The sequence below is a fragment of the Phycodurus eques genome, chromosome 18 (assembly GCF_024500275.1).
Source record: "Phycodurus eques isolate BA_2022a chromosome 18, UOR_Pequ_1.1, whole genome shotgun sequence".
Taxonomy (NCBI): Eukaryota; Metazoa; Chordata; class Actinopteri; order Syngnathiformes; family Syngnathidae; genus Phycodurus; species Phycodurus eques.
In genome coordinates this window covers 13,565,982-13,638,070 of record NC_084542.1, presented here as the reverse complement: position 1 = coordinate 13,638,070, position 72,089 = coordinate 13,565,982, and the positions used below count along the sequence as shown (strand labels likewise).

The following is a 72,089-nucleotide window of genomic DNA, read 5'->3' as shown; positions in this document are numbered from 1 at the left end:
CACCTGACCGTCTCGACGGAGACATCTCTGTGCGGAAGAGCACGGTGGGTAATCGCAGCGATCTGTGCGTGAGTGGGGGATTGCCACTTCAATGGAGAATGTGAGTGAGCCGGTGATGTTGTTTGGCCTTGCTGGAGGTGTGAGCTCTACTCAGACTGAGTAAGACGGCTGTCTTGATTTCAATCACTTAAATCTGCAAGTGGAAGCAAACTGAGGGCATTTGACCATCCCTTCTTACGCCTTGCGCCCAACCTCCTCCTGCCCAGTGAGGGGTCCCATTTTGACTAACAGGATTGGGCAAAACACACCCAGTAATTCAAGCTCTTTGCTAAATATACCACTGGGGAAGGAGCTCGGCGGGGTCCTTCAAGGCTTAAAACTAGTGATTTGTTGGTGTTGGAGCTGTGAAAGGGGCGTAGGCAGGAAGCGTGCCTCCAACTGTTCCCTAGACCAGGATGTCGAGGCTGCTCAGCATCTCTGTGCCATCCAAAGCTTCCGGGCTGAAGAAAGCTAATTATTAGGGGTCAGCGAGGGGTGGGTGTGGATCTTAATGTGGAGGTCGGTTCTGATAACATTCCTGCTGAGTGTGAGCCAATATCCTTGCGCAAACTTCATGAATTGAAGCAATGTGCACGACGCTATGACGTAGCTCTCATTAGGGACACATTGACAAACACGTTTCATATTTTCTGGCAATAAATGGAACCCAGAGTGCTTTCTTTAATGGGGCCCCCGCGGCCCCGCTATACAAATACTGGCGAGCCTAACGCTTCTCGTTATAAGAATGGATATTCACACTCGGACTGCGAGGCTGAGATAGCAGCTGTGGACAGAGAGCCTGGAGTTGAGGTGCTCTTTCAATTCCTCATTTGAGGGGATGCTTTTTTGTCGAGATGGCAACGCTAGCCAAAACTCCCCACTTGTTGCAAAAAGTGATTTGGTCAAGCTGGACATTGTGCAAAAATCGTACAGTGTAATATTTATTCATATTTTATGGTAGTTAAAGGAGACCTATTATGGAAAATTGACATTTCAGTTGCTTCTATACAAATAGTTGGGGCTTTGGAGTGGGTGCCCACCTATCAAGTATGATATTATACAATCAAGGGAAAATGGGTCTGTGAGTGAGTCCTTCTGACTTTTGCCAGCCTGTGACATCAGAAACCAGCTAACTTACATGGCAAAGCCGTCGAAAACGAAGTCTGCAGTAACTTGCGCTGACGTCGTGTTGTCACCTGGCTTGACATGCCTCCATGCAATGCAATGCAGTGCAATTGACTTTTTCATAAAATGTTTTCCAACAGTCGCTGATGGCGTAGTGGTACACTCGCCTGACTGGTGCAGGCAGTGTGGGTTCAGTTCCTACTCAGTGACAGTGTAAATGTAAGTGCAAATGGTTGTCTGTGTCTCTATGTGCCCTGAGCGATTGCATAAAATGCATGATATGTCTCCTTTAAGTTTCAAAATGAGTTTGTATTTTTAACACCATGGTTTGTAGTACTATTGCAAGAAAGTAAAAGTAGACTCGAGTAGCATCCCTGTAGGACTCCGCAACTGTTGCCTCTCATGTTTGAAATATGATTATGTCGTTAAACCTCCTTGTTCCCTCATATTTTTTGTAAATCACAAAAATAATAGAAACGAATAGAAAAGAATACCAACTTTATTTATCATTCGGGGCTTTGACTGCTCTGTGGAAAACCCACTGGTCTGCTTTATCTGTCCACTTAGGCCATAAAACATCTGTTTCATTCCCTTCATAATGGACTTTAGTAGGCTTTTTATCACAGTTATAAACTGAAGCCATCCATTAAACAGTTGCCGTATGCTCTTTCAGTATGAAATATTTGCTTGTTTATTGTACCACTTCTTAATAGCGCTTTATAGATGGCGATAAAGCCTGAGGCGTCAAATGACAGAGATATGTTTCAGCGATGCACGTTGAACCTCAGGATGTTGTGACGGAGCCTCTTTTTGCGGCCATTAGTCGTTGTTTATCGCCGACAGTGAGGCATCCTTCCTGTCTGATCTTGGAAACGGGGACCCTCTGCCCCGGCACCAAACAAAGCAGTAAATATTCCAACCTCGTTTGATCCCGCAAGAAGAAGGAAGAGGCTTTGATCGTCGTCCCAGAGCTCGGTGGGGACAGACGTGGGACAGAGTCCAGGGATGTGTTTTCCTTCATGGACTCGGGGATGGCTGAGCAGAAGTAAGAAGGTCGACAGGGACGACTGGAATACAAAATACAATATGTATTTTTAAAGCTAGCTAAAGAGGCTCTACGGAACTCGGTGGTGAAGCTCAGACATTCGTCGTTGCCTAAAACGGGGTGGACCGATACTGACGATTGAAAAACTATTTTCATCTTTCAAATTGATGAATATTAGACAAAATACAAAAATATTAGCTGAAATAGTACCAAACATTGAGAACAAATAGAAAAATAGCTAAAAACATCAGACAAAATATGTCCCAACAATATTAGAAAATACTAAACAAGAAATAAAAAGTAGGAAAACATTTTGAAAACATTAAAAAAAGGGAAGAAAAAGAAAAAAACAAACCTAGTAGGAAACAAATATAAAAATACACAAATGTAAAAAAATCATTTAAAAAAAACTCAATAAATTACACTAACATCAGAAGAAATGGGGAACAAAAATACTACATGAATATTACCACAGAAATAGTTGAAAATATCAAACAATGTTACCTAGAAATACAAAAACGGTAAGAAAAAATAAAACATATTTTTTAAAAGGCAAAATATCACCACAAAATACAAAAACATTGGGAAAAAATAAATATTGGAGAGTAAAATAATAAAATATTTGCAAAAATTAAAACTTTTGCAAAAATTACAAATTTTATAGACAAAAAAATTCAGAGTACAATAACAATATTTGGGCATATGTAGGGGGTTTGTTTTGTTGATAAATGCACACGTGCATGTTATGTTTGCAGTTTTGCAAGCCTGCTGGGTTTTATGTCCAATGATGCATGTGTAAGGTACTGTACTGTTTCTCCATCTCTCATCCTCCCCACCCGCCCGCCGCTTGACAGGGTGTGTATGTTGTTTTTATCACCGTGACATGATGTCTCTTCCCAGGCCACGTCCCCGGGAACAGCGAGTTCAGCCTGATGGTTCTCCGGGGTCTTGACCCCCTCACCCATTTACATGAGCCTCCGTGCTCCCTCTCTTAAATCACCAACATGCATGCTAAAGAACAATCCCAAACATTAAAAAAAAGAGAACGACTACTTTTTTTTTTTTTCATAGTAAATGTTTATTCAGGTACATCCTTCCTGACTCTGCCTGTAAACCTGCCTGATGGTTGTCACGCGGTCAAAATGTTAACCCTCGGACAAGTGCGAGACCCCTGGCGAGATCATCAGGCAGCACCGAGCCAAGTTCCAACCTTGTCGACACGAGACACAAACATAGACTCAACGAACTGCAGGCCCGCCGTTAAACTGTCTGCCGTTTTACGTCCTTGTCAAGCTTGTCAGTAAACGGGCGGAACCATTCGCTTTCTTTCGCCAACCGGGGACCCCAATACGAGACCCCAAACCCCCAAAACCTTTTGAAATTCGGGGGGGAATCAAGACGTCACTGCCAGTTTCAAGTTAAAAGTGACTACAAATGATCTGCGACGCTATCAGAAGTTAAGGTATTACTCACCTTAACTGCTACCTCCGCCAGGGAAACAAATTGTTTTCCTGCCTACTGAATTCTTTGTCACATTAATCACTCTTCTTGTAGCTGAGATAATCAATTATATTTCAATTATACTTTTCACCTTAAATATGAATGCTAAGAAGTATTTTTTTTTTAATTGAAAAATGCACAAGTTAGACAAAAAAAAAAATGCTAAATTTGGGGAAATAGTGAAGAAAGAAATGACCTAAATCCAAAGACAAAAATATTGACAGAAAATGCCACAGTGTTAGATGAAATTACAAAATCGTGACAAAAACAAGCAAGGACCCCCCCCCCTGCCCCCCGCCCCCCACACACCCACACACACATATTAGACATGAAATACAAAACTGAAAAAAGTACTAAATATTAGATTGAAAATACACAAATACTAGACAAAAAAAATCCCGAAAATACAGAAAATGCCAAAATATTAGACCAAAATAGACTTTAGAGCAGAAACACTAACGGGAGTGGTGAAACTCGACGCCTACGATGCTGCTTATGAGAGGGGTGTGTAGTGTGTAGTGTGTGTGTGTGTGTGTGTGAGTGTGAGAGAGAGATCTAAGCAGTGACCATAAACCCAACTCAATGAGTCGTACCCTTTGCATGTGTCCGTGTGCGTGCAGGAGGCCATGCGGGGTGGCAGTGGCGGATGGCTGCCGCAATGGCGGGCCTTGAAGGAGGAAAACCACACCGCGCTAATCTGCCTCGGCTTTCAACCGCCTCCTCCGTTTTCTATTGACGGCCGACGCTCGCTTTTTGTTTGCTTCCCTCGCCGCCTTTTATGCATCTCCCGCTCAAACTGCCCGGTGTCCATTTCTTTCCGTGACTTCTTCTCCATCTTTGATCGTTTGAAAAAAGCATCACAATAGATGCAGCGCCTTTGATACTAAACTCAATGTATGTACCATATTATATTCTATAACAATAGATACTAAAGTTACATTCTGAATCATATTGTGCGAATCCTGAAATTCCGCCATAGAATAAAATACTACCGTAAATGTTTTAAGATACTTGCCACTTGACAAAATAACATGTTAAAATCTGGTCACTCAATTCTTTTGTTTTTCCAATTTTATTTGTTTTTGTTTGTTGGTTTTATCTGTCACCTGTCCGACATGATAAATTTGCAGTCATTTTTAACTCGAAAGTCAACCTTCTACTGGGGAGATGCTCCAGAAATATAATTAAATATGATAGTTAAAAAAAATATTAATTATATTACTGTATGATAGTTATATTAATAATAACATTAACAAAATAGCAGTAACATACACATTCATAAATAGATAAACATAAATATGAGGCAATACACAAATATTAGAAAAAAATAAAATATTACAAATCAACTACAAAAATATAATTGCAAAAAGATAACAATTAGACAAAATATCCATTGTACAAAAATATATTTTAAAAAAATGATAACACAAGCATGAGTGATGCAATAAAAAAAAATGATGAGCTGACGAAACCGTTTAATAGGCGGAAACGAATCTGCATGCAGTTACCGTCGTGGCTGAGCAGTTCCTTCTTCACCGAAGCATTACAGTGATCCATTTTCAATGAAACTTACTCAAATGTATCTAACCTAACTCCTATTACTTGTTATTGTCTACAAAAGCATCGAGACTTTCAATCTTGAGGCGACATAATGCCACACGGCTCCCGCAGAGTGAGGAAAGAGAGAGAGTTTCACAGCACTGTTCAAGAGAGTTAATAGATTGGCCCTCAAGTTATTTTCAACACTTTAAATTAGTTAATAATGTGTGAGACCAATAGTCTAGATTTGTGGAAAAATATGAAATTGGCCAGGTATGGACATAAAAGGTTTCTGGCCGACCGCTATTATTTGTGATTCATTTGATTTTATTTTAACGCACCCTTTTTATTCATGTACCTCAAGTTGCGCTTCTGTAAAAAATGTTGTTGGCGAGGACCCTTTTTTCCTAGCGGGTTCTTTTCAGCTCCACCCATCCTTCCATCCTTCCATCCATTCCTCGGCCCTTCTCTTCTTCCTCTCTGCCATCCTCTCTCCCCCGCCTCCCCCGCTCGCTCTTCGGCCCACTCAAACTCCCACACGCCGCTCTTCTACCTCTCACCTACACCCTCCTCTCTTCTTTTGCTTCTCTTTCCAAATGCGTGAACACACACACAAGCACACGCACACACTTCTCTTCTCACCCCTCACCACTAGTCATTAACGTTTCCATGCCAACATCCAGAGCAACAGTCCTTTTACAACTTCGCACATTAAAGAAGGAAAAGCGAAGTGAGAGAGCGACTATAGGTGAATATTTGACACTATTCTGTATGATGAGTCTGATAAAACGCCATGTTTGGAGTCTACTCGACCTAGTTTTATTGACTCATAAGGCAGGGATTTGCTAGTGGGAGTGGCACAAGTTAAACCATTACGTGCACCTGCACAATCCATTGGGAACCAAAACAACAACGGGCAAAATTGTATTCAAAAAAATAATAATAGTGAAAAATGCACAAATATAAGATTGAAATACAAAAATATTAGAAGAAAATTACAGGAAATGAACTGTATGTAAAAGTGCTCCTGGGTTTGAACACTCTGTCCAAAAGAAAACACGCACGCACTCAGGTCAGGGCAGCGGAGTGGTTCCCATTTACACACGACTGTAAATTACCCAACGTTTCTCAATCAATTATTCATAATCCCGAATTAATTATGAAACAATCAGTAATCCAACACAAGTCCATTCTGAGGCGGTTGCCTAGCAACCATTACTCATATTAAATGCCACCATTGTTGCCCGTAACTAGAGGAGATATATATATATATATATATATATATATATATATATATATATATATATATTTTTTTTTTTTTTATTATTTTTTTTACCCCCAATTGGATGAGAGAGGGCGGCACGGTGGATGACTGGTTAGAGCGTCAGCCTCACAGTTCTGAGGACCTGGGTTCAATCCCCGGCCCTGCCTGTGTGGAGTTTGCATGTTCTCCCCGTGCCTGCGTGGGTTTTCTCCGGGCACTCCGGTTTCTTCCCAAAAACATGCATGAATTGGAGACTCTAAATTGCCCGTAGGTGTGCATGTGAGTGCGAATGGTTGTTTGGTTGTATGTGCCCTGCGATTGGCTGGCAACCAGTTCAGGGTGTACCCCGCCTCCTGCCCGACGGTAGCTGGGATGGGCTCCAGCACACCCGCGACCCTAGTGAGGAGAAAAATGGATGGATGGATGGATGGATGGATGGATGAGAGAGGGCGGTATTGGAAGGTCGGACAGTAAACAACATGTCCGTCCATATCATACTGCGAGCGTAAACAAGTGCGGCTGGTTAATAATGCAGCAGCGCTTTGGCCGGTGGCAGCGGTGAGTTGTAGCGGGTCGCTAATGGCCCGCGCCAGTCAATGATGCTAGAGCACACGCGTCTGCAGGGACGCATAACGCAGCTATTGCGTCGTAACGCCGCGTCAGCTAGTTCCTGGAGTGATGCTCCCTATGGCGTAGATGAATGATTTATACCAGAGCTGGGACCGTTGTGAAAACAACAACAACTATTTACGATTAGGAAAGAACAGAAGGTTAGCGGACAAAAAAAAGAGAAGATTATCTGAAAAAAATCGAATAAAAAAAAATCTAATAATATAATTAATCACATAAATACAAAAATAATCTACAAAAATACAAAACTATAGACAATAAATTAAAAAAAAACTATTACACAATATAAAGATAGGACAATAAACATTGTGGAAAATGAACCACAAATTGAACAAAGAATATCCAACAGACAAAAATATGGACTCAATATAAACATTAGACTGAAAATACACAGATGTGAGAAATGTATTGAAAAAACGTACAAAACTATTGAAGTAAAAGGAAAAAATATATATAACAAAATTGGTAGAAAATAATACTAAAAATTAAATATGAAAATATTGGATAAAATGTTACAGAAAGGTACAAAATGAAACGTACAAACATTTTAGATGAAGAATTTTAATCCAAAAACATAATAGAAAAACACAACATTAAAAAAATATATACAAAAATGAGACAATCCAAGCATATTACACAAAATAACAGGCCAGTAGCTCGCTGTCGGACCAGTATTCATATGGCATGCCTTTGCTTCTTGCATTCTTCACTTTGTTTTAAGGCTGCTAACTCTTTTGGAAGAAGTGCTACCCAAAAAAGCCAAAGAAAAATCACGCGGAATGAATCCTTCGACGCTCGCTGAATGAAGGTCTTTTGAGGTACGCTTGACATCTGTCTCGTTCAGGGGTGGGCAAACTTTTTGGCTCAGGGGCCACATTGACTTTTCAATTTTGACAGGCGAGCCAAGCCAGACTAGATGCTTACATATCAAAAATAAACAAACAAAAAAAAAAGGCATTGTAGTGTTAATACTTAGATTGACTTTTAATGGGAACAGTGTTGTTTTGTTGATCGCCTTTTTTTTTTTTTTTTTTTTTTTTTGCCAGCGCATCAAAGTCTGGTGTTAGTTTTGTTGTGGCATTTCTCAGAACACGTCTGCGGTGTTCATCACTCAGCTGGGATCTGTAGGAAGTTTTGTTGGTGTTCATCACACTAAAAGTCTGTCCACACACATGTAGAGCCAAACACCACCAGCATCCTCTATGCCATCTTCCGGATTTTTGGAAATTTGTCGGCGCTTACTGAAGCATCAAACTCATCCAGTTTGAGAGTTGAATCTCTTTTAAGACAGTGTCACATTGGAGATCAATCAATTCCATCTGCAGCTCCCGTGGCGCTGTTTCAGGGTCTTGTGAGACTGAATCTTGGATGGCAGCTTGTCAGATGGTGTTTTGCTGTGCCTGCAAGCTTGATTTTAACCGCTGAGTTCCTGCGTTGATTGGCTGTTAGCATAATCAGCATGCTTGGTAGAAAACTGACGGCTGACCTTATATTCCTCTAAAACCGCAATGGTTTCATAACAAACTAGATATACAGTACAGCCTTTGACCGGACCGTCCGTTCTATATTAAACTGTCGACTTTTCTTTTCTTTGGCCCACTCATGGTTGAAGAAGGGTTCAGAGCAGTAGCAGCGTAAAAACAGAACAGCCAAAGCCAAGTCAATGTAACACTGTACCTACTGCTCTTCCTGGTGGAACCATTGGCATTACAGCACAACCCGGTGGAACCACTCGGCATTACAGTACAAGGCCAAATGAATGTCGTCATGATTTTGATATGATTTGGGCGATTCTGTACCAATCTTTGGCGGGCCGGATTGACATGATCAACGGGCCGGATGTGGCCCGCGGGCCGTAGTTTGTCCAACCCGACTCTAGTCGGACATTGGAATGAGATTTTCTGCCACTTCTTTCCCAAACTGTACGCCCTCAGGGGCATTGCAGGTTCCACCGTACAACTTCCTCCGCCTTATTTTATCCCAGGTCATAAACAGAGTCCGTAAATATAGAAGCCAGTGTTCTTGCTGTCACACTGTCACAGAATATCCTGCGTCGTGGAGAACATCCTGCCTGTGGTGAGAAAACCTTGTTGTTCTCCTGTAAGAGGCCAACCCACTTTGTGTGTGGGAGAGCGATGAGTGAAAACGACAACAAAAAAGCAAAGACTGGAAAAACCGAAAAGAGGAAAAAGTGAAGAAAGGAGACAGGTTGGGACTGAGGGTGGGCCTGAGTGGAGGGGAAGTGGCAAGCACCGTGCGACCAGACGGCGGTTCCTTCCTCGCCAGCCTGAGAATCAGGAAAGAGAGAGCGGCGTGTTCCTACGTTATTTCAACTAACAGGAAATGCGGAGGTCTTCGGGAGGCGTCTTCGGGGTGACCGAGTCATTGCTTTGCAAGTCTCAAGTCTTTGCCCTCAAGTCCCAAGTGGAGACAGGCGAGTCCCGGGTCAAAGACGCAAGTCCTAGACTTTGAAACAGGGCTTGCGACTTGACTCGGGACTTGCCTGTCTCCACTTGGGACCTGACCTGGGAATTGAGGGCGCCGACTTGAGACTGACTGCTTGGTCCGACCTCTGACAAAATGCCACGAGCCAAAGAAGTTCAAGAAGAGATGGGAAATAAAGTCATCGACATCAATCAGTCCGGAAAAGGGTAAACAGCCATTTGTAAAGCTCTATCGACTCCATCGATCCACGATGAGAGCCATTTTCCACGGAACAGTAGTGAACCTTCCCATTGAGAAGGATTCGAATATTTTTTCACAGCACTGCAAATTTGTGAGTCGTGAACTGTGAATAGATGGGGGTTCCCTGTGATTCTGGTCATGTCCTTCACTCCAACCTTCCCCCGCTGAGATCCCCCTTGCTTTGACGAGCCTCTCCAAATTCAACTCGTCGCTAGGGATCGACAACCCGAAGGCCACCGGGCGTAGATTTCGTGCCTCTCTGATTGTTGCTCTTCGGATGCTTTGTGTTTCTTCGGCACGTCCGACTTCTTCTTCAACTTCAATTCCAGCTGTACAAACGGATGACTTGCGCAGGGGATGTCGGACGCATCAGACCCTGCCGTGTGCTGAGAGATCATGAAAATAATCAGCGTGGCCTGTGCAAACAGCGTGCAGGTGCTCCAGATGAGACAAGGAGGGGCGCCACCTGGCTAGGACCAAGTAGCGGCAGCAGGTTGCCTTGGGAACCTTCAGATCACCCCCACCCCACAATTCACACGCACACCCCTTTTTAATCAGTGACAACCCCCCAACCTTTTTTTTCTTCTTCTTCTTTTCTCGACATATACACACAATGCACGCGTGCGCACACTCGCATGCATGCACGGACGCCGGGCCTATAAAGATAAGCGCGCTATTATATCCCTCACCGAACCCTGTGAAGCCCTTTTCAATCTGTCTGTGCCTGTTTTTGGAAAGAAATAAAAGCCCTTACAAGCATCTCAAGTACAGTACTTCAAATCCAAATATGTATTTATAAAAGCATTATTTTTCCATTTATTATGTTCCTAAAGGCACCCTTAGCCAGCATTTTAGCATCAAAGGCTCCTTAAACGACCCCCAACTCCCTTAAGCCTCTGTCAGTCCCCCCCCCCCCCCCACACTCCTCCTTTGTTTTTCTTACTGTATGTATACATAATATAAAAGACATTCAGTCTCCGTGCAGTGTGTCGCTCGCTCTCATTGCTTTTTTTCCTTTCTTTTTTTTAAGAGGAACAATGTAAGATTGCGATGTCCGATATGTACTTTATGGTTGGTTGTTGTTGGAAGATTGCAGTTTGATGACTATGACAGCAAAACAAATGTACGATAATAAACACGGTAAGTGTGTTCCCAAAAAAAGTTGAATTAGCTCAAAAAAAAAAAAACAACGTAAAACATGCATCTCCAGTTTTGTTATGTTAATATATATATTGTGTAAAATAAAAATTAAAAAAAACAACAAAACAAAAACCACTAAAAAATACATTCCTCTGTGTTTTGGTTAATAATGTAAAACTCACTAAATCTGGAGCTACATGCTACTGTGCGTGTTTTTGTTTTTTGGCGGACAAATTTCAGGATTTTAGCCCAAGGTACACTTTTAGAATACGTTCCATGTTTGAGATCCCCAAATGTACATAGGCGCACTCGTGTGTATTCGTACAACAGACATTCAGAGGCGGACACTGAGGACCACTTTTTGCATGGCAAGTGCAATCTAATACTATGCTTCCCTCTAGTGGTCACAGACTGAAAATGGCTTTTAGAGAGAAACAACAAGATCAAATGTGAAAGTGTTTTTTGTTTTGTTTTGTTCCCCCCCCCACCCTCGTTTGCCTCGTAATGGCAAAGGTGACATTCGGGATATGGAAATAGCCGTGACCACTTTCTGAGTTATTACAGCCTCACAGTGTGTTCCCATTGTGCGATGTATATGCCGTTTGAATGTGTCCATCACACAGGAAGTTGTTAATGGCTTCCTTTTCCCTCTCCCACCAGGCCGAGGAGGGCAGAGCCATCCAGGCCCCGGACTCCCCCGATCCCACCACCACCCACCTTCCACCCCCGGTCACGCTGTCAGGAGGAGGGCTCCAAAGGTACCAGGAGGGGAGGGGAGGGGAGTATCCTGGAGAGCCTCTCCAGGACTTGACAATCAGAATGAGGTGGTGGACCTGGTAGAGATTTCACAACACAATGCATGGAAACATGGAGCACGTTGTTCGAGACATGAATGACTTCCTAATTCAGCACTGGAGGGCACTGCAGCCTTTAAATTTAACTCATCCATTCATTTCCCCTGTGAAACCAAAGTTCCTAAACTAACTTGCTTATAATATCATCTTGTATATACTTTAAGTCACTGTTGAACAAAAGGCTGCTATTTAAAGGTAAACAGGCCTTCTTTTAAAGGTCAAAATAGAAATTGTTGTCAGTTATATTGAATTCTAATTAAACAAATATTACTCAGATTTTCTGTCCTTTTGACTAATGATTGATGAATAAATGATTGTAGCGTCATAGTCTAGTGAATATGTATGGTTTCTGCTCGTCTTATCAGTTAAAGTAATCAGGATCTCCTTGAAGGTAAAGTGAACACATCTCACTGGAGAGGGGCCCCTCCAAAAGAATGTAAATGTGACATTTCAGCATGAATAAGCCGCAACCATCTGGACAAATGTTGCCATTTCTTCCTGGTAACTGATCAGAGCGAAAAGTCGCGTTGACAAATCGTCCAAAAAAAAAAAAGAGTCCGCAATCCTTAATCATTTGTGGTTTTGAAGGCGATGCTGGTGTTGTTTGTTAAATCTTTTTTTGTTTTCTTGTTTTCTGAAAAGGTTCAAAAATGACTTGGGCAATTATATTGTATAACGTGGGCAGCGCTTGGTGTCAAAGTTTGATAGATGGAGGATTCGCCATGAAAAAGCGGGTGCGATGGTCCATTTGGCTGCATACGGCTTTAATTATTCCGCCGACGAATGAATAACCTTTTCTCGGCCTGAAAATGCTGGAAAACTCATCAACACATGGTGAAAATGTGTGGCTTTTCGGGGTCGCGAACACAACTCCTCAAAATTCACTGAGTAACATCCCCTAGAAAGTTAGTCTGTCTATCCTAGACAGATGGCCAACACTAAATTGCTTATGGCTTTTTGGCTGCACCGTCTACTGTGGGCAGAACATGGTGGCATAGTTTAATGGACAGAGGATTCGCCATGAAAAAGGGGGGCGCAAGAGCCCGATCGTCGCCGCGTGCACCTTTTGATTTGATTGTCTTCTAGTCTTTATTGGCTGTAAACAGACTTTGTTTTGACTTATATTTTTTGAGGCTTTGTATCAGTGGCTGAGAACGTTTGGCGAGTTGAACCATAGAGTCAGTGGAATGGTGTGAATCAGAACGCTGCACACGTGTTGCGTAAATATCTGCACCCCTCGGGCTGGAGAGCCTCCAGAGTCGGTCGGGAATGGATTGGCACTTAACGGAAAGAAGTAATGTGGAAAAAGTGCCAATGGTTTGCCTTTAAAAAGCCGGTGGTTGCTACGGACTACATTAAGCCCACTATCGATTCGACTCAGCCTTGCACCTACATCGATCGATTGTACCAGGGGAGGGCCATGGGTGACGTCCCTTCTCTGTAGTTTAAAGGTCATAGGCCCTCCCACGTCAGAACCCCGGCCCCCTCCACCAAACCCACCTGAGAGTTCTAGGAGACCCCGCTCACACTCCGGCAGAATGACGATCCCGATGCCATTCAGCGAGGCATCGATTGAGCCGAGCCACATCATCTCCACACTTACGTTGCTCCCTGATTGACCAATTAGGGCTCTTTTCACACTCAATCGCTTTCAGGCCGAGCGGTAAATGGCCAACTGTTTGCAAGATGGCGCTCATGTCGAGGGACCAGAAGATGATAGATTTATAAAGAGCTCTCCTTTCCCCGTCCTCTAAGCACGTCCACCTACCTGCTGCATCTAATGGCAGATCACAGAAAACTAGCACAGATGAGGCGCCCCAGACATAACATGGGGGGGGAAAAAAAACATTACAATTATGGTCACAATATACTGTAGATATAGTGATTCCCTGGTACAGTATATCGTGGTGTATCATCGCACCCCCACAAATCAGTATTTTCTGCAAGTTATTCCTATTTCGTGGAGAGAAATTAGTATTTAGTAGCCACAATTGAGCATTTTGTGGCCATAAATTAGCAGTGTGTACACGCGCTATAGATATAGTGTGGCCACAATTTAATTTGTATTGTTATCCCATGTCTGGGGTTCTGTAGGTTGAACATTGCTAAAAATGTCCTTGTTTATTCGCAGTATCATGACATGCAACACTGTACTGCTCAACTCCAGTTTTGTAGGTGGAGCTTGATCTGCTGCTTTCCAATTTAAGTGGATTATAACAGCATGAAAGTGCAAGTAAATTATAGTACCAGCGCCTTTGAATCCTGGACAAGTTATGATGTATTCAGTGAGGCGAAAAGTAGGCTAAGCTCTAGTTTGTCCTTACTAGGAGCTTAAGTTTTAAAATAAACACACAGTCAAAATGTGTCATCATGGTTTGTCTTTCTCGTGTGATAAAATAAAAAGGAGAGGCATGGCGACATCCTCATTAGAGTCTCCAGCCTGCTCTGGCCATTAACATGATTGACATGCTGCTACACTGACCTGGCCACTAATGAAATGTCAATTCAGTCTACCATCCATCCTGATCAAATGTTAATTGAGGGAGTGATGGATCGGAGTTGCGTGGTTCACCTCCTATTGTCATCCCTTTCTTCTTCTTCTTCTTCTTCTCATGCATGGCGAAGCCAGCAATTACTGTCAATGGCCATGACATTTTTACAGTTTTGCTCATGTACCTGTACGTGCTGGTGTTTAGTTTACACTGTAATCAACATAAAGCAATCAACGTTGCACGGTGTAACTCAAGACTAACTATCACCCATGTCAATGAACATGTTAGACTACACAGTCGTCAAGATTATACATTGTTAGTCACAACGAGCACGCCTGACATTGTCAATGAACACTGTGGTCTGTATAAATTAGTCAATGTTGGACATTGTTACTCGCCGGTTATGATAAAGGAAGAGTTTAAGAATACCCTGGAGCTAAAAAAGAGTGTCAGACCGAGTGATGAGGCTGAAGCTTGAAATCGAGGGCGTTATGCTAAATGTTTTCGATGGCTACGCCCCACGAGTAGGATGTGAACTAGAAGAGACATTCTGGAAGGAGCTAGCCAAAGTAGTTCAGAGCGAGAGTGAGAGTGAATTGATTGTAGTAATGAAGTAATAGCCATGTTGGCGACAGCAACAGGGAAGAAGTAGGCATGCTTTATATCGAGGACGGGTACCTAGAAGGACGGATGGTTGTAGTGAACACTTTGTTCCAAAAGATGCAGGAGCATAGGGTGACCTACAAAATTGGAGGTAGATGCACACAGATATACGATGTAATCTGAAGGAAATCAGTGACTGCGAAGAAGTGGTGGGGGCGAGTGTAGCCAGACAGCCTAGGATGGTGGTGTGTAGAATGATGCGGGTGGGGAGGAAGATGAAGACCAGAAGCTGGCGCCCATTTCAAGGACAAGGGAGACGAGCAGAGTTGTGGGTAGGGGGATAAAGTTGATGAGGCACACAATGAAGTTTTGGGAAAGAGTATTGGAGTCTCAACGCAGGATCGAAGTGAGTATATGTGAGCCGCAGTATGGTTTCATGCGAGGGAAGAATACCACAGTTGCATAATTTGCCTCAAGGGTGTTTATGGAGATGGGCAGAGAGGGTCAGAAGGAGCTGCATTGTGATTTGTGAATTGGTACCCAGTGAGAAAGTGTGGTACTGCATGAGGGCAGCAGAACAGTGGTGTGGTGTGCTGTAGGTGTGACAGAGGAATTTAAGGTGGAGCTCAGAGTGCAGCAGGGATCAACCCTGAGCCCCTTCCCGTTTGCATTGGCGACGGAGGATAGAGGAAGACCTAAGAGAAGGTTGATAGATGTAGTGAGAGAAGACATGAGGGGAGATTGGTGCTAGAGAGAAGGATGCAGAAGAACGTATTAGATGGAAAAGGATGACAACAAGTGGTGACCCCCTAACGGGACAAGCTGAAAGAAAACGAAGACTGTACTGACTGACTGTGTGGATGAACATTCTTGACTACATAGAGTCAGCATTACACATTCTTACTCATGACTAACGCTACCGACGTGTATTAATAGTGTAGACTACACTAAGTAGGTTGGGTGGAGTGCAGATGAAAAATGGCTCCCCACGAGTGCACCTCACCTCAAAAATATTTGTTTCGTGTCTGGATGAGTAATGGAGTGTGTAGGCTCCCACTTTCACATCAAGACCTTGGAGCCTTCATTTATTTTTTTCTCTACTACAGCGCTGACCATTAAGAGCAGATCTTACTCATCGCTATTAAAAATGCAGCACACCGATTTAGCTGTACTTTCCAATTCCAAGGTATTCATTTGCAAGTGGGAGGTATTAAAATTCTGTATGCCAAATTCATTTTACGCATAATAATTCACACTGTTCAAATTGTTACTGTTGCACTTATGTTTCCGAAAAAGAAGACAAATTATTTGGATTGCATTTTCCTAAAAAGCAGAGATTTCAGCTGTTATATATTTTCTTTTCTTCGTCATTAAATCTGTTTACACAAAAGAAAAGTACTTTTATATTTACATTTTTTCCCCCTCAATGTAAAGTGAGCGGTGACCTCTAAGCCGTGCTTTTTGGCGTACCGTTACACCGCTAATTTGGAGCTACCTACCTAGCAACTATCGTGTTTCTTAAGTTGACATACTGACCACTCGAGTGGGGTTTGGTGTCGCTGTAAAAATCTGAACTATGATCCATATTATAGACTGGAACACGTTCTTGCCAGTTTTTTTTTGTTCTGTAAGAGTGTTTGAAGTGTATTGACGATAACTTCCTTCGTGATGATTATCTCTTGATGCTACCCATTTCTCTCTTTGTAAAGACACTGCTGGTATTTACCTATCAGGCAGTCTTTGTTTGGACGCTGCAAGGCTGAAATCACATACTGTAAGAACCGCCTATTTGTTTACGTTGGAATCAAAAGCCTGCGCCAGGGATAAGAACGATCCTCAAAATTGAGATGATAATCTGACAAAGCAGCTCAAGAGAAGCAAGCTTTGGATCACCGTAGAAAGAAGGGGATCCGTCTTTGTGTTCCCACAAAGTACCTGTCCAAAGGGACCTTTTAGGTTTCTAAGAATAGACTATCATCCCCTCGTCGTCGTCCTTTCCTTCTCTGGCCTCCAAGGAGTTTTATGTTAGACGATGTGTGGTAATTGCTTTGGAGAGTTTTTGGCTGCAGCACTTTGCAGTGAATTCTTCATTTGTGAGGCAAATATTTGTTTTCCCCGGAGGGATGTTTGTGCTGTTGCTGCAAAAGCTCCGCCACCTCCAGATGCCACATCCTCTGTCGCCTCAGCTTCTAATGCATCTTAAGAGGTTGCTGTGGAGCTGTGTCCACAACAGAAGCTGCGGAGGTTATGTTTTCATCCTAGTTTGCTTGGTTGTTTTGTTAGTAGGATTACACAAAATCCACAAAACTGATTTCCGCAAAAACCCAGGTCAAGAAAGTGTGCATTACATTTCAGTCCAGATCAAGGAATTTATTTGGATGTTTTGCCGTCACAGTTCACTTTCATTGCTGGGCTTCGTTGGAGCTGTGGTGCGAAAAAAATAAATAAATAAATAAAAAATCAGCATGGTGAGGTTGGTACCCACTTTATATGGTCCATTACCGCCACCTGCTGGACTGGAGTGGGAAAAAAAACGGAATGTCTACTCTGTATTAAATAGAAATAAATGCAGCATTTTAGGTGCGATTGGTGACAGCGTTTGATCAAAACCAATGTGGAAAGCTTCTTAAGTCGCTCAGGTCTCGTCGGTGGCATCCAGCACGGAGGCTGGCGTCGCTCTCTTCGCTTCGCTTTCTTTGTGTTTGTGTTTAAGGGTTTCCTTTGACACAAACTGTTGAGGGGCGGGAGGCTGTATTTCACACTGCCTCATTATAGCCAGCCTTTATCAAACACCGCAAACTGTGTTTTCCCCTGCTCCTCCTCTCTGCTTGAACATTTGTTTCAAACAGAAAACGCTGCAATCAAAAATCAAAGCTGACGTTTGTGGTATTTCCTTCCTTTCTCTCCCCTTAACATGACATTTTTCCAAAGAGAATGTGAGCATTGCATTTCTTGGATTTACCCGGCAATGAATTCCGCTGCTGTTATTTTTCACAAACACAAAGAAGGTAAAAAGATCATCCTCAAGTGAACAGTAAGCCAAGTCGAGCATCATTAATTTGTTGTGAAAGTCGCTTGTCAGGCTTTGGGCAGGAAACGCGCTTTGATGCGAAGACCCGGCCTGAGCTGCAAGATGTCTATTGATGCGAGGGTTTTGTTCAAGCCGCCAGTCAAGCGGCGCGACCTACTTAAAGCTCCAACAGCACCTCTATCAAGAAAACCTTTTTCTTCTCCTTTGTTTTGCACCTTCATAATACCCAACCACTTTGACCTTTGGTGTTGATTTTTTTTTTTTAAAGCAAAATAAAACTGTCCCCTTTGACCAGTCTGCTGCCTTCGACTCATGGGATCCCTTCCGCTCTTGGGCTCCCTTTGACCAGTGGGCTCCTGCTAGAAGAATTTCGTCCGTGTGAGCAACGTGTTTTTTAAACAAGATGCGTTAGAAAAATTATAGTACTGGTGTCACAAAAGATATATTTCAAATATTATATATATATATAATATATTATTTCCTTTTTGTCCTCTGAAGAAATCGCCTGGGAGTCCAACGCACTTTCCGAGCATTCTCTGGGATCACAGGGCAATGCCACAGGGCATCGTGAGCAGACACATTGTAATGGGGAAGCGACTTGTCCTGTCGCAAGTCTCGCCTTTTCTCACATACGAACGCCGCAGGATCTCGTTGTAAATGAGCTGGTTGATCGTCTGGCCCACGTTGAAGCAGAAAACCCGTGGTTTGTGATTTGGGTCTGAAATACATCTTTTGTGACGCCGGTCCTGGGACCTTTCGGATAAACCTTGTAGACCTTACTTTCTGACGGAACGACCTGTTGCCATGGGAACAACACAGCACATAAATGCATTTCAGCCCGTAATTGTACACTGGCCTTCAGATTCATACGTGAACCCTGCTTCGATGATGTTGACCTCCCTCATGTGATGCAGCTCTCGTATTGGAAGAAAGCAGGTGCACCTAACAGTGTAGCCCCTCTCTACTGCTAATGATTATAAAGATAGGGATTGTTTTTTTTTTTTAAAAAAAAAAGCTCCTTTCTACAGCTAGCCGAGGCAGACACAGTCATGGTGTTGCTGAGCGAATGAACTCTTAAAGCTGATGGAAGTATCAAAGCGCAACAATATACACACACGCATATGCATGTGCACACATACACGCAAGAAATTAAGAGCATGACTATCCATAAAGCCTACATGATAGAGTGCATTGTTAGAACTGTCTACCATTTCCATATAGATTGCCTGTCTGTCATTTCCATTTTGACACTGCGGGCGAGGCTCAGGGATCTTAATGTATAGAAGCAACACAGGCCAGAAGCTCTGCTCCGCTATATTGTATACTGGATGTAACATCGATACACGCACTACACATCTCTTTTGTCCCCTCCCAGTTGTTCCTGAAAACAACGCCTCAGGCTTGTTTTGCCCTGCCTTGTTTACGAGGATAAATATCACGTTACATGCAATCATTAATGTGAGTTGTCATAACAGCTGTCTCGTTATCATTGTTGCCTCACACTGAATGTTGATAAAAACAAGACATTTTAAATAACACAAAATTCTGTATTAACACATGAAGTTATATCCAATAATAATAATACTGTTGATAAAACATCATCAAACTGAATATAGTTCATGTTTAGTATATATTTATACAATAGATACACATAAAATGACAAAACAATAAAAATACCACTTCAACTGAGCTAAACAACTTATGTGGCAGAATTTTATACTTATATTTAACATATGATTTAGTTTTAATGCAATTTTATTCAATTTGTCAGTTTGGGACAATCAATCCATCCATCCATTTTCTTTACCGCTTCTCCTCACAAGGGTCGCGGGCGTGCTGGAGCCTATCCCAGCTATCATCGGGCGGGAGGCGGGGTACACCCTGAACCGGTTGCCAGCCAATCGCAGGGCACATACAAACCAACAACCATTCGCACTCACATTCACACCTACGGGCAATTTTAGAGTCTTCAATCAACCACGCATGTTTTTGGGATGTGGGAGGAAGTGCCCGGAGAAAACCCAGCCAGGCACGGGGGAGAACATGCAAACTCCACACAGGCGGGGCCTGGATTTGAACCCCGGTCCCCAGAACTGTGAGGCAGATGTGCTAACCAGTCTCAACCGTGCCAAGAGAAGAAAAATGATTTTGTAAGGACAGATGTGAGAGAAGCAACAAGCTGTCGATGTTATTATTATTACTTATCAGTCATATTATTCATCGTGTCACTATTATTAATAGATGTTGAATTGGGATTGACTCATAGATAAGAATAACCCGTTCCTTTAACATTTTATACAAATGTTATTGGTTTCCACAATTTTATCGGTTTCCACAATGTGAAGTATTTTTTTTGTCAAAGCCAGAAGGCACACGAGCGCATAATAATGATCATCATCATGAAATGTTTTGCGATAACATTGTTTGATGATAGAAGTAGTGAAAAAGTGGTGAATGACATCACTGCATTTTTTTTAATTTTTTTTTTATTTATTTATTTTTTTTTTTCTTCTCCATGTGATGGCACCTTGTCCGCCCTCGCACTCTCCAACCAAAGAACCCCATTAAGAATCCTACACTGACCCACCAGCACCCCAATTATGACACACATTAATCCCATCACTCTGCCGACTCAAACTTGCGCGCGCACGCACACACACACACACACACACACACACACACAAAGTGCTTTAGTGCTAAAATCAATCAAGCTTTATCCGCACTCACTTAAAGAAGCTGTGGAGTGGTCGTCGACGTCCATGTGACGCTCAGTGAACATGTGACCCTTCTTACAAATTATGACTTTTTATTTATCCTTTCAAATAGATTTATTTTTTAAACAAAAATAAATCATTTATTATTTTAATTTTTTTAATTATTTGTCTTTTTCATTTCATGTTTTCCTTCGCCAATTGTCTACTTTAATTTACCACAGCGTTATATAATAACACTGTTCAAAAAATACTTTTATCTCATTTATTTTTTTATATTCAATCGCTATGTCAAATTCCCCACCGTGGGACCAACAGAGGAATATCTTTTTTTTCCTCTTATACTATTATTTTTAAACAGTGTATTATATCATAAAGATAAATTATGACTGTTTTTAATAAAATTATTTTTAAATAATTAGTTACCGGATGGATAATCCCGGTGTTATAACACTTTAAGGAACAGATATTTGAACACAAAACGGTTCATCAACACACGTAGACAGGAAATGTAACAATACCCACAGGCATATTTTCTTTCCCCTCTGTGGGAAAAAGCAAAATTCATATAACTTAAGTTTACTGAGTCACAGTAGTCGTACAAGTCTTCTTCGTTTGTTTTCATGACTTTATTATACAAACCCCGATGGCCAAGTCCCACACACCAGAAGGAGTCACAATTAATTAATCATGATGCACAGACTGTTGAATTATTTACATTCTATTCAATTCTGTGATTACGATGTGTCTTATAAAGTAAATATTATAGAGTGCTATTTTCCTTATTTAAAAACACACACGGAATGAATGAAAGTCATATCTCAAGGCGCCATTCTATTTACTTTTCTTGGATTTGGCAGTTTGGGAAGCGGTGGAGTTTGGGAAGTGGTGGTCGGCTTCAATAAAGCACACAACCGATTCCCCCGTGAGAAGATTCAAGTCAATTCCACTTGTTATTCTTGCTGTGTTTGAACATGCGGACGCCGCTGCCGTGGACACTTTTTTTTTTTTTTTTGTGTGTGTGCGTGTCCGACGGGACGGAATACTCGGCAGCGTGCTTTTTTTTTTTTTTTTTTTTTTTTTTTCCCCCCCCCCCCAGAGTCATCTAAAGGTCACGTTCTTTTGCCGCACCTGCTGCACACGCAAAAAGGGACGGGGGAGGAGAAAATGAGAGCCGAAGGGTTTGGGCGACTGCATTGCGTGAGCCGGCGTTGGCCGTCGCTCAGCTCGTTTGTCTTCTCGGAGGAGCGTCAAAGGTCGCCCATTGTCTGCTCATCTTCAGCCCGTTTCTGCAGCGCCGCCACTCATTAACCGCGGCCTTGATAACCGCTAATTTATGACCCGTGTCGCCGTAATTAAATGTTTGTGCAGATCTGTTGAGCTCCGATGAGAGCTGTCTTGTTAAGGCCCGCCGGGAAATGAAGTCGTACACTTTCTCTGGATCTTGCGCTGGGATTTCACACTCTTAGATGATTTGCTACCGCTTTACCCATATCAAGGCTCTCTTCATCGGTGTGTAATGACTTGCATGCACAGGTAACTGTAACTAGCGACAGCCCTACCTTACATCCAACCTATCTACCCCTTTACCTGCTTACTTACCAACCTACCTGCCACCCACCAAGCTACTTATCAGTCACTCTACCCAACACTGTACCGACCACAGTAGTGAGATATCATCCAACCTACTTACCTACCTACCATGCAACCTACAGCTCACCTACTGCACCTATTGCCTTACTTATCTACCACCTTACCTAGTGCTCTACCTAGTTACCTACTGGCCTGCCTACCATCCTACCGACCCACCACCCAACATACCTGGCGGCCTGCCTTCCTACCTAGCTTTCCACCTTAACTCCCACCGTAGCTACTTAGCACCCTTCCTACCACTCTGTTTACCTACCACCCTACCTGCCTATCTACCTCCCTCCCTACCACCTTCGCTACCACACAACCTACTTCCCTTCCTATCTACATACTGTACCTATCGTCCTACCTACCTGCCACCCTACCTACTAAGCAACCCACCTACCTACGTATCATCCTACTACCCACTCTACCTACCTGCCACCTTACCTACACTCGTCTTTCTGTTCAGAACCAGAATCGATTCAGCATAAGGCACATTCACAACAAGGACATTTTCTCGGTCCAGCGGTGCAGCATGAAGCCCAGATGGTAATGATAAAAATATAAAAAGAATATTAACTGTGTGCAATAAGCATCTGTTGCTGGGTTTGCAGCAGTATTGACAGGCTGGCTAGTTTTGTCATCCTGGGGAACCTCGCTCCACTGTGTTGTGTCTTTTCTTCAATCCCAAATCCTGGTCCTGCACAAAACTGTCTCCCCTTTGACTTTCTTTCCTCCCGCAGCCCATTTTGGCACCAAACTGAATCAGCTGCTCCCTTTGATCATTTTACAGGACGATTGCAAACTGCACCCCGAGCCCACCTGGTCAATTTCATATCGCAAAAAACCCCGCCGCCGGACTTTAACACGATCCTGGGTGTGATTAGCTTCAGCTGTTTGAGCGCGAAGGATGAAGGAGGCGCCGAGGGAGCCGCCTCCAACCCTCCAACCCCTACGGAAACCGGAGTGTCGGGGGGGCTGATAAGGTGACCCCCTTTTCTTCCTTTAGACGCACACAATCTTCTGTCTTATCTCCCTTTATTCCCCGCCATCCTCTCTTCTTTCCTTGGCCTTCATCTCCTCGCGGTCATTTCTTCAGGGAGATGGAATCATCATGGAGGGGAAGCGTTGGGAAGCTCACAATCACACGCAGTCATGTATCCGCTATTCTTGCCATCCAGGACACTTCCCTTTTAAAAAAATTATGTGGAGAGAACGGGTGCAAAAAGGTAACCACAGCAACAAATAAAACACGTTTCTTTTACAAGGCTATGGGGAGTCGTCTTTTGGGAAAGACAGGAAATAGTCGGCTGACACAGTCAAAGAAGAAAATGGAGTGTAATAGTCTCAGCAGAGAATAATGGCGTCCGGCCGACGGGGGATGCATCATGTTTAATCATATAAACGTGACAAGATTTCTGGATCAATTATCGATTTCTTTATTGGATTCCAAATTGCTATGCAAGGAAGCAAGGATCCAGATAAATATTGTGCAGACGAAACTTTCTGTTTCTTTTTCGAGAATACACTAGTGAACTGTATGTGTAGGTGTGCGCGCGCGTGTGTGTGTGTGTGTGTGTGTGTGTGTGTGTGTGTGTGTGAAGACTGGAAGGCACATGAGGCAACGCGAGGTCAAAACAATAATACCAGAGGAAGAAGATGAAACAGAAACGTGACTGGTGGAGACAAAACATCAATTAACACCGTATGAAGAGGCAAGGTTGCACACACACACACACACACACACACACACCTACACACACATTCCTTAATGCATGCGTGTGGTATTTTCACTCACACTTTTATTAGTCTTTACGACTGGCCCACAGCCGCTTTCGTATAAAGAAATGCTCAGGGGTAAGAATACACGCGATAATTCAATAGCTCCTTTATGAATTAAACATCCAGCAGGCATAACAAGCTGCATGCATCAACAATGAAATGATTTGCATGACTCTTTAAACAGCAACAGCGTGTGCATAATTTTCACTTTTATGCATCTTAAAAGTGCACCGCATTTCATACAAACAAAGGCCGACAAGCAGCGCGGCATGGAAATGAAAAATGCATTATTTTTATTATTAGGATGATGATGATGATTATTTTTTATGTCCACAGGGCAGACAAATAGGAAGTGGTGCAGCGGAGTACCTGTGGGAGGTCAATATCGTCAAGCTGACCTGACCGCACAACATGGTGGGTTCTGTTCTGTTCGTCTAAGCCTGGAGGCTTTTTGGCCACCGCTTCCCCAAAGTGCTTCCGGCTGTCCTCCTACATGCCGCTGTGCACCTGGAAAAGTTTTTGCACTGAGAGTATATTGCACAGAAAACCTAAAACCTTTACTTAAAAAGTGTTAGGCACTCCTGTTCTCTCAAGTTGCCGGCTACAGGTTGTCACTGAGCTAGCAGAGGCCAGGAGATCGCATGACTACTAAAAACGCAAGACAAAGCCAAAATGCCCCCCGAGATGTGGGGGAGAAAATGTCAAAAGTTCGCTGATTTATTTTGAATGGACTGTCAAAATGTTTACCAGTTATACACAGTGAAAACCTTTTATGAACTGCGCACACAGATAAGATCCGAATAAACTCATGCCTGCCTACCGACTGACTAACTGGGGTTAGGGTGACAAAGTGTGTTAATGTTTCACCCAAGTGGGATTTATTGATTTATTTATTTTTATTTTTTTTTAAATCAAGCTCTGACAGTAATGTTGCAATATTAATGAAATGGCATTTAATTTAATTAACCAGCAAATAGTATAAGGTTGAATATTTTTTTTTAACTATAATTTCCTTTCATTTATAGAATAGTTTGCTATCTTTTTCAAATGGCTTGTAAAATATTTAACTGGGACACACAACAAAAAGTAATGTGCGTTTCATTATAAAATGTCACACGTGAAACAAAATCCCCGCCTCCCCAAATAAATAAATAACAGAATTGCTGAATTTTCCCCCCTCATCGTGTGGTTTGTCATTTGTTGCTAGGCAGACTTCCTGGGGCTTCATAATGACAGTCAGGCCACGCCCAATCGGCTATTTGAATTACAAAATGGAGACCCACAGGCGTTAGTTTACATTAAAAAACAAAAAAAAGAAAAACCAGCACGAACGTGTCCAAATGTAGAGGCTTGCAGGTTTCATACAAAGAAGCCCCGGGTGCACAATTTTGGACGATTCAAGCGAGGTCAATGCGACACGCCAGCCAGCCCGTCGTGAGAGTGCACTTTCAATCAGCTTGTGGATCTCCAGCCTGATAAGAAAGCTGAGGCAACAATTGCTTCTGACAGCTTGAGCCAGTGGATAAAGTGTTTTTTTTCCCCTCCCTCCATCGGCTCGAAACCAGGATTTCAAGACCTGTGAAAGAAGAAATGGGGTATAGGAGGAGGGTTTGCAGGGTGAATAATGATGCCGATTCCCGGCGCTGCGCTGAAGCTTGGACGGATTCCAGGACATTTCTTGCTAAAAGTCATAAATTAAACCAAAATTGTTTCATATTTCTGTAGTTTATGTCCAGCAGCAATAATAATGTACATTATATACAATAGTAAGTATCGTCTCCTTCACGGTGAGTCGATTGCAATTGATCGCAAGCAGATAAACGCCTAGAAGCCGATCTGCGAACCGGGCGCACCCGGGATTGCGTCTGCTAAACTTGCAAAATTGCTTTTCATGTGACGCGTTCTGGGTGGAGTATATGCAAGTATATTAATCTAGCATGCTTCATAATGATTTATCAAGGCTGAGACGAATTGCGACGGCTGATTTTGCGTCTTTAAATACTCCGTCTGAAAGGCGGCGCGCGCAAAGCGATACCAGCGTAGCAAAATGGGAGGTGGCGGTTTTTCCGCTTGCGTTAACAGTTTGGAAATGCCAGGAATACAAATTATTGCCACATATCGTCTATTCACTGATGCAATTTAGGAGCCTCTGAAAGAGTCACAAGAAGGAGTCATGTCATATCGCCCATGACATAATTCATGTCCACTCTGCATTTCAAAGGTCCGTAAAAATGGCTGCTGGCCTCTAATTAAGCTTAGTGTCAGGAGAAACGTGAGGGGAATAACGTTGCGGTTAGATTTAGGCTTAGGCTAAAAGTGTTTGGATTTAGGGTTAGGGTTTAAAAAAAAGTTTAGGACCGAGGTAGGGTTAATGTGAGGATGATAGGGTTAGGTTAGTGTTAGTATGCGGCTCAGTTAGGATTATGGTGAGAATTAAGGTTACTTCCTGTCTTAATGAATCAAATGCTGTCTGTGACGGTGGAATGCAAAAGTTTTTATATGGAATTCATCCGTTTTGACAGCAGTTTATCATCTCAAATGAGAAGAACGTGAATGTGCCAAATGTATCCCACTAACATGAGCAAGCGTATCGGTGAATAATTGATGTGGAGTGTGACACAAAATGAGACATCATGATAAAGGACGCTGTGTGATCCATCCAATGCCTGCAGTCATCATGTCACTTTTAGGGCTTTTCCGCTGACATATCGGTTTAATCTACCATCCAGCTGGGAGGAATTATTATTATTTACTGTTCCAAGTCGGGGGGGGGGGGGAGAAATCACTTCCCTTCAGTGTCTGCCAGGTAGCAGCTATGACGTGACGTATTTAATGCTCTTATGGGTCATTAAGAGGTGGCGCACGTTTCCCTCGTGTGCCTTGTCGTTGCCTGGATGATGTGTGGGAAGAACGGTTGGGTCTGGAATGCCGCAGAGTCCCGCCCCACCTACCCACCCCAAACCTCATCTTTAGCGTAAAGCTTTCCGAGGTGACTAATTCCTACGCTATTTTAGTATATACATTATGCATCTGAGACCCCTCATTACTAATGAGATCCTATAGATTCATCCATTTTCTATAGGTAGTGCTTGTACCGTGGGCAGTATAATACGGGCATACGGATATACAATAAGACGGGTCAGTCCTCAGTAACCTACACCAATGTTCGTCATTCTTTGTGGAGGATAAAGAATATATGCCTGTCAGTACTGCTGTATTATCTGTTTACATGTGTTGCTCCACCGTTTGTGTTCAAATGCACGTCGCTTAAGGGGTTAAAAACGCCGTCCACATTGTTGCTATTCGTTACCCGTTTATGGCATTTCCCATTATGTGTTAGCATTCAGCTAACAAAATTAAAGGCTAATCTTTGTGGTTATTTTGAATGCACTATGTGTAATTCTCTTTGTTTTATGTTTAGTTTGACAGAAAGCTAAGTTGGCTCACAAGTCAGAGCAAAAAAACGGCCCAGCGACAGCTCGTATGTCAAAAAAGCTGGTCAGTCAGGCCATTGTATCTCAAGGCACCACTGTATTTCCTACAGAGAAAATGAAACATATGAAGCTAATGTTATTCTATTCAATTCTGATGTTGCGGGCAAGTGCATAGTTGTTCTCGTCCACCTTGTCTAAGGTTTTAGATTTCAACTTCTCATTCACATAAATGATAGAGCACGTTCTAAACCTGTCGCCGCTGTCAGCATGGCAGAGATGACTTATGCGTGTCACTCAGCTTTCTGCGTCCGGCCGCCGTATTTCGTCAAGCTTCCTGTCAAGGGATACGACGGCCGCTGCTACAAGAGCCGGTACGAGCGATGGGTCAAGGGGCTCCGTGTCGACACCTGGGCGTGAAGGCGTTTCATATTTATCATGCGGTTCCGCGGTAGAGAACTGAATGATTGCATGGATATTGAGAGCGGGGCGACCGTTCCCACGACTAATGTGAAAAACCAAAACGCTGAACCACAGTTGTGCAGGCCAACGTCTGTCAAAGCATTCACGGGCTCTTCTTTTTCTTTTGTCTTTTTTTTTGCTAGACTGATACAAAGATAATAATATGTAAATTGATAACAATACATTAATTAATTTAAAGTGTTCCTATTGACTGATTTTTTTTTTTTTTTTGTTTTTTTTTTTTGGGCGGGACCTATCCTCCAAAAAAGTCATCTATTATATCAAGGATGCAAGGAATTTAGTCTTCCCATACCTCATATGTTCCATACGCCTCTGTGACATGTGTAAGGAACCCCGAGGGGGAAAAAAAAAAAATCATGTACCGAAACAACAAGCAGGGAAGCAATTCCCTTCCCAAAACATACTTTCTATCTAATCCCGCACCTCGCGGGGTCTCAGCATTCGCCAGCGTGAAGGTCGTGAGATGCAGGTCAAGAGGCCTGCTACCACCGAGGCCCGATTTGTAATGAAACACACCAAGGTCAAGATTGTGCGTGTGTGAATGCAAATATCTGTGTGAAATGCAGCGATCCTTGAAGACAAAAACACGCCAGTCTATATAAATGTATCGTTTTATATTTTTATAGGTGGTGGGAGGTTGCCTCGATACAGCACGATTCTCTACAGCACACGCTCTCGCACTGTTAGCCTCCATTAGCGGGAGCACAAGGCAAACTGGAAAGCCTGGGAGGGAAAGAAGCGCCGGCGTTACAGAAAGAGCACAAAAAAATCGCATCTAGCTGTGAAACGGCGAGTTATTCAGCGAAAACGTGAATTGGTGAATTTGTCAGAGGTGAACTGCAAACTGTTCACTGTACTTCCTACGGTCCCAGATTCCATGATGTCATCCCAAAATCAAATGCCGTGAATCATAACGGAGCCGTGGCTACGCCTTGACGTTCATCACATTTGCAATTCGTCGAAAAGAGATTGTTGCAGTCAAGCCTCCTCCCTGCAAACGCTTCTAATCAATACGATGCGGCACCTTGCGGAAATGTCAAGTGTGACGGCGATAATTAGCGGCGGAGTGAATGTCAGCGAAATCAATGAACGATAAGTCGCACAAATCATCGTGTGGCGTGCACTACGGATGTTATATTTTTTTTTTTTTGCTGAATTTCGTTCTGTTATGCTGTGTTTTTGTTTAGTTTAGATGGTTTCTATACTTGCAACGTGACAGTAGCTGTGTTACGAGGTGGCGACGACGCCGAAGGCCCACGCGTCAAATGCACCTCCCGCCACTGAGTCTGACGACAAGCACAAAATAAACTCCATGGCTGCAGTCACGTGGGTTAGAAATGCTTTAATTCAGTCCTTTTTGGCAATCAACATAATTGCATATGTCTTCAAATGTATCCAAGCCCTGTTACCCACTCACTCCCGATGTTCTCAGATTCTCAATTTGCCCTAAGGCAAACAAACAAATGAGATCATTAAAAACAACAACAATTTGGCCCGCGTGAGGTAGGGGAAAAGCTTTTCCATGTATAATTTGTTTCAATTACCAAAAGCACAAGTATCGCTTTGATGGGAACGGCGTAAAAATGGGGTTAGCCATGCGACTGAATTAGGGCCAAATTAGCAGTTGCGCGGCGGTAGCGGCGCTTGATCCGCTAAGGTGTTAATTATAGGAGAATGCTAGAAATGGTCCCAGGAGCTGCTGCTGCTGCTGCTGCTGCAGAGAGCGGCTTCATTAAGGGGCAACATGACGGCTCTTTACCTGAATATGTGGGGGCGGGGGGCATCATCGTCTCGAAGCTTCAACCCAGTCGACCTTTTACTTTCAGCTCTTGGCGGGATCCCTTTCAATGACAGTGTGCGCCCTGCAGTGCGCGCAGGCCATTTAGGAAAAGTGCGGAGTGCATGGAGCTAGGATGAAAAACGAGCTCATCACCCAAAAAAACTCTCCGGGGGCGTCACCGGCGACAGCGAGCGGTCAATTTACACCCGCAGAAGGTGTTTCACACCGCCGTTCTCTGCAGGATGGCACCTTCGCCGCCAATATGCGGCCCCATTTAGCGCCAATGGGGCGGCTTTCTTCATGAAACATTAATTGGAGGCTCGTCAGAAGGAGCCCTGTTTGCGCAGTCGTTGCTCCGTTCAACAGGTGTTCACTAAAATTGAACTATAATAGAGCATAAAACAGCTTGAATCGTTTACTATTGAGAATGTACAACATCGACAGATTGTCTTCTTTATAGGAAAGTGCAACATAAATATTTTTTGTATTTATTTTTTAGGAAGTGCAACATCAAAAGTTTGGTCTCTTTTGTAGGAAAGTGCAAGATAAATATTTTTCTTCTTTTTATCTAAGTGCAACATCAGTAGTCTGTTTCTATGGTGACGATAATGTCTCGGGTCATTATGGGGTTAGAAAAGTCCCAAACGAAAATAGATAAAATGGTTAAGCATCATTTTCTTTTTTTTGTTTTGTTTATTTTTCTTATTTGCTTTTATGTCCTTTTGCAAGAAAGTGGTTAGAATAACAATAGAACTAGTGCCAAAAAGTGCTACTCATTATATGGAAAGTTTTCTACACGTTTGATCATCGACAGTAGTTACTTATCTTAAATATATTTATTTTACAGCTAACTGTTAACTTTTTTTTTTAAAGCTGTAAATAATGTTGAAGTTATATAGAAGCTAAGGTATACCGCACTAAACTATGCTGTACTAGACTTCCGTTACCGTACTAGCTGCTGCAGTATCGAGACCGCTCAAACTGGGCCTCGGTCAAAAATCGGTGGATATTTACTCAAACAAACTGTCCATCGCCATGTTGTGAGAACATCAGTTTTGGCGTGTAATTTTTACTTTGAAGCTGACAAAGCAGTGTGTGTGTGTGTGTGTGTGTGTGTGCGTGTGTGTGTGCGTCTGTGCGTGCGTGCGCATGCGATGTGACGGGGTCAGACTAACTTTCCAATGTAATCTGGAAACACTCTTCCATCACAGTTTGCTTTTCTGTGGTCCTTGCTCCTTGAGCGTCCCCCACCCCCGCTTACACACTCTATATTAATGTAACACACACACCTTTTTTTTTTTTTTTTTTTTTTTTTTTTTTTTTTTGGGTCCACGTCTTTGCTTTTGATTTGAACAGATCTTGTTTGCTGCCCTTCTCGTTCCTCAGCCTGAACATGATCTGTCTGTGTGTGTGTGTGTGTACGTGTGTGTTTTCAAATAGATTAAATTGAGATAATCTTCTGTCCGAGTAACTTTTTTAATTAAATCAATTAAATGTGCTAAAAATGCCAATTGTAGACTCGTTGCATCGGTTTAGCTTGTCAGGTTTTGAACCGTATGTATGTAGTTCCTCATGGGACAGTATTCAAATTATTGTACAGTTTTTTCTTAAATTGTGCACTGTTCCCCCCCCCCACCCCCCCAACTGCGTTGCAATTACCCGGTGTTTATTTGAAGGAAAATGATATCGGTAGTTTTGGTCGACAGAGTATTTATCGGGTGATAGGTTCCAGACCAAGCTGCAATAGGTGAAAATGTGCCAAAGACAACATATAAAAACTCCTTGCACATGCTTGAAACACACTTAAAATAATTAAAATACACTTGAACTTTTTTAGAAACAACGTGAGACTGTGTTTGTTCAAGTTTACCTTGCTGAGTATTTCATCCATCCATCCATTTTCGGTACCGTTTTATCCTCACAAGGGTCGCAGGTGTGCTGGAGCCTATCCCAGCTATCTTCGGGCGAGAGGCGGGGTACACCCTGAACTGGTCGCCAGCCAATCGCAAGGCCCATATAAATAAACAACCATTCGCGCACACATTCACACCTACGGTCAAATTTGAGTGTTCAATCAACCTACCACGCATGTTTTTGGGATGTGGGAGGAAACCGGTGTGCCCGGAGAAAACCCACGCAGGCACGGGGAGAACATGCAAACTCCAGAGAGGCGGGGCTGGGATTTGAACCTTGCTCCTCTAAACTGTGAGGCAGATGCAGTATTTCATTTGTGGTATATTTCATTACACGATTTGTTTCTTTTTCAAAATGGGTCTCAGGAGTTGGTTTGAAGCCGTTTTGTTCTTTTTCTTTGTTTTCCCGACGTCATGCTTCGTGCTACAGAATGAGGGAAAAAAAACAAAATGTTGTGGGTTACAATAGGGAAAGGAAGACGGTTACAAGTGTTAGCAACACCAATTATGCTTCCATTGAGATTTAAGAGTAGAAGATTCCTTCTAATGATCAAGTGTAAGTGGAGGTCACACGGTACACAATGGTTACACTTTTAGTCGACATTGTTTATGGTATCTTGGGACTTTTGTACCACGTTGTGTCATAAATCAAAATCAATAAATCTCTCTCTCTCTCTCTCTCTGTGTGTGTGTGTGTGTGTGTGTGTGCCTGTGCCTGTGCCTGCCTGCCAGAGTGCTGTTGGCCTTTTCGCCAACAATTGAAATTTCATCTGAAGCATCTGATTGTGGCGGCAATGCCCCGGGTGAGTGTGTTTGCGCGCGTTTGCGTGAGAGTGTGTTAAGGGGTCCTGGGGAATGGAACGCTCAAAGCTGGCCGAAATCCGTCAGATTTTTACGCTGCGCGGACCAGGGCATTGCGTGTCGTAGGCACCCTTTGCCATCTAGAACCCTAGAACACGACACAGCAGGCATTTGTTTGAGGGAACGCTACCGACTTGATATTAATGCATTTCCCCTCACAAATGTAGATGCTATCAGGTTGTGGTTCCAAGTGAGCCGAGCCAGTATCATACGGGTGACGTGAACTACTGTCGTGTCGTAACATTCGATGCTACATGGCTAGGAAGGACAAAAATAAACGCAGGTTTATGTTAGCTTAGCTCTGGAGGCTGGAGCATTCTGCTCCACAGTCTCCAATTTGGCGCAGCGCTCCGTTTTCCTGCAACTAGTGCTGAGCTGCTCATCGACAGTGGGGCGAGGAAAGATTTGTTTCCAGCTGCCCTCAGTCTTGTCTCTCGCCGTTCTTTTGTTCATGCATCGCGTTGCGACTGATGCATTTAAAGCACCGTGTTTTTCCCAGTTTCCTGAAATATTATTTGGGAATCTACCACAAAGTGAAGCCAGCATGGTTAAGACAATTATCCATCCATCCATTTTCTTTACCGCTTCTCCTCGTGAGGGCTGCGGGCTGCTGGAGCCTATCCCAGCTATCTTCGAGCGGGAGGCGGGGTACACCCTGAACTGGTCGCCAGCCAATCGCAGGGAACATTCACACCTACGGGCAATTTAGAGTCTTCAATCAACCTGCCACGCATGTTTTTGGGATGTGGGAGGAAACTGGAGTGCCCGGAGAAAACCCACCCTGGCACGGGGAGAACATGCAAACTCCACACAGGCGGGGCCTGGATTTGGACCCCATTCCCCAGAACTGTGAGCCAGATGTGTTCACCAGTCCTCCACCATGCCGGTCTAAGACAATTAGTGAGAAGTTAATTTAGTTAGTATGCAGCTGCTCTCAATGTCTTCTCAAGTAAAGTGTGTCTCATTAAAGATGTATTGAAAAACAAAATCAATAATTGCCCCCCCTATTTATTTCATAATTTAAATTGTAAATCACTTGAACATCATTTCAAACTCATCTTACATTACCCATAAAAATTAATAGCTTAAAGATATGAGTTGAGAAAAACTCGCCACAAGTGGCCATGCACATCCACGTGCAGCAAAGACTTCCGCTAACAACCCTGGCTAAACTTTGCCTACTCTATGAGTCTCAAAAACTCAGCCATAATGTAGCGCATCACTTCTACATACTTCCTTGAGACCAATTACTGTACTACTCCCCTATTTCGAGAGGGTTTTCGCACCGTCTTGTGGCATCTTAGGCCGTTTCAGAAACAGCACAAAACCACAATTTGTTGGGAAGAAGTTACAAAGAAAAAAACGCAGAGATTCTAATTGAATTTGGGAATTATGGTGCAGGGTTACTGTACAAGCCATTAAAATGTACAGATTCCATATTTGTCCCCTTACTTTTTGGGACACGCTTGGTTTGAAATAGGATCTGCTCGTTACCAAATTCCGTAAAAGAGAGAGAGAGAGAGAGCGAGAGAGAGAGGAAGATAAAACAGGCGGGAGGGAGATCGGAGCATGGCTGGGAGAAAATGAGAGCAGAGAGTTGGAAATGGGCGGGACGGAAAAAAAGTTGAAAGGGGAAATGATAACACTCCCAAGGAATATTCATGTAAGCTAATAATCAGTCATGCTCTGCTGCTGCTTGTGATGATGATGATGATGATGATGTTGTTGGGAAGAACAGTCTGTGCACATTCCTGCCTATCCCGCTTCTCCCAGGATGTTTAGCTCGTCTCACGTGGTCACATTCTTCTTTGTTCGGTCCACCTCAGGTCTGACTGGCGCCAAAATGTGACCCAACAGGTCAGAAGATTCAGTTCTTGCCATTATATTATTCTAAAGTTCTGGTCTCTTTTTGGTCTGCTTTAGGTCCACATGCCGGTCATTACAGGCAACGCAATGTTTGGTTTCTTCAGTCGGTCTTGACGACATCATCTTTTCTAACCTGGTAAGTCAACGTTTTTTCACGATCACGATTAGGATTCTGATTACGAAGTTGAAAAGTCCAAGGTTGTTTGGCCGTTTCAGCATTGTTGTTTTGATAGGCGGCAGGGCAAGCTAGTGGTTTCTACGTCTGCCTCACAGTTCTCCGGTTTGGGGTTCGAATCTCGCCTCTGGCCTTCCTATGTTGAGTTTGCATGTTCTCCCTGTGCTTGCATCGATTTTCTCCGGGTTCTCCCTCTTTATTCAACCTGGGGCCAGTAGAATAATCTGGAGGTTACCCTCTTTTAAATCAATGGGGGGGAAGAGTCAGCCCGAGCCAACTAAACCTTTATTATTTGTATTATTTATGTGTTACTGTTTGTCGTTTGTGTCATTTATATGCAATTTCGACGGTTGTACCCATCAGTGTACACACGGCCATATCAAATAAGGTGTCACTAGTCATGTAGATGGGAACAGACATTGGCTTCAAATCGAAAGTGGGCACTTGGACCTGCAGTGTCAATCAGCCAAAGTGTTTTCTTTCATCTGAGGCTGAAGTGTGCGTGGAAACGTCGGCCCTGCGCGGACTTTCATCAGTGGGGCTCTACGACAATTGGCCTTTCTCAAATAGCGAGAAGCAGGATTGATCCATCGCCGCTGGAGTGTTAGCCTCGCGTTGCCTCAGGGATGTCAACAGAGCTTCTACAAAGACCGGATGGCCATTGGCGGTAGAAGATAATTGAGAGTCAATTAAAGGCGACAACGTGAGGCCGTTAATCAAGTCAGGTGACCTTGGCTTGCAGCAGGTTTGGCTCCTTTTATGGACGGCTCACTCTGAAAGCTTTCTTCTTCCTCATTGTTGTTTCTCACTCGCGCCCCCGCTATTTACAACCAAGGCCGCTCACTTCAGGAGTTGGTCGCCCCCCACAATCCTCTACACCGTTCTAAAGATCTCGCGCCCCCACCACTCGCTCATTGTTAGCGCTCATGTCTTCCTTTGATTCAAACGCCAAACAGTCACAGTGACGTCTTCCGTTCATCGACCGCAACCTCGGCGGAAGGTCACCCGGCGTTGTTCAGCCGCCATTTATCCGTCCAAGGTGATCCAGTGGCGGCTTTTTGTACACGCTCGCAAAACACAGGTTTTAAAAAAATGCATTGAGAAAAACCTGTGGGGTGGCGGTAACACATTTAGCGTGTACTATTTGAGATTTTACCCAGAGCCTGCATCGATAGTATCATTCTAAATCAACTAAGTTCATACTTTGACATGGAACAATAAGTTCCAAGAGTTTGAAGACGGTTGCTGGAGGATCTGGTGACCTGTTCAGACTTTGGTGCTAGCTACCGTTGTCATCTTATGTTGGATGTTCAAAAGCAACAGGATTCATACCATAAAGGGACATCAATCCCTTATGGTTTTAAAGAGAATGGAGCAAAAAAAAAAAGAAAAAAATTTGGTGGAGCGAACATGCAATTTAGCGCCCACGATTTGAGAGCTTAGTAAATCAGTCCCTAAGAGTTGAAAGACGATCGCTGGAGCATCGGGTAATGCTGTATATTCAACCTCAGACCCTAGCTACCTCGTCATCTTGTGGTAGATATTATTCAAAATCATTGGGGATCATATCATTCCAGATCAACAGAGTTCTTCCTTTGATATGGGACGATAGTGCCTGACAGTTCTAAGGAGATTGGTTGAAGATGGGCTAACTTTGGCCCGATCTAACTTTGTCTTCTTGTGTCTGACTCTCCGTCCAAATTCAGCCGCATTCTTGCTTAAATATCGAAAATCAAACAAAGACATGAACATGATGTAAATCAGATTGTGCACAAATTTGCTTTGCGTCTTCTCCGCGGGAATTCACAATCTGGATGACGAGCACCTCCGACAAACGCGCCGGTGGCTGACTCACTGCACACCCCTATTTATACCCCCCCCCCCCATCAATTCCAGAATGGGACCTCCCCCTCCCACCCACTGCATGCATACCTGATAATCGTCATCGTCATCGGTTCCGGAGGGAATTGTTGTTCGCTTGCCTGTATGTACACACGGCGAAAGCTGCTTGTGTGTGTGTGTGTGTTTGAGTGTGTGCGCTTGTGCGTGTGTGCTGAGCGAACCCACCCACGCTCGGTGAGTCATTGCTCGCCGTCGCTCGAAGAACAGCGCATGCATCCCAATGACTGAGTTGCGTGGAACCACCGAGAAACACACGTGCAGCTTTTTCCGAGAAAGGCCCTTTTGCCATTTATTTCTCGTTACATTTGAACATGTCACTTTTGTTTTTCTTTATGTACACGCACGCACACAGGAGCGCACACACACACACACACACACACACACACACACACACACACAAACACATACTGAAATCATTCAGGGGTCCGCTCACTGCACAAAAGCAGGTTGCCAAACAAAGAACGCGCGATACAACACAAAGCATGTGGTCAGTCGTTGTGAGGTTAAACCAGGGGTGGGCAAACGTCTGCTCAAGGGCCACATTTGATTTTCAAAATGGACAGATGGGTGGGGGTCATACATAGTTCAGGTATCGAATAAATAAATAAATAAAAAGTTCTATGAGTAATGGTTATAATACAAAATTAAAATTGTTGATTTTAGGAAATAATCCTAATTAGTTTACAAATTATTTAATAAAATAAAAAATACTTCATTGTATACAGAGTGTCCATAAAGTCTATATTTGTTTTTTTTTTCATTTAATATTTACAGTAAATGAATTGAGGAATTATTTAATGAGAAAGTAGATACAAAAATCAATAAAATAAATAAATCCATCAATATTAATACATCTGAGGAAAAACAGCTATAGTCATGCATCCATCCATCCATCCATCCATTTTCTGAGCCGCTTCTCCTCACTCGGGTCGCGGGGGTGCTGGAGCCTATCCCAGCTGTCATCGGGCAGGAGGCGGGGTACACCTTGAACTCCTTGCCAGCCAATCGCAGGGCACATAGAAACAAACAACCTTTCGCACTCACATTCACACCTACGAGCAATTTAGAGTCTCCAATTCATGCATGTTTTTGGGATGTGGGAGGAAACCGGAGAGCCCGGAGAAAACCCACGCAGGCACGGGGAGAACATGCAAACTCCACACAGGCGGGGCCAGGGATTGAACCCGGATCCTCAGAACTGTGAGGCTGACGCTCTAACCAGTCGGCCACCGTGCCCTATAGTAATGCAACAAATATTAAAGGGGGCTTTGCAATCAAAAAGCAATCACTTTTTGTTATGTTTGGTAAAACAGTAATTATGGCTTGACAGTATTTTTTGGGGGTGTGGAAACGGGAAGGCATATAGATACATGAAGTCCGCCGACACATTTAAGTCGCCAGCACTTTTCACGAGCTCATTTTGTATTTAATAAGGGTACCCGCTAACCACCAGACCAGTAACAAGGTAACAGTTCAGCATGAAGCCATTGGGGGTTTGCCCGCAAGAATGCGACAAATGAGTAACACCTCGTAAGTCACACCTTCCTTCTCTGATGGTTGTTTTCCTCAGGCACAGTGGTTTCTTACATGTGTAATTAGAGACACAAAATGGGACTAGAGAAAGCAGATTTTTTTGTCACAGCTCATATTTATCATCTACTACTGTCAAGTCATAATGACTGCTTTTTTTAAGTTGGAAACTCCCCCTTATGATGGTCTCTTGATCATGTTAATGCTAGGTGGGCCACAGTACAGAACGAAGCAGGCCTTATATGGCTCACAGGCCATACTTGGGCCACCTCTTGGTTAACCACATACGACATATTAACCGACATCTCAGATTAGCCCAAAGTTCATCTCTTCCAAAATCAACAGACGCCATGTTTACACTTGGGAGAAAAAGTGGCCGTTGGAACTAGCACGCTGCATCCGAGCGTTCCCTGGTGGAGACGTTGACTTCTTTAGCGGATCGTTTACAATAATAGGCCGCTGACACCGCGGCCTATTATTGAAACGAATGTGCTTGTGCTATTTTAGGGCCACGCTCCGGAGAGTACACAATCCCTTGGAGGAGAAGGGAGAGAGCGGGAGAGAGAGAGAGAGAGGGAAAAAAGAGGCCATTACACTGAGCTAATTGTGCTCCATAAATGTCAGCTATGACTGATGCATGGGAGCTAAGCCGAACGTCGCCTCTTGTGCTCTCGCGGCGTGAACTCGAACTCAAAAATAAAGTCACCTGGGTAATTAATCAACCTTTTTTACATACATTTCGTCTTTCGCTACCATTTGCTGTCACAGAATGTTGCTTGTTTCTTAAATGGAAGAAGCTCGCTGGCCCCCCGTTACAGCCTGATCAATTTTAATTCAATCTTTTTTTTTAAATAACCAGCTCCTCTATATATAAAAAAAAAATAAAATTATAATAATAATCGATCAATCATGGTATGGGCGGCGCGCTGGTGGTAGAACACCCGAATTGATCGCCCACTCATTCCGACGCTGTCAAAGCTTCTCCACAAATTCTGCATGATTTACAACTTCCATAGACGACCAAACTTGCTTTTGGCTTTGAGTATTTTATTTCAGATGTTCAGGTTTTTTGGAGGCAACAGGAAACATTCCGTACAAGGAAGTGATTAAGGGTGCGCGGTTACCTGCGGTGGATAATCTGGGGATTTGCCAAATCTCAAATGAAAAATGTTGAAGAACTGTGCCATTGAGAGTGAGAACAGGCACCAAGAAAGTGTGTTTTAAGAAGTTAAAGTGGGAAAGAAAAAAAGATGACTTAAACTATTTATTTTTAAATGACGTGGTCACTCCATATAGCAGATTTTCACCTATTGTAGGTGGGTCTAGAAAAACATATTCCCAGCGCATTAAATGGGGATATATATATATATATATATATATATATATATATTAGTCATTACTCAAGTGCATTTTGGCCAATCAAAAGGGTGAAAAATGAGCTGACTTTTCTTCATCAACATAATGAGATATGCATACATTTATGACCATATGCATCATTTAAGTGGCACTCACCTAAAGCGGGGGTAGACACACAATTTAAGCATTTTTTTTTTTTTTTGCTCCCTTTTGATGAAATTTAGTAAAGGCTCCACTTTCCTCAAAGATTAACCTGAGTGATTATCCTGTAGTGTGGGGTTAAAATCTTAAACATTGTGTACGCAGCTTTAGGCAATATCCTCATTGTTCTATCGTTGATTATTGTTTAAATACTGGCGATAATGGCGCACGTTTTGAGAGAAAAAGCTCAGTTCTCGACATCTACACATAAACGCAGAAGATGGAGTCTTGGAAATACACTGGCCAGGGTTTTTAAGAACAAAAACGCATAGAAAAATCCACTTTATTTTTTATTTCCATGTTAATGTGGACGCAGCCTAAAAGTTCATTGCCACGCGTGCCAAGCTACAATGTCTCTGGGGTCGGAATGTTTTTTTTTTTTCCCCATTTTTTTCCCTCTCTATATATTTTTTAACCTTTACCTTTCAGGCTGACCTTTGCATTCTTTGCAATGCGACATGGCGACTGTTTCAGATATCTTGTAGAGAAATTACTCTAAAAGGCCAACGTGTGTTGATAACAATTCCATCATCGTCGTTTGGTTAGAGTTCTCTGGTTATCTGGTTGGAGTGGGCACGGGTGGTGTGGAGGTACAAGCACTCCGCTTGTACCTTATGGGGCTAATTCTTTTTATTTGTCCCAGACGCTTGGTAACGCACGCAACACCACTGCCACAAGTGTAATCAAGGTGTCTTCAGACAGAGGGCGAAAAACAAAAACAAAGCACATTTGGATTGTAGGCAAACAACATCTGGCATGAGACGATTGTGTTTTACGGGCTTTGACACATGGGTAGTGACATCTTCCCGTGGGTCACATAAAAGCTATGTGATGTTTTATGCATTAGAAATGTTGCTGTTATCAGTCATGGTGTTTCTTGAAAGTTCTTTTAGGATACTGGGAGGCAAGGAGAGCAAAGACGGTTCTTAGCGTTCTTAAGCTTGCGATAACGCTCGCCGATCAATCCGGCGAGGGATAAGCTCAATGTGATGTGAATTGGGCCGCCGATGAGGAACACATCCATTCCTTTAAACCTTTCCACCTTACAGCTTGCCCCCTTCCCTGCTGCTGTGCTAAATCTGGGAAATCTTCAGGAGGGTGGCATGGGAAAACTGTACAGCCACCAAAAAACGTTGCTCTAAATTTTCAGGTTTCGGGCGCGGGGGGGGGCTCTTCTGTTCCCGACAGATACCGGTGTCAGCTATATGTGTCCTGGTTTTGAAAGGTAGGCGATGAGCGCCACCACCACCCCCACGTAGATGCCGGTGCCGATGGTGATGGAAAGGGCGGCCAGGAACAGAGCCCGTCGGGAGGCGATGTTCGCCAGCGGGAAGTTGCCTTTGTGCACAGCCTTGGTGGTCTGGGAGAGAGAGCAAAAAAAAAAAAAAGAAAAAAAAACATCAGAGGTCAGAGGTTTTAGTTCTTACGCAAGCTGTCTGTTGATTCAGCGCACGTTTTGATGACTGTTGGAGGCCGTGCTACGAGGTGGCAATTAGTACGAAAATGTCAAGGACTGCGGCTTGTGCTAATAGGCGCCGTCGGATGATAAATGGAAAATTCATCATTTGAAAATTCAGGGACAGGCGTTTACAACCTCGCCCAAATGTATGAGCAAGCTAGAAATACCGACATTTTGACAAGCGTCAAAAACAATATGAAGGAGTCGGGAAACCGGGAAAACCACATCCTATTGAACTCATCAACCAGAACACGACGCTAACAAACAGCAATTACGATGTAACAGGTGTGTCAAACTCATTTTTTTAATTGCAGGCCACATTGTATATATTCAGCCAAAATGAAAAGGATAAATCTATTATGACGTAGACACTTTGCAGACTTCAGTGTGCCACATACACAAAAAAATGTCTACCCGCCAGGCCTTGATTTTGACATGGGATGTAGAACGAGGGTTTCCTGGAGAATAACAGCAGAGTGGAGGCTGTGGAGGATACTCGAAATAGTACCTGGTATTACATACGGTATCTGGTTTTGGCAGTGGAGAAGGGGGGTTAGTTCTTTGTTTTGGGGGATTAAGGTCTTTGTTTTTGCATTGTAACTTTATGTAAACAACCCGTAAATGTGCCAAAATGCTAAGCTAGAGTTTTGCTACATGCCTTAGCATTGAAAGCTAACATGCAGTCAACACAGAACACGTTAGGCTATTGAAGATAACTTGATAGGGGGGTAAGGGTGGGCTGTTCATTTGCATAATCATGAGAGAGATCTCTGCAGCGTCTCTTCCACTCGCGACACTCATCCGCATCTCCAAACAACACACATTCACACGATTAGTGTCGATAATGGGAGCTCCGTTCCGTTTGCTAATCAAATGAATATGGCCATATTACATTCATAACATGTTTACATATTCAGACCTTTAAAAAAAATAAAATACAATAAATGCTTTAGTAGCTAGTTGCTCTCTGTTTGTTAACCTTGTGATGGGACAAAAGACGCTATTGATCTGCTCTCCGCAAACCTTATTACGCTCTCTAACTTGTTTGTCTTTTTTGTCCTCGGCAGAATCGTCTGTTTTACGGTACTTAGCTGTATGCGGAATGCACTGGATGCCAACATTCCTCAGATGATCGAAATGAAATCTTTTAATTGGACCTCCAGCAATATTGCGTTTACAACGACACATGCACTGCCAGTGACGGCTTTAGAAGTCAAATATCCATGTTAACTGGGAAGGCTTGCAGTGTAAAACTCGAGAGGGTTCTTGCTTTGGCATTGGCGTAATTTTCTTGCATCTAGGATTAGATTGTAACCGTCAAAATGATCAGGGATCTTGCTGAGTCAGTCCCTGAAATTTTGACGATCAGTTGAAAATGGTGACGAGTAGCATGGCGACAAGGAACGTGCCATATCATCCATCTTTTGCCAGGTATCTTTCAAAATCAATGGTCTACTTCAACTACTTTAAAGAGCTCTCGAAAATTGCCTGTGGTAGAACGATTTCTGCCATGTTTGGTCTCCTAAGCAAAATCAGTAGGCTTCTTGGACTGACAGAGAGAAGTAATGCCTCATTTTGAATGATGTACGGCCAACAATCAAGCTCTCTATGCGTCGACAAAATCATTCAATTTTCCTTTGGCCCCAAAACTGGGGAGCAGCGAGGTGTGCTGACAAGCCGTAAAATGAAGCCCACCCGTCACTCCTCCGGATGGCACCGTGTAAGGTGCGGCGGGGGAGAGTCCATGGCTAAAACATGACCTTCACTTCCACATAATTAGCCCAGAAGGATGGAATTAGCCGCTGACAAGATAATTCATCCCAGCTTCCACTTCCACTTAAATGCGCTGACTCCTTTGGTTCTTTGCATGTACTGTAAATACACACTCCATAGCTTTATGTGCTTTTGGATGCCTTTAAAGTATTGATGGAGCAGGTGAGCGATGAGAGAGTTTTCAGCAGTTATTGATTCCCGCCCGGACAAGAGGTGAAATTGCTCTTTGTCCGACCGACGCCGGATCGTTTTGACGGCAGACCCAACGATGATTGGCATGTCATCACATGTCGTGCAGCTATTTTAACCCCGCCCATGTTAAGTACATTTGTGCAAACTATGGGCCACGTATTACACTTCATTATCGACAGGGTTCTTGCTTTGACATGGAGAAGATTCAAATGAAATAAATTGAGAATTGTCACTGGTAAAGATTACTGTCAAGGGACTTGTGTTATTTACTGTATTATTGACTTACATCAGCTTCATTCATGATTGACTGCGTGGATTTTCACTTTATGTTTCAATATCAGTAATTTTCCTGTGTTCCAGCCTTGAGCTTCACAAGGCCACATGGACCTAAATGAGCATGTGATTGTTATGGCACACGTAATAATGATAATTATATCTTAGATTTATTTATGCAGCGCCTTTCAAGGGGCTGAAGGACACCCAACAAACATACAGGCAGAACTTTGAGAGGGATTGTATTTTTATTTTATACTGTACTAGCACTTGATGCCACACCTAGCATTGACGGTGACTGCTTTGAGCGTGATTGTTATACCACACATAGCTTGTAATACACTCCACATAACCTTACCTTGCATAGCCTTGACATAGCCGACAACAACACTGTGATTGTTGTGACTTCATTTGGGGCTGCATAAAGATTACTCCAATGAGAATTGTGTTATTTACTATAATAATTAATTAGCTTCATTCATTATTCTATTAATTGCATTCATTTTCCCTTGATGGTCTTTCAATATTTGTGATGTTTCAGTCTCGAGCGTGTGATTGTTATAACAACACAGCTTTAAAAGTGATTGTTTTGAGGACACACGTGTGTGTGATTGTTATGCCACACGTAACCTCACAACAGGTGTGCAATTGTTGTGACATCACTTGGGACTGTATGAATTGTAGCTTGTACCAACCAAAGCTGCATCTCCCTCGGTGATGAGCATGTTAACCCGTTTTCAAGGGTTTGGGGTCATTTCAGGGGAATATACAGGTTCTTCTGGAAGTGAAAATACTATACGAGTAAAAAATTATGTCTTGTCCACAGTGTGTGTGTGTGTGTGTGTGTGTGTGTGTGCGTGCTCTCACCCCCTGCGAAAAGTAAAATGCTGCGATTCCCAGAGGCCAGAAGCAGCAGAGCATAGAGAAGATGGCCAAGCCAAGGTGGTCCCGCGGAGGCACCACGATGAAATTGTCCTCGCTCTCGCTGTCACTGGAGCAGTCTGTCTGTATGGGACATAAAGGATACTGTATTATACATGTGTATATATTTCGAAACATTCAAATTTGTGGTAATCGTGAAAATGGCAGGTTAACAAGAGCCCTATTGGTTGAGCACATCTGATTGAAAACTTAAAAGCTCAGTCGATTCAGTCGATTATTGTGTTGTATATCCTTGTTGTTACACTACTATTTGGCTGTCGGCTGAATAAACGCCGCCTCAGTTCCTTGTTTAAGCTTTCGTTACAGATCGGTAACAAGCTCGCACACTTTATGGGCGTGTGACCGCGGACGAGGCTTCTCGTGCATCGAATCCTTGTCGGAACGGGCGCATGGCAACAAGGGGCTCGAGTGGGAGTGAAAAGAATATGCATTCAGACAATGAGAAAGGCAGACGAGTCTTTGCCTGCTTGTGCGTAATATGAACGCTCGTATTCATGGACTTTTTCTCTCGCTCCATTAGTATCTCATTAGTTTAGTGAGATGGAGATGCCGACGTTTCGTCAGCCAAATGACAAAAGACGTCATGCTTGAATGTACACTTTGAATGAAGCACTCAAGGCATCGAGTTCGCACATCTGTATTTTTTTTTTTTTTTTTTTTTTTTGTTGCAGGCTCGTCACATATATTATTAATACAACGTTTTCATCAATAACCTTCCCCGGCAACAAAGCCGAGACGTGTTTGGTAATGAAAAGACATCAGAGATTAAGGCCACATTAAAATGTATCCCGTTTGAAGAATAATCTAGTGCAAGGGTGGAACATAAGAACTAAATGAGTGGGGGGAAAAAACAGGTGTAATGATGTATTTTCATACCCAAAGAGAATTCTGACTCACAGCCGAGTGTAGCATCCTTAAGATTTCTTTCATTTGAGCAATATGAGGAGGCAATGTAATCCCTTTATTACTTTTAATCCGGGCATGTTTTTTGTGGTCTGCGATAAATATTTATTTGGTGTCCTCTCGCCACCATGAAAAACAAATGTAACACTGAAGCTCTAACTATTTTAAAGAGATGGAAGAATCTCTCTCTGAATGTTCTGAACTCCTTCTTAGCATAGCATGGCGCTCAAATTCGCACAGCTGAAGTCATAAAAAGCTCTCCCTTTGACAGCAAACCCTTAAATCAAAAGCAAAGTAGCGCACTCGATTTTGACTCCATTGCTTCAAGATGAATAAACAATTCCATTCAATCGGCACAATGGCTTTTCCGTTCGACAGTTTAGTTATGCAATATAATGGCTCTGTATGCTTTATCATCCGGAACACTTTTGCCTTAAATTTGATATACTCTCCCTGTCGCAGTTTGTATTAAGAGGAATATTTATTGGAAATGCAGATTGTGAATCTTATTTACGCATGTGCCAACACACAACCAAAAAGTTAGTATGAATACTCATTCAGAAATTGCCAGAACTGAAAAAAAATATGATTGGAAATATTATTGTCAAAATGACAAAAGTAGTCGCGATATCTGTTAAAAATGATGTTTTGGCAGACCAATTTACCTCAAAGTCATCCAATGTTTTTCTAGGAGTCGAGACATCTTTCTCCCCCTTATAATGAAATGAAACAAGGGGCCTCATTTTCTCAAAGAAGCTCATCTCGCGATGAGTCACTTGGCATTCAAAGCTTATCGTCTTCAACTATGTGACCGTCTTTGTGTAACCGTCCGTACTTGGTGGGAGTGAAACAATTTAATTGTAACAGCACGGACCGCTTACTTGATTGATGTCGGGATTAGCGAGTGGGCGGTCAAGTTTGGCTCACCGGCCCCACTAATCGTAGCACAGACGCCGGATTAATGGACTCCCAAAATAGAGCCGAGGAGAAGAAAACAAGTGTGTTATTACTAAAAAGTGATTGGAACAAGAAAAAGAAAAAGTCCTCTGCAAATGCAAATTGGGACACCCTGCGAGGTAACTGGTAAACCAATGTATGTAGGTAGAAATAAGCCTTAATTCTGCATAATGGTCATTGCTATCATATCATCGCTGTCCGGCAGAATCCTCGCATCTCCAAAATGACAACTTTGCAGGCACTTACAAAAAACAAAAAAAACGCCATCTTGCTTGAGCTACCAAGCGCTGCATCGTTCAAGTTGATATTATATAGCTAGCGTTTTCCATTGCGCATCAACACACCACCACACCAAATCATGTTTAATCGCTAATTGAATCCGCTAAAAAAAGAATCACTCATTTATTATGAATCACAGAGTAACAACTATAACTATAACTCTGACATCCATGAAACCGAAGAATGGGAAAACATTATTACTATTAAAATATTAATTATGCTTCCTACACTTTTGCCTGCAAGTTTAGCACGGTGTGGTGGAAATCGACTATACGCGCCATTCCAATCATGCGCGATCTATGCATTGAGTAAACCCTATAAAGCAAGTGAGAACACAAGCTATGCTGGGATGTTGGCCGTGTTGTTGGTTTAAATTAACTGGCGTAAAGATTGGAGGATGGAGTTGTCCAAAAGCCACCCGTGCGCTGGGAGCTATAGGAGAAGCGCATTATCTCAGCCATCTAGCTCATGTTTGCAGAGATCTCGTCACAACGGGTCACTGATCCCTCCGGCAAGCCTTCCCGTTAACCAATTACCAAAAAAAGAACAGCCCTACCATCCAAAGTCTGTTTTAAGCAGAACCACGTCGGCCAGATATTTAACGAGCGAGCGGCGTAACGGCTATATGCGGGCGGCTAAAGGCTGTGCTCGGATGAATCACTCGGGGCGTAAATCCTGTCAACATGAGGCAATAGCCTGACAGCTAACAAAGAGCTAATGGATGCTGTCACAATCCTCCCGAGACAGAAGAGGTTTGCACGTTGTTTTGTTTTTGTTTTTTTGCCCAATGTCCTTTCATTTTTACATGTCCATGATAATTATATATGCTAAAAGTCTTCCACGTGGCAGGTCATTATTGTGGTCCTTGAGCATCTGGCAGGTTGGTGGTATGGTTCAGTGTTCAGGCATAAGCAGGAGATGAGATCTCGAAAGGTGTTACAATTCTGTACTAATCACAATTTAGGATTCCTCGTCTTTTAACTGCGATCGACTTTTGCGAATCGTCCAAGGTCAAAAATTCATTTGCCGCAAAACACAACGAATAGTATGTCAAACAAATGACCCACAATGACAACGTTCTAATTCTCGACATACTGTATCAGTAATATATTGTCATTAGACCCTCATCTAATTAAGCATTGTGTTTTCATGCCATGCTTTTATATATAGCACTGCTATGAACCCCCGCAATATCACAGTTCATTGTTCACGCTTCAGCGATGTCACAAATTTTTAAGCAATTTTTTAAAGGGTTTTTACAGTACATAGGCAAGTCTGAATTTAGAGTTGCTCACCATTTAGTACCATATAGGTCAACTGGAAGCGTAACAGAAGAAGCAAAAAAGGTCCCCAACTTAACTCCAGTCATGGTCATTGTTCCCACAGAACAGAGAAAATACAGTATATGCTTGTGACTATTTTCTTATGCTCTATTTGTAGGTGTTGCTGCTCCATGTGAGTTAAAGTTGAGGTTGTTTGAAGGTTTGTGATTACCGGAATGTCTATGCTCATTTCTGTTAGCCCATCTATGGTCTTTCGCATGACCTGTATTTTAAGATTAACCGTGCAAACTTTCATTAGATGAAACTATATGGTTTTGTTGAACATTTTGGTGTTTAAATATAAAATGTTTAATTGTTTTTTTTGTTCAGTTTTATAGTAAACAGCTGGGAATGCCAAACAGCTTGAAGCAAGCAAACTTTGCCTCTTATTTGGAGAACAGAGGAAGACCTAAGGAGTACTTTAAAAAGTACTTGTTGGACTGTATGATTATGCAGTAGTTCATCTAGAAAGACTGAAAAACATGAACTCTATCAAATCATGGTTGAGGCACATTAATTTACATGCCAAGCATAGCATTATGACTGATGATTTACTGTGCTAAAAGCGTCTGTGGCGAAAAAGAGAATACATTAAATACAGGACACGCAATCTGCATATCTAGCGCCACAAGATTGTGTCTGCAGGCGCAACAACGCAAATGAAAAGTCATAGACAAATCTGAATGCAATTAAACTTCTGAGCAGAAACGAGCGCTGGCTTTTAAAATGGTCTCATAACGCAAAAGTCGCTGTCAGAAATTACACAAATGAATATTTGTGCTCACAGAAGAGTAGAAATGAAAGAAACAACTTTGCCGTCAACAGAAATTCAATTACATGGCTGAACGAAAGAGCAACCTTGATGAGGAATTGCCATGTAAGATGATTTAGCAATTGATTAAAAATGCAGCAGAGTCGAAATTTAGGCGAAACCCGCGTGCGGCGCGTCGTTATCAGAAGCGACAGAAGTCATGTACTTTATCGGACGGTCACTTTTTGAAAAATGATCAAAAAGAGATTCGCTCTCTCATGTAGAGGAGTCAGGGCTCGACAAATGGTGCAGCTTGTTCCGCTTTTGGATAACAGCTCGTCTCGCCACCCGAGTCCTGACATCCACGCCACGGCCTTCTGCGTCGCGCACCTGCTCCAGATGGTTAATTTATGCCGGGGCAGGAGCCCAAGGCCTCAGAGGTGAGCAGGGTGCTTGTCTTAAGACTTAATCATTATAAGACGCTGTGACAGGCCACTTCCCAAAGGGGAGTGGCTTCGCCGCGCTGCTAATAAAAGGCCTTGAGACGGGGTAAGAGCTTGGTCGTGACGTACGAGGCATGCTCGCACATTCATTGCGACTTGTATTCGTTTTCTGAATATTCTCTACGGTGCGGAGGAACTGATTAGGTAAGGGACAGCAAGTGTAACTGCCTCGGAATATAGCCACACTCTGCGAACAAATACACTGCTTCTTAGCCTCTGGCTGGCGGACGTCATACAGAGCGTTATGTTTTTGCCAGTACAGGGGTCTCCAGATTCGAGGTTATGAACGGCATGAACCGCTTGACTGTACTTACTGATTTTCTGGCTTTTTGACTCTGACTCTGCAGGCTGATAACTGCCCAATTTGAGATCTTATAATGATAAGGACCAGCGGAGCAGCGTGTTCTGGAAACAAGAAGAAAAAGGACGCGGCCGCTGAGTTCAATAGTCATGCTACTCAAGGATATCTTGCCAAATTGGGAATGGCAAGTAATATCCGCCATGAAAAAAAGTATCAAAGCTAGCATGATACCAATGAGTTGCAGCGAAACGAGGAAATACAGTATTAGTGACACGTACAGTGTTTACATAATTTTCATGAGAGATGCAATCATTACACACCTCTCCGCACGGTCAAAAACAAAGAGCATCAACAAACCCAGACAACAAACACATTCTCTTGTCGAGAGATCAGTGCGCAGTGATTTTGGCAGCCCAAGTGACTGAGCGGAGCTTCTGTAATTTGCAAAAATTAGATTAGACGCTGCCTATCGCCCGTAATAGGGGGGATATAATTAGCTGCATTTGGTGGCGTAAAAAGAGCTAAGGCCTGCGGGGAATTTTGCTCTCTGCTGATTGCAAAAGCAACCGTATGGCCTTGTAAATTAAATGTTTAACTGCGCGGCAACCTGACGCCACAGATGATATGTTCCATACTTCCATTTGGGAGGGAGCTGATAGCAACTATTTGGAAAAGGCGAGCTTCCACAGGTGATTGTCCACCACATCCGAATCAGATCAAGGGATAATGATTAATTCAATTCAAATTGGGGGCGGTCATTAATTTTTTCTGACTTGATGCCAATTATAATCCACACTGGAGAAGTTCCTTTTGAACTTTTGCAATATCTTTTTCTAATGACTCTGCTAGTTTCTAAATTGAGGACAATGAAGCCAAAATCTGACCAAGTGCTGGAGTCATTGTTGGACGACACGGACACGTGTCGGCCCTTCTGCTTGAGAAAAATGGTTATCCCAATTTTTAGCCGACAAGAGGGCCTCAACGTGCCTGAAAATAAAAAAATTTAGCAAATGCTCTATATCATTGTGAAAAAATATGTTGTTTTGGGGAACCCTAATATATATATATATATATATATATATATATCAGAATCAGAATCAGAATCATCTTTATTTGCCAAGTATGTCCAAAACACACAAGGAATTTGTCTCCGGTAGTTGGAGCCGCTCTAGTACAACAAACAGTCAATTTACAGAACACTTTGGGGACATAAAGACATTGACAAAAAACAATTGTGCAAAAAGATGCAGAGTCCTCTAGCACTTAGAGCAGTTCGAACGACTAATATTGCAATAGTCCGGTGCAATGACCATTGTGCAAAGGGCGCTGAGACTTCAAGGAGTGTATGTGGTTTAAAGTGACAAGTAGTGCGATCATCTGGGACAATGTGGGTTGTGCAAATGTTACAGATACTCCTCAATCCGTGTGCAAATGGAGCAGATGCTACTCTGGCATGAGTGGCCAGTATATGCAAATAGTGCAGCATATATATATATATATTAGGGTTCCCCAACACAACCCCACAAAACACACTTAGGAGAGCCCCCTGGAAAGTTAGTTTCACTGGCTGAAATGAATTTGGGTCTATCATAACAGGATGCATTAAAAAGTATCAAGGATCCATGCCTAAAATTCAATGGGAAGTCGGCAATTCTGATTTGAAGCAGACATCTGCAGGCGATTTACCAAATCGAAAGCAGGTATGCTAGACAGACGGGCGGTATGACATTGTCATCTTTTTTTCTTTTTCTTTGCTCTTGTGGTTGGAGCATGGCATCAATTGATCATTTCCAAGATTCACCACAAAAAGGGGATGCCAGCTCCCATTCACCGTTGCTTGCTGCTTTAGTTAAATCCGATTTTTGTCATCTTATCATCATATCATATCAACAGTGGACCTTGCTGCCACGGTGATCAGAACCTGTTAGTTTGCACCTCGTCCACCTCGTCTGTGGCCGATTTCATACCCTGACACCCAAACAGAATTGTTTACTCTATTCCCATCAGTAATCTGATATAGACCATTTTTCGCGTTTCCCTCTTTCGCCAATCCCAGAGACCACCATACCTGCCTTGCGCTAAAGTCTGGCATGTTGTCATGGCAACAAACTGGCATTGCTGGGGGTTTAAAGCAGGGGGATTGTCCAAGGAGTCTTCCTTGGACTATCCCCAAGGTGAAGGTCAAGGGTTAGACCACTAGAAACCTCTGCTATGTCTCTGTGTTACCAACCATGATTTTGGGCAGTTTTCATTCACCTCTTCGCGATTTGCTGAGGCCTAAGATGCCAAAAAGCCCTCTCTTGGTGCCAAGGAAGTATGTTGACGTGACATATCTCAACTGAGAAAAATATTCAAAACCATATTCAAGGGGCGTCAATTAGTCGTTTTTTTTTTTTCGCTATTCACGGCAAGGCTTAGTCTCCTTGCCTCAGTCTCCTGCGAATAGGAAATTCGTGTAGTGGTAGATTTCTGTTTCCCTTTTTCAGCAACTGCCAATAAACTGCTCGGCCATATAATCGAAGATCCGGACAACCCTTCGAGATGCAGCCACCTCATCTGTCTCATGTTCTTTCTGACGTGGTTAAAAGTGTTCCGATAAATGAATGCAGAAATGTGCGATAATGAATTCCGAACATTTAAATCAGTGTTCATTCAGCTTCGATAATCATCATACCTCCTCAAGGGCACGTCCGTTTCATTTTCCCTTGAACTTGCCGCCTCCTTAGGCTGCTGCTTTTTTTTCTTCCTTTACATGAAGTATAGCGGCACGGTGGGCGACTGATTAGAGCGTCTGCCTCACAGTTCTGAGGACCGGGGTTCAATCCCCGGCCCCGCCTGTGTGGTGTTTGCATGTTCTCCCCGTGCCTGCGTGGGTTTTCTCCAGGCACTCCGGTTTCCTCCCACTTCCCAAAAACATGCATAGTAGGTTAATTGGAGACTCTAAATTGCCCGTAGGTGTGAATGTGAGTGTGAGGGCGAATGGTTGTTTGTTAATGTGTGACCTGCAATTGGCTGGCAACCAGTTCAGGGTGTAACCCGCATCGTGCCCGTTAACAGCTGGGTTAGGCTCCAGCACGCCTACGACCCTTGTGAGGAGAAGCGGCTCAGAAAATGGATGGATGGATTTACATGAAGTATTCCCCAAAGCGCCAACAGTCTAATGATTATTGAGCTATGATAAGTCTGAACTGCCTTTTTTATTAGTATTTTATGTCACCGAGCAATGACAATATGAAGCAGTCGGGTAAGTCTTCCTTTCGGGCTGGACGCAAGAAATCTTTGGTATGTTAGCCAATTGTTTGAAAGACAACCTTGTTTCGAATCACCAAAATCAAATGATTGAAACAGATGGCCGCCCCATACTAAATACTGGTTCTTGCCAATGTTTCTGGTGACATGTATGATTCAACAATTGAATCACACTACCAACTACCGGCCCGGGATACACACCACAAAGTTACACAAATTTGTGTCCCTTTTTTGTTTGCTTTTACAATTTTGAAAGGAGTTTTGGTCTCTGTCATGTTGTGGAATGGCACCCCAAGGCTGCCATTGAATCATCTGTGACATTTCAGAGAGCTCCTGTCCGGTCAATAAATCAGCAGCTAGAGAGCATAAAGTAGAATTACGCTCCATATATTCCTTTATATGTCAAAGAGTTGCGACTAGGTTAAGACTAATACTTGTGGTTTTTTTTGTTATTTATTCCATCGCATCCTATTTCATAGCAAACGTCTGCTCGCCCGGTTTAACTGCATTTTTTCCCCCCGCAGTCGTATATTTTCACACGAGGCTATTACATTCCCAGAGTCACCGAGGGACACTTATGGTTTTTATAGGCGGGAGAGAGACGCCGTGCGATGGGATAAATATCATCCGTTAGCGGAGGACAGCTAGTGGTCAAATCGCTCGCACAAGCCGGCGCTTACTGCCGCATTGAAATGATCCAATCGTTATTGTCGTTTACTGCTAAATGAGAGAAAGGATACCTGTGGAAGATTTCATGAGAATTTATGACTCCGGCTCCGGCTGCTGGTTTCTGCTCTACGGAGGGCGAACAATATGTGTGCACTGAACTGAGGCGTGACCACATTTTCCATTTAATGAAGGCATAAGCGCCTTTCTCCCGCTAGTGAATATGGATAGCCCTTCCAATCACACCTGCCATTATGTACAATACTAGCTGGAGAATACGCTATTCTAAAAGTCTGCGTTGATATTACACATCGTTTTCTCCAAAAGGTACATCGATTAAAATCGAAGAAGAGTGTTTTTTTTCCCCTTTATTGAAATTGCACCCGGGCAGCAAATCCACATGCTTACACCGTCAAGTAAATATGAAATAGACTGACAAATGCAGCTTTCATGCATAGGGGGTGGTGGAACAGATGGCCGTCAAATCCTTCTCTCGCTCCAGTGCTATTTTGTATTCAGGTGAAAATGGCGGATCATTTTAACGGAGGGAAGGCGTGAGGATCAAACGGACAAGCGCACGCACACTTCGGCCGTAAAGCTGCTATCGCTAACAAGCATGTCAAACCCAATCTTTGATAGCCTTATTACGCTGACGTTACCGTTAAATGCGTTTCCACCTATTAGTTAGGACCTTTTAATTGGCTGTCGAAGTTCTGTAGGCAGATTTGGGCTGCTGAGGCATGTAGGCACTACTCACAAAAAGTTAGAGATATTAGGCTTTGGGGTGGAATTTCAGGATAAACATAAAATCCACAATAACCTATACAGGTGAACTTAATTTGACCTTCTCTAAACTTTAGAATGCACAACTTGCAGTTCTCTAACAGAGTTGAAAGGCAAAATTCACAACAGTCGTTTGATCCTTAAATGGACCAATATTTGTTTTCCAGGAAAATCCACTTCTAAGCCTTTCTGTGACTCTTTCAGTCTCTCTGATACAAACTGCTTCTCAGTGGCCATTTACCACTGGGAATGTCCTTTTTCACCTTCACCAGAAACCTGTTTTGAAAACAGCTGCGTTACCTTCTCCCTCATTTTACTCTTTCCACCCTTTTTGCGTCGTGCTGGGCCATTTGCACTCTTGCAGCGTTTTGGGCGCGGTATTTCAGTAAGCGAAGAATATCTGCGCTATTGGACTTTGGCCGCTTGTCTACGATACTACAGCCGTTAGGAACTTTGCCCCAATGTGGAGCCGGCCAATGTCCGTTCAGCGAAGAATACATCCTGGGAGAGAAATGTAGAGGGACAAGAGCCGCTCAAATGAAGTCAAGCGCAGCAAGAGAGAGGAGATAAATGTGACAGGAGAATGGAACCTTTCCTTCTGTATATGTTACTAGCAACGGACAAATTATCGTCTGTTAGTTGTTTGTTTGCATTCAAACTCATCTTATAGCAAACGTACGTGACGTCCTGCACGATGTGATCGCAAGATTACAATTTCAGTATCCCTGCCAGAGACATCTATGATCCCGGTGCCCTCAAATTGGTCGTTGGAGAGCTACGGTTGTTGTGAAAGTACCCTCGACATAAAGTTGTGTTGAACCGAGTTAAGTTGAGCCCTTTTTACACTGGCGGTGTGTTGTTCTGTTTCAACAGCAAGGACAAGGAGTGGGGGAACAATTCTTTCTGCGGCTATGTGGTGATGCAGCAATTCTAAGAGGGCCTTTGCGCAGTCTGGTGCTCTGGCCCTAATAAAGACTCTTTAATGTAGATATTTGGTCCGAAATAAAACCATCCTGGACGATACAATCTTGTTAAGTAGTCGTGTGATTGCTTCTTCGAGTCAGACTAGAAGCGAGATGGTAGAGTCAGTAGTCTGCTACATAATGAGCTCAACTGAGTATTTTTCTCTTTCTATCCAGAAAAGCTGACCTCTAATGATGATGTTTTTCATATGCGTCTATTCATTTGTGGAGTGGAGAGAAAAAAAAAACATGAGCAAGAGTCTAATGTGTTTGAACACCTGGGAGCAGGCTCCAGTCAACTCGTTCTATTCAGCCTTCATTTACAAGCCAAACAGTTACATAAGCGCGAACATGTGCTTTGCAGTTTTCGCATTCCCGCTGTCATTTTATGACATTTCCTCCATTTGTCACAATGCTATTTCAGCAGCCACATGTTTTTATCACCTAATTCAGCTTAAATCCTGCCGGGTGGTAGCGTTGCAGGACAACCAGTCAAACTGGACACCCTATCCCCACTTCACAATCCCCTTAAATCCTCTGGAGTGTTTGTGTGCCATAACTGTCCGGCTAATGCAGCGTTCTCACTTAATATCCCAGGGTAGAACTGGCAATGGAGACTTATGGTGATGTGAATTTACAGCGGTGGGAAATGGATGACAAGGTCAGTGGATCTGATGGGATTTGCGGTTGGGGGAAAAAAAACCAACAATCCTTTTGGTGTTATTTTTATACGAGTGTTCATACACCTCTGCAGGAATACTAACCTGGTGTCTGTTTACACAAACGCACGACACCTGATGTGCACCGCTAAATTGAATATCACAAAATACGTAATTTGCGGATGATCTAATCATCTAACCAAAATGTAAAACGTTCCCTCATGACAAAAAATTCAAGTTTGAGCTGATGATATTTGACAGATAGAGCATCTGAATATGTTCCATATGATTTGATGTAATATTTCCATGCAGAATTGTGCCTACAATCCATTAAAGAAAGAAGAACCCACAATGGGCGCTGCCTTCCTACTTGTACTGTATATAGAGTAGGAAGTGCACTTATGTTCTGAGGCTGCTTTGTAATTGGGCACAGGTGTCTTGAATCTGTGCTGTGTAGAGTAAACTCTGAAGACTATCACGGAATTGCGGAGCAAGGTTTGGTTTCTGTTATGCTCTGGGGCTGCTTGGCCACATCTGGCACAGGATATCTTTTGCAGCATACAATGAAATCTCAAGACAGTCAAGGCATTTCTTTCTTAAACAGAAGGCCCCTTTGTCCATGTTTCTCCACTAATTACAGAATCGTGATTCCACACAGTTTAAGATGTTCACACAGAATAGTATCTGAAGGCCTTACCTCATACTCTACGTACTCTTCTTCCTCCACCTCGTACGAAACCGTCTGGATCTTGACGTGTTCACCGTCCTCCAGCACCTTAGCCTGCGGTTCCTCCGAGCTTGCCGCGTCCCCTCCGCCCGAGTTGGACGTCTCCTTGGCCTTCTTCTCCGTGAAAGTGGTCTCGCAGCACTCACTTTTGTATTCCTTGGCCTTGATGCTGCCATTGTCCTCTTTGTACAGGATGAAGTTGGGCCTGTAGAACGCCTCCACGGCCAAATGCAGCGAGGTGGCGTCCAAGAGCTGCTGCGACTTCATCTTGCCGTTGCTATTGTAGCCGCCCCCGCCGCTCACCACATCTCTCGGCTTCCCGCCGCCGCTCTCACCACCAAAGTAGTTGATAAAGTTCTCCTGGTACTGGTTGTTCGGGAACTCACCTCCGTAACCGTTGACCATGTGCTTGCTATTTTTGTCCAACAGAGGATTTTGGAGCTCACTGAGGTTCTCCATAGCAACAGCGGGGCAAAAGGTGGACTAGCTTTTTAATGACCGGCGATTCCTTGACGTGCACTCGAGACGCTAGCGGCATTCAGCACTCGGAAATCTGCAGAGGAAAGAGACAGTAATGGAGAGGAAGTGGGAGTCTTTAGAGTCTCAAGCAGACCTTTTGGAGAGTACGTAAAACTACTTCCAGGAGTTGCAGCTTCAACTCAATTTGGTTAAATTTTCTTAATTAGGTTCAATTTGCCAGCGATTGATAAAAGTTGGGAAATTAAGGTGACATCCATCATATGTTGTAAACCAAGGGTGGGCAAACCTTTGTGCTGAGGAGCCACATTTGCTTTTATGAAAACGAACAGCTCAGGCAAGTCATTTGTAGATGAGGTGTAAAAAGAAACATGTAATTCATACATTATTTCATGTTTATAAATAATAGAATTAAAATGAATGAACCAATCATTTTATAAAACATAAATTTATTTATTTAAATTTAAAGGGGGGGAAAAAAAGCTAAATTAATGCAACAAATATCGTGCGGAGGAGGCCGTATGTGGCCCTCCAACCATACTATGCTCACACCTGCTGTAAACTCAAAGAGCATTTATGCTTAAATTGCGCTGACTTTGGTGGCACATGATCTAAGGCGAGCTTTTTGGAACATGTGCCCAGAAGTGTCTGGACATAAAATAGGTGATCATTAGTTTGGGTTAACGAGATTAAAAAAACATTCGGGTAAACAAGCAAAAAAGTGGCCATAAAGCAGTTTGAGGTGAGAACTTTTTATGCTGATTTTCCGCTTTGTGCTTTTGGTCTAAACAAGTCGTAGGAATAAAACTCATCAGTGCTTAACGAGTAGTAAAGCTGATAACTAATTGTACGCCTACGGAATGTCCCTGGCGGCCAAGGCAATTACATTTCAGGCCACTGTGGACAAAGCGGGATGGATGTGAAACAAAGGACGGGCAAACGTGACAGGCCGTGATTGCCGTGGATACCAGGCCAGATTTTTAAACTGTGAAAAACCGCCACAGCGGTCGATTATCAATTTCCAGTTCAAATGATTACAATAATATTTTGAATAGGAAATTAAACTCGAGATGTCGGCTGTGTTTGCCAAAACTTTTATTTCGTCGGATCCTCTACTCAACGTCTGTTGTAACAGGATGCGCGAAAAAGTCTCAAGGACCCGTGCATAGCGTTGAAAAATAAGCCACGCATTTTGGTTTGAAACTTCCATTTTGGGTGAATTCCAGGGGAACTCCTACGAGCGAATTCGCCCAAATGAGTCAAATTGGAAGCAGGTATCCTTAACAGATGGGTGGTTAAATTGTGAAGCTTATTGGGCTACCCCATCAAATGTGGGCGGAGCACATTACCAGGTTTAATGAATACAGTTATCCAATTTTTTCCTGATTTACTCTTTTACAAAAAATGAAAAAAAAAAGGTAAAGCACATTATTGTTCCTTCATTAGATGTCAAATGATACCTTTTGTTTTAGTGGTTTCAAATTCATGCTTGAGCACTGAAATTCTAAAAAGAACCTGCATTCAACCAGTTCATCTTACATGGTCTCGTTATGTCAGCTGGTGTAATACTACAATTTGCCAAGCACTGTATATGTCATTAAATGCGAGCCCAATAGCAGCCATTTAATTTTCATTTTGGACGGTCATCACGATGGTCAAGTAACCGCCAGCGGGTTAACAAGCCTCAATCAGATGACAAACGAGGCATCGAAAAAGCGTCCAAAACATCAAAACACAATCGAGCTGCTTCCACCCAGCCCCAATCAACCCCCGCGACCCTCATCCTCCTTTTCTAGGACGTCACCCTTGACCTTTATCTGATGAATGCGCTTTGGGAAGAGAAATGCCAAATGCAGATTAATTCAGGGGGTCCCGACCCCAATCGTGCGGTGCTCTTAGCGCTATTTCTACGTGCTTAATGAGATGTTTATATGGGAGGCACATAGAGTACAATGTGCTTGCAGTCTTGTCAGTGTTATTGGCTATGAATAACACTTGATAGTTTCCCTTTATGAATGTGCAAATAAGCCGTATTAGCTGCAATCATATATCCTTTTCTCAGACATTGTCACAAGCAAGCATTAGAGAGGTCACATTTGCATGGGTGTAAGAATATTTAAGAATAGGCAAGTACCGATACCAGGTAGCTATAAATGGTTCATATAGACCTTACAATTATCGGACACTCCTGAAGGCTGTCGATACCAGCCACTGATACTTAAGGGAACATTTTTAATCTGACATCAAGTAAGTCCTCCTCACCAGCAGTTGGCGCTACACTATGGCCATTTGACAGATCGGCACATCATCGTGTGCGTCAGAAAGAGAGGTCTTTATTGACATCAATCTGTCATGATGTTAATTGAAATTTTATGTATCAAAAGTACTAGTGGTATCAGTAATCCACTATCAATAACAGTGAGTACTCAAGAAATACTGCTACTGGTATCGGTCTGAAAACAACTGGTATCGAACAGGCCTAATAATAAGAAATATAAAGTATTTGGGTGCAGAAAAATCACCTAATATATCACGCGCTTTCCTTTCCTAACACGTTGCACTGTTTTCCTCTCCTCACCTCCATGAATAAAACACGATTCCCACACTCGCAGTTTTCCTGAAAAACTGCCTCAAACAGCCAACGAAGCTATCAGGACTCCTCCCAGTTGGTCTTCCCTCCTGACATTGCAGTTCTCTGGCTCTCGCAGGTCCGCAAATAGCTCCGGGGATGCAGACTCATGGAGTTTTTCGCCAAAAGTGGATGTGATTATGCACGGGAACCGAATTAAAATGTATCCCGTACTTGCTGCCTGCTTAGCATGCTGCCGCACGCCGCATCGCCGGTCCAAAACGACTGCTGACCCTGACACTGAAGCACACGGTGCCGTCATCTTGTTTTTAGAAGCAAACCATCCCAAAACTTAAGCATATGCTGCACTGAAATGTGTATTTGGCTGTCTGTTTAAAGCTTGTCGGGAGGTTTTCTAACTATAACACTGCATCCTTTTTTGTTTTAAATCCTACTAAATTCTTTGTTCGTGAGAGCAGGTCCATCAGGATCTATATTAGATGATATATTTAGATATTTCGCCAGCATTGCAGTATTGATTCGAGGGTAACCCATTTAGGCCGCAAACTCGGTGGGCTGCCATGCTGTGTAATGAATTGTCATCCTGACTAAATGAAAATCCAAGTACCAAACTTCGATGTTTCAATAAGACTCAGATTCAGAAAACGTTTTTTTTTCATCCCTGTGGGGCAATTAATTAACATTATACACGATTATCACATAGCGGCTGGCGTATATACAATAGGTGGCGCTATTCCCCCTCTTATGCTCCAAATATAGAGGGTGGGCTTTCCTTCCTTTTCTGCCTTTCTCGTTCCGAGGAATAAAAGTTGGGGTGGGAGAGAAAAAGGACTGAACAAAAAGAAAAGAAAGCACGCTAGAGAATTACGTCAACAATACGCGATGACGTCGATTATGTTGAAAATAAATTTTCATCTCTCCTTGGCCTGATGACATTGTCCAAAACATGGAAGGAAAGGTGATAAGAAAGTTGGGTGGCCCGCTCGCTCTTTGTTCTTGATTCAAACTATTCACCATTATTCACGGTAGTTGTATAAAAATTCACAAGATAACTTAAAAAGTGTACATCTACTTTTGAGCCACCCTGTATATTGATTTCGTCCAATGCAATATCAGCAAAACTGACTGACGACGCCATATTTTCCCTGCATTTACTCGTGAGTGTTTTGATCCTGAGACTGTGAATAAACAAACCGGGGTGGGTGTATGTGCTACGGACGGAATAACAAACGGGTGGGAAAGAGCAGAATGCATTTGTACTGCCGTTCTCCAGTTGACTGCATTGGAATGACAATAATTCAAGAATCCATGCACCAAACTTGGCTGTTTTCTAAATTATAATTCCTTTGGCATTCCTTTTAGGTAGCAAACTGGATTGGCCTAAATGGGATTCAAGTCATAGCCATAATCGCGCCGGTTGACTCCATTTTGAACGTGTCAGGGAAAAAATCAATAAACGACACCAACTTGGCGACCCAAGTGCAGCACAGCGGTCCAGAGGTGTCGGAAAACGAGGCTAGCAGATTAGCGAGCGTCGCGTTAGCATCCAGGAACGGGCCGGGTCGCGGTCACTCGATCCGTCAACGCGCTTCCGTCCCATCGGACCGTCAGTCAGCTGCACGCCGTCTGCCTGCGTCAGCCCACCGCCAGTCACCCCCCCGCCCTTTGACATCCTCCCCTCCAAGCCGAGTATTATCAGCCGAGGGGCCCCCCGAGGACGGCGTGGCCAGGCGCACCTGAATACCAATGCGCCCTATCTGTCGGCCATGTTTATCAAGCCACTATATCCCGCCCGACGCCGGCAAATTCATCTCGCTGTGATTTAATTTCGAATGCGGCGACGGCCTGCGCGGCGCATAATGAAAGGAGACGTCTGCTCGTTATTGATGGGCGTGCGCCAGGGCTCGGAGTAGAGAATGCGAATTCAAAGCGCATTTGTCATCTGGAGCACACGCAAGAGCAATCAATCAGTAGTGGCAACATCTACTACCCACACCTATTCACCATTCACCTAGTCACATTTTTTGTCCCTTTGAATCTATAATAATCTCAGATGTCACGAGATGCCAACAAAGCCCCGCTTAAAAGGAAAATAGTCATTGATGTCAAGGAAATATGTTGAAGTGATACATCTCGACTCAGAGACAAACATCTTTGTACGCTGGGGAGGAGCTAAATTGACCTTAGGTTGTTAGTGGAAGTTTCAGAAAGTCTTCGCCACGTGCATGTACACGCCCGGTTTCAGTACATTTTATCAAATCAAATCATCTGGAAGCCATTTTTAAGGGTAATGTTATTAGATGAGTTTGATATCTTAGTTTGTGGTAGATTTCTGTTTTCAACTACATTGTTACCTTGACTCATTTTCCATTTGTGTGTTTGTCCCATTCAGTAAATGACTGAAAGTACTCCTTACGAAGGGCATGCGAGGGCATTACAGTGTTTGCTCCATATTCAGTTGACAGCATGTCCAATTTGGGGCACGTCACTAATATAGGCAAGTCTAAAAAAAAAATTTCGGGGGGTGGGGGCAAGTCTAAAAAAAAAAAATATTCGGGGGGGTGGGGGCAAGTCTAAAAAAATCTTTAGACTTTACCACTATTCGCAGCAGGGCTCAGTCCTTATCCCCTGTGAATTGTGAAGTTTACTGTATTACAACTATATAAAACATCATAATCCACTTTTTGGAATTAAACGACTCCTGTGTCATCACGTAGCCCCCACTCTCCATGCACCCTGATACAAGATAACACCCTTCCGGAAGCCTCCCCCAAGCTCCCCGTCGGATGATTTTAAGTGTTCCTTGATGTGTAAATCCTCTGGTGGAAATGGAAGTGTTGAATAATTCAGCGGGAGCTTTCTGTCAATATAACGGGCTGCTGCCAGCCAGCACCGAGGGCCGACCTGTCTTCATGGCCAACTGATGGAGGCAACACAATGGAGAGTGTGCTTTGTCTGTTACCATTATGTCTGCTGTTTGTTTTCGAGCTTTGTGGAATGGTGACTCTACTTTATGTCACTCAGGCTTGACCATTTATAAAACAACAACACTGTCTTCCATTAAAGCGGACATATTTAGCATTCCCCCCCCCCCCCCCCCCCCAACAATTTAAAAGCAATTCCCAGGGGCCCCAATGCTCAAATTGCGGGGGCAATGTCGAGTAGGGCATTCGGGGGAGTCCTAGGGCGTTGCAATGAGGCAAGCGACGATAACCATCCAAGAGTGAAGGAAAAAAGCGAGCACTCATAAAGAGAGTAAAAGCGTCGCTTGTGCTTTCGCTCGTTGAGGCAGCACTTCAGCAAGCCACCAAATCACACCTTGTAATTATTAGCTAGTAAGATGTGAGAAAACCGTTTTGAAGAGCCTGTGAAGTGAATTCAATGATTTGTTTACATGTTTGAAGCACGTCACGAAGAGAAAACGGAACAGCAAGTGGCGGGGTGGGGGGGAGTCTGACTTGACAGCCAGCGTGTGGACAAGATCTTTGCACTGGCGTGGCCATTTTAGAGCTCCTCGATGTTGCCGTGTGGAAAAGCCCCGCGACGACTTGTGGGCTATATTTCAACCAGTGGAGGCCTTAAGCATATATACTGTCGTTTCACTGCTCGTGTCGTTAAAGCTGTTTGATGAAGTAGCTTCAATCGTTCCAGGTCATAGAAGTGGTATTTGATGACAGTTGACAATTGAACGGGGCGTGCCCACAACATTTGAAAACAGAGAGAAGTGCTTGATTTGTCATCATTTTGAAGCCTCATTTTATACACTTTACAAATTTGCCAGCATTGTTAACAACACACTTTTCTGTGGCGTGTCAAATTTTGAAGTCACATTTATTTTCGCTTTAAATCGTCATTGGGACTGCACTACTTTCATCCCAAATGGCTAAATACCTTCAAAAAATCTTCAGTACCTTAAAAGATACCTTATCTAGATTCTCAGCGAAATGTAGCAGGTTCTACTAAAACAACAACTTTCGTGCTTCTATACTTTGCAGAGGTCATCAAGATTGTCTTGATGACGTGCTTTAGCCTTACTTTGCTTGTTCCTGTTGCTATAAAAAGTACACGATTTTACACACACACATGTGGATGCGAGGCGCAGGTGGAAGTTGTGGACCGGCAACCAGCACCTACTCCCCCATGAGGATGCTGCTGATGACGATGGACACACTTTGCCTGCATTTGCACAGTTACATCCCAAAATCGTAACCATTTTACCGCTTCATGACTTTAAAATAAAATAGCAAACGACCTACCCGTGTTAGATGCGGGCAATCCCGATACAAATCCCGGCTCTGGCATCACGCTGTAGCCTGGAGACGAGCGCATAATCTGGGACTTTGCCATGCGGAGGAACGGGCGACGTGTCCGTCGGAGCTGGCGGCGCGGCAGCTGCGCTCCCCTCCTCCGCGTAAAGCTCTCTCCCGTGCGCCAACAAAGCTCTCCTTTCCCCCATGAAACACTTTTGTTTCCCAACCTACTCCTTCAAAATCGCAGCGTGTTAAAACATCATCACGGCGTGCAAGTGAGAGGATGCTCCCACCCAATCGTCTCCTCCTTCGATGAAACGCTGTGCGGAGCGGAAGGAGGCAGCGTCCTGCGTCTGCCGTTGCGCGCCTTTACTCTGACTGTTTGGTTGTGTGGACGAGGTGAGCCATGTGTGGGGAGTGGGCGGCTTCTCCTCCTCTCCTCCCGCTGCATCACAAAGTCCACGGTGAAAACACGGACAATAATCACGTTTTTGAAAAGGTATGTTGTCGTTGTTGTTTTTTTGCAGGTGAGCTTATATAGGTCATAACATGAGGCACACCCGCCTAATCTCAAATTTATTTTAGAAAACAAATAGATAAAAAGATTCCGTTTTTATTGCGAGGCATTCACTTAATAATATGTTTATGATTTAGATTTTTCCTAATACCCCCCCCCCCGTGGTTAGTGACAGAAGGTTGCCAAAATATTAGGAACAGCTCTCACACGGTGTGATGCGGCGCAGTGCAGTGCTGAACACTAAAACAAAAATATAAATACATTTTTCTCACCGCACTGCTCGACTTCAAACTGTTTTGAATAGTTCAAACTTCTTATGGAGCTTAAAAATCTGCTTGAGAAGCAAAATTATATTTTTCAATTCCGTAATAGTATTTTGGGGAATTGAGGTAGAACTGAACACATAAAGCCATTTGCAGTTTTAAAACCACCAGCAAGATTTTGGATGTAGCCTCTTTTCACCAATTACCCACCATCCCGACACCGTGTCTTTCTCGCCTTCTCTCTCTGATAGGTAGTTCTTCAGTTCTTCCTCGGGCGTGGTTGTTTCTTGGAAAAGAAAAAAGAAAAAAGTACTGCAATATCAATTTTTTTGGACTAATGCAGTGCTGGTGAGTGTCGTGTAAACTCCGGGACATGTCAGGCGCTTCTTTTGGGAATTCCAAATGGCAGAGTGCATGAAAAGTGAGCCCTACTGTAAAATAAAATGAATCTCATTAGGCGTACCGACTGAAGTGTCCCGTGAGGCGGAGCATTATTTCACAGAATTTAAACAGACATCTTTTTTGCTTCTCGAGGAGTCTGTTTGTGCATTAGCAACTGGGGCTCTCCTTCCCACTATACAGTCGCCAGGGTTCGAACGACGATATAGCAGTGAAACGCTCTTCCATAAAACGTCCAGATTTGTTTTTTTTTTACCTCCAAATCTGTAGGATTAACATTCCGTGAGAAAGTGGTTTAATTATGTAGCGCGCTTGCTTGTTTGCAACGCAATATCTCTTACAGAACAGTTGTTTATGTTCGCTCGACTCGTAAATCATGCGCTGATTGTCGCCATTAAAATGCAGGAAAACTACTTAAAGCATTGAGAGCGGATTTGTCATTGTAATAAATTTGTTTGTTTGCAGTTCCACAGAAAACTGTGAAATAATCACAATATCTCAGCTCTGCCTTATGTGCTGCTTGTACGCCGGCTGCTAAATGATCAATTCATGTTGTTTTGCAGACTGCAGTTGCTATCTTTACACTTTTGCTCGCTTGTGGTGGTGCAATCTCGCATTTGGACGTTTTGGATAACAGGAACTTTAGTGGGAAGCTGCAGGACACCATTTTCGATTATCATTATTCTTACACCGAATGAATCGCCTTTCAGGGGGGCTCAATATGCCCAAAAATGCACCCACTTTTTAAAGCATTTGTACCCCGGGGCACATTTTGGCATTTTATATGGTAATTTATATGGTCTCTTTATTGCAAATTTTCACCTTTTGCGGGTTACGGTAGTGCAGTTCATGGAATAGTCATGTTGTCATAAGACCTTCATTTCCGACACTTATTACCCAACGCTGTGACACAAATGACGGTGGGTCATAACGACCCGAGGACAGCTGGGTGGGGTGATGGGAAATTTGGACTCGAGGATAGTGTGGGAATTACATCAAACTCACCCAATGTCGTAAATCGTTACAATGATTCTTTAAAATTCATGCACAGGCTTTATTTTGGTGACAGTTTGACCCTGAAAGAGATTATTTCTATTATTTCCTATTAGATACATTTGGAGGTAAAATGATCTCTCGTGGCGGCACGGTGGCCGACTGGTTAGAGCGTCAGCCTCACAGTTCTGAGGACCCGGGTTCAATATCCCGGCCCCGCCTGTGTGGAGTTTGCATGTTCTCCCCGTGTCTGCGTGGGTTTTCTCCGGGCACTCCGCTTTCCTCCCACAAAAACATGCATGAATTGGAGACTCTAAATTGTCTGTAGGCATGACTGTGAGTGCGAATGGTTGTTTGTTTCTATGTGCCCTGCGATTGGCTGGCAACCAGTTCAGGGTGTACCCCGCCTCCTGCCCGATGACAGCTGGGATAGGCCCCAGCACGCCCGCGACCCCAGTGAGGAAAAGCGGCTCAGAAAATGGATGGATGGATGGATGATATCTCATCTTGTGGCATCTTGCTGCCAAGAACTATGTATAAGTGAGGGGAGGCGCTTTATTTAGTTTGGCCATAGCCCTGCCTAATAGAAAAGTTGTGCTTTGTCATAGTCTCATGGCATCTATTGGCAATTATATATTTTTTTAGGGGGGCAATTTTCGCAATTCACAGCAGGGCTCGGTCCCGGTACGATACTAATTTAAAAATGTTCCATGTTTACATATTGATTGATTCATTGAGAGCAAAGCAGGCTTGAGAGGTTTCAAGGCATCTTGTTTCGGTGAAATGACTTGAAGGCAGGCCTGAGATTCTGCTTCATTATATGATTTCGCCATCTCTTGGAACGGCACATAAAGACACACAATGTTGTCATTGTGATGTCTGAAGAGGAGTCGCCAAGGGTGAAAGCTGCCAAGGGATTTTCGGTGTCGATGCCTCCTTCCTTTCAAGTCTTGTCGAGAGAAAGCGCCACAGGACGTGATAAAACCGGGGCCAATTGAACAAGCTGGAAGCAGAGACTGAATCTGACCAAGTCAAAATGGCGTTTTTGGAGAGTTTCACACAGACCTGCCAAAACGCAGTCATGCGCATGAAAGGCCAGTTGTAAGGTAACACAAAGAAAATGGACGTAATCTCTTTGTCCACCGGGATCTTTTCTGAATCCCTCTTTTGAACAATCCTTGTTGGCATATGAAAGGATTTAGAATTTCACATCTTTACTGGAATGTGGTGACGTTGTTGACGTGTGTGTGTTTGTGTGCAATTTGTCCACCCCATGCACACAAATTACTGATGTAGACACAAGCGAAACACCATATACGACGCTGCCATCCGCTCCTTTTAACACCCACTTCTCTGAACTGTACTCCCTGGTTCATTGGCCCTCTCTTCACTCACACAGACAAATTCACTGCTTAATGCTTATATATAAAAACAGCCCTGGCAAGACGTCACCTTGTCTTCGCGCTCCGCTCACCATGCATACCACCACCCGCACTCTCCGTTCCAGACGTTTTGACACTACCTCAAACAGACTCCGCAGTCTGCATCCCTGAGGACTATTTTATTATGAGCTGGAACCCGATCCCAACTCATTATTTCCCTTCCTAACTGTCATTTGTTATACCGGTCCCCACCGACTGCACAGGTAGTCTTTGGGGCTCGTTCCTGCAGGCCGGCCTTGCAAATTCAGAGACTCCGACACGGTCCTGTCCAGATGATTCCTTTGCCGCGCATCATTAGGGCCGCCACCTGACCACAGCAGCCGCCTGCGGACAGCAGACAGCCACGCTGAGGATAATGATGCAAAAAGAGAAATGGAGTTACCTTGTCTTTTTTATGCAAGCCTTTTATCTCCTCCCCCCCCCACACACACACCTCCAATCTTTTGAGTTTCCAATCCCTCCTGCGTTAATCCCCTTTGGAGACCGGCTCCTAAATGAGCATCAATGGCGGCGGGGGCCACGGATGCTTTCGTGCTCGGCGTGCCAACAGCCACTTGACTAGACCATCGCAAGGCGAATAACGCCATGGACTGCAAATGACCGGCGATGTGCAAGTCAAGTTGACGGTCACGGTGAATGTTGGTGTTTATATTAAAGAGGTTAATTTATTCCGTCGAGAAGATCATGCTTTCATCGACTTCTGTATTATTATGGGTCGCATTATATTAAAAACAACTTCAAATTCCCTTCATTTCATAGATAACAGGAACAGATTTGACACGTGATGGAAGTGCCATGTTAACAGTGGCCATTTGTAGTGCTCAATACTAAAGAAATCTTTGTTTATTTTGTATTTTCCTCTTTTTATGAAAGATAGTTTAGATAGTTTTTTTTATTGAGGAAACAAAAAATGAAAAAATAATTTAGTTTAAAAAAAAACGAAACTTTGTGTAGCAATTGAGCATGGGCCTTAAACAATAAACTTTGTTTTCAACATTTTTTATTCTCTGTCAAAGAATAATGGATGAATTTTAAAGGAGACACTTTATTCATTTTTGTAATTTCTTAGGTGTACTAACATTGTTGTGACATTCTTTCATCAAACGCCCCAAAGGCCAAGACACTTCACTGAAGTCAGCCTGTTTAAAGGGGGAGGTCCTGTCAATAGTCACACAACACCCTCTACTGTGGGGTGTGTCATTGTGAGAATGGCTTTTGTTACCATGCCGACTAGCGATAGCGCTAGGGGGCGGGTACTTGTTTGAGCCCCGCCCATGACTTGCAGCTAGGGTGGACCGAGAGCCGCCATTTTCAAAGGAATGACCCGACGAACCGGAAACACTGTCATGTCAAAGCTAAAAACTTAAGCAGAGTTCCAGTGTTGTTGAATACACAGCGTTACCAGCACTAGGTTTAGATGAGCTACACATACCTGATTATATGGCATTATGTATCACATTGACATATAATTGATTGTGCTGTTCCACCAGGGAGATGCATCAAATATCAACGGTGCACTTTTGAATGGCATTCGAATTGAATACGCGGTTGTACCGGTTGCTGAGTGTACCCGAGACGATATTTTTCCCAGTAACAAGGCCAAAGCAACACAGGGTTGATTAGCAAGTTTCTGCTAATCCAGTGGTCCCCACACAAAGAGATCATCAGAGCCTGAATTAAGTTTTTATTTTGAAAATCAGGTGTATCTGCTTGGGCCTCCGTACACATGTCAAACCACTTGTCTCGGTCACATGATATAGTTGTAGCAAAAGTAAAAAGTACCAAGTACAAACATTGACAATATCAGCAGTTCTGTTCAAAATACGCCTTTATGTTTACAGGTGATTCTCACACGCAAAGGCCACTTTGCGTAAAATGCGGAGACAGGCCCGCAAATGAGGCAACGAAGCCTTCAGAAAGCAACATCCTACTCATGCAAAGCAGGATTTACTCCAATGATGGCAACCAAAACAAAACTATGCGGTAGACTGGACATGCAGTAACACACATTATCTCCCATTCGCACAGGATGGGACTGGCTCATTAAAGGAAAACAAGCGCTCTCGTTAATTACAACAACTACATTTAATGGTGAGTTATATTTTGACTGCTTATTTATCCACTTCTATTGATGCTGGTCTGTCAAAATTGATGGAAAACCTGGTTCAAATTTTTTTTTTTTTAAATCTGGTTCACAAAATGTTTGAATCTCTGTTGTTCTCGACGACACACGTAAGCCCACTGACACATCAGAGAAGGATATTGGTCGGCTTATTTTAGCATTGAGGACGCAAGGTAGCAAACGATTGTGTTACTCCTGGACTATTCGCCACCGGTGAGACTTCTCCTCCTCCTCCGTTTTACTGGTGGGCGACAACAACGATCTTAGGTTGCGATTTGTGTTCTGACAACGTGTCGGTGCTTTGAAAGTTAAGGCCAAGCACGCCACAAGCAACACAGACAGGTGGTCGAATCAAAGTAGCAGACTGGCGCTCCACGGGAGACCCAAAGGCTGGTAATGGGAAGGACTCGTGGGTTGAAGAAAAGAAAAGAAAGAAAGAAGCTTCTTTTTAATGTAGCTGAATGCCGAAGATTAAATTGCACTATTTCAGCAGAGGTAGAGGACCCTCTACCAAGCAAATGCTACCAACCACCTAAGTCAAATATAAGCCGTTGTGGGGTGACTTTATTCATTTTGAAATTATTTGTCCTTTTGGAAATTAAGTCTCAAACTGACAGAATAAAATCACGTACGGGCAATGTTTTGAGTAGCAATTTAACATTCCTAACACTCATCTGAGTGTAAGTACAAGTTGTCCATAATAAACTAAAATAAAGTTGTCTGCCTGTAGACTGACATAACTCATACTCATATGCATATATTACAGTACGTGTCATCTAAAACGATTAGTGTAATGGCTCCATAAATACAGCGTTGACAAAGCTCAAATCAAGAATTCCCCACATTCAATTATGCTGGAGCGTGGAACACATTGTATGCCAATGTTTGTGTTTAATAGATGCCTGCATGTCCTTCACAGGGACACATTCCAAAGAGCTCCTTTGTAAAGCAACACCAAAGACATTTAAATATGAGGATACTTCCAGCTATTAGTCGTAGCTGCCGCTATCAACACACCGATCCCCTGTGGGGGAACGTGAAATATTGCTGGATGACTATGTAGAGGAGTCAATCTCAACAAAGATCTGAGATACTGATGATGCGAAGCAGCTTGATAGATTGAGCTTGACGCTCATGAGGAAAAAGCCTCACGCTGAATAGCGAGACAATGGTAAAAACAATTCATGTTTGACATGGGGCGGAGGCACGAGTATGAATGCGAGGAAAACCGTGGCCGTGAGGTCGACTGCATGTTCCAAGCCCAATCCATCAGCAAACACTGCGTCCCAATCTTAATAAGTACTGCTTGGGCCCAGAATTGCTAATCCATAAGGGACTGCAAGCACGTCTGCTCGATGTATGGATATGGATCTGATGATCAGGGTATATCGTAGTTCATCGTTCATGTCCACGCTGTATCACGAAGTTTTAAATGATTGTTTCGTATGGGATTTTAAAGCACACTTTTACAAGAATAAAGTGGTCATCTTACGAGGAAAAATCTCATAATATTGCAAGAGGATATGAGGGTAACTTCATCATGTTGAAGTGAAGTTGATAATACCATAAATATTTTACGACTGTAAGGCTCCAATTTTACCAAAGAAAAAGTCAAGTTAATAGACTAAAATTATAATGTTCAGCGACAAGTAGTTTTACAAGGAAAAAGTTGTAATATGATGGGAATCATTTTTAATTTTTGTGGTGTTACAAGAAAACAGAATGTTATGGAAAAAAAACTGTTGCATTGTTGCGAGAAAGAATTCTTAACGTTACGAGAAAAATAAACAATGTTACAAGAATTTAGTCGTACATTATGAAAAACTGTTGTATTGTTGCGAGAAAGATAGTTGTAAACATTATTTCATAATATTACGAGAATAAAGTCTTACTGTTACCATTTAAAAAGTTGTAACATTCCGGGAAGAAGTCGATGCAAACTCATAATGTTACAAAAAGTCGTAATCATACAAGAAAAGTTGTTGTAATTAATAAGTAATAGTAATCTGAGAATTATCCTGTAACGTTACAAGAAAATAAATCGTATTGTTGAGAAGGAAGTCGAATGTTACAAAATAAAAGTGAAATTTCATGAGGGGATGAATTAGTGTTACTAATTAAATTTGTTATGAAAAGATATATAAAATTAGGAGAACAATGTCAGAATGTCGTAATTTTAATTTTAAGTGCACTTAGCGAGCTTCTTTGAAACGAGGGCAAAGAATTTGAGGAAAGCGAAGTGAATGCTGACAATGAATGATGAATAGCTTCATTGTTCAAGTTAATAAAACAACAAACGTGTGAGTGTTTTATGAGTTTGTACGCATTCTTTAGAAGAACAAACGTGTCCAGGTGCAGTCACCTTGATTGTGGACTCACTTGTAAGGCAACCTCAATGAGCCACAATGAACGACTGCACAAGAAAGGCAAATAGAATCAAAGCTTTGTTTTGTATGAGGCTGGCTGGTGTAATCAGCAGCCAAGACTCGCTTTTGAATCCCACACAACACACATACTGCACACCTACACGCTAGAGTATACTTTCATCACTTCAGTTGTCTGTAATAATGGAGGACGAGCCAGGACACCTAGCATAACCGCTAATGTTTGCTGGCGCTCGTTTACTTCGGAGAGTTGTTTGAATTGTAATTCAAAGAAGAGCTGTGTTCTCTTTACCCAAAATCACTTAGTTGCTCTGTGTTTTTGGTGGACCAGCCAGGACACAAAGTTACGTCTCAGAGTAATTTCAATTTCTTGTATGACAA

The 72,089-nt window shown here is 43.1% G+C and overlaps 1 protein-coding gene across 1 annotated transcript; it reads right to left on the bottom strand.

Annotated features, from left to right (window-relative positions):
* Nucleotides 1-36,773: 36,773 nt before the first annotated feature.
* Nucleotides 36,774-63,951, bottom strand: syndig1l (synapse differentiation inducing 1-like). The gene is made up of 4 exons (XM_061705147.1): nucleotides 63,595-63,951; nucleotides 56,242-56,824; nucleotides 44,135-44,272; nucleotides 36,774-40,930 (listed from the first exon to the last, which is right to left on the bottom strand). The coding sequence occupies exons 2-4, from the start codon at nucleotides 56,728-56,730 to the stop codon at nucleotides 40,772-40,774; spliced, it is 786 nt and encodes a 261-aa protein (XP_061561131.1). The 5' UTR covers nucleotides 56,731-56,824; nucleotides 63,595-63,951; the 3' UTR covers nucleotides 36,774-40,771.
* Nucleotides 63,952-72,089: the final 8,138 nt, after the last annotated feature.

What these genes read in the sequence shown, in the direction of transcription:
- syndig1l (XM_061705147.1), bottom strand. Translation starts at nt 56,730, where the DNA reads ATGGAGAACCTCAGTGAGCTCCAAAATCCTCTGTTGGACAAAAATAGC. An exon ending in AAGAGTACGTAGAGTATGAG is followed by an intron (nt 44,273 to 56,241) that starts GTAAGGCCTTCA and finishes TGTCCCATACAG; the next exon opens with ACAGACTGCTCCAGTGACAG. An exon ending in CATTTTACTTTTCGCAGGGG is followed by an intron (nt 40,931 to 44,134) that starts GTGAGAGCACGC and finishes TCTCTCTCCCAG; the next exon opens with ACCACCAAGGCTGTGCACAA.